The following is a 72089-nucleotide window of genomic DNA, read 5'->3' on the forward strand; positions in this document are numbered from 1 at the left end:
TACAACTCTCTACATTTGGAGGATCAATCAGATTGCTAAAGAGTTTAACATTCCTTTGAAGACAAATTGTATAGACTGACTCTATGAAAGCCATGTTGACCACCTTATCTCCAGCCTTGGTACCTCTACTCTTCTTAGCTGCCCCTTAAATCTCACTCTACCATTACCGAGGCCTCCTGACATCACCAATTCTTTGAAGCACAATTCTCCAAATCTCAACATAATAGTGACAATCAAAGAACATATGATCCACTGATTCATTCTGTATCTGGCACATAACACATTTGCTATCAACCTGCTCATTCCACTTAAGAAATTTGTCCTTTGTAGCTAGCGTGTTAGAATAGCAAGCCAAACAATAAAGGTAGCTTTAGGACTAGCCTTGTTGTTACAAGTAATGCTTCTCCAAGGCACCTTAACACCACCTCGTCTTAAATGTTGGTACATCCTCTGGATTCTGAACTTTCCAGCCCTCACAAATTGATCCACACCACCTGCATGAGTAAAAATTTCCCAATTGGTCTAGATCTTCCTCACCGACCAAGTTAAACCACTAGGAACATTCATAGACCAGAAGTCTTTGTGTTTCACATAATAGGTATGAACCTATTTCACCCAAAGCCTATCTTTTTTAGAGCCCAACAATGCTTTAACACAACAACTGTATTCCACATAGTGGGATCCTTAAGGTTCCAACCCCCACTAACATTTAGGTAAGTAAAGGTGCTCCCATGCTACATGAGCTGTCCTTGAACAAGCATCAGAACCAGTCCAAAGAAAGACATTATAGACTCTCTGAATTTCTTTCATCACTTTTTTTGGCATTACAAAGATTCAACACTAATAAAATTGAATACAAAATAAAGAAGATTTCACCAACTGTAATCTTCTAGCATAAGAAAGAAACTTAGCAGACCAACCTTTCACCCTAGTCAGGGGCGTGGCAAAGTGAATGGGGGCCCTGTGCGAATTTGCAAATTGGGGTCCTTTTTATGAATCAAAATAATATGTAAAGAAGATAAAAAAAAATTACAAGCATATACAAAGTATTATAAGTTTCACTTTAAGTAATTTGTTTTTTTTTTTGGTGTTAGCACTCGGTTCACCCTTATGGCTAATTTGGATTCGGGGCGAGTTCTGGGTGGATAGGTTCCAATCCTCTCCTAATTGTTGTTGTGGGGATCGAACATGGGTCCTCCCTACCAAATTCAGCCCCAATCACCACTGAACCAACAAACAATGGGTACTTTAAGTAATTCGTATAACTTAACTATTAAGTATTTGGATGTCCTGTTTTCAAAATCATTGTATACCGTAAATAACGTGACAAATTTGTTTAACTAAAAAAGTAATAATTAATACTTTGTACTCTGTTTTTGTTTTTGGAAAAATATTTCAAAACAAAAAAATTATTAAGAAAATTACCCATCATTAACAAACACATGTTTTTTTTTGAAAGGATTAACAAACAAATTAACGTTACGACACATAAATATAGATTAATCTTTACGTTTAAATATTTTCTTTTATATTATAACATAATGGACACTTACGCCCCTAATTTCGTGTCAAAATTGTTGACAATTGATTGCTCCATCCGTTCCGAAATACTTGACCCGTTGACCGGCACAGAGTTTAAGGGACTTGAATTAACTTATTTAGTTTAGTATGTAGTAGTTGATAGTGGGGTATTATTTTAATGTAGTTAGTGGGAAATGTGTAAAGGGGTGGGGTTGGGGGAGAGTAGGGGTTGAATTTTTAATTATTTTTTGTATGGAGTAGGGGGTAGGTGGATTAATAGAGGTGGAGTGAGAAATAATATAATATTGTTAGAATATTTCCATTTTTAGAAACAGGTCAAGTATTAAGGGACGGCCCGATAAGGAAAACAGGTCAAGTATTTCGGGACAGAGGGAGTATTATTTTAAGAAGTTAAATTCATTTTTCGGTGTTGTTAAACCATATTCATGATACTAAACGTAAAAATTTAAAAAATTAGTGAGGGACTGAGGGTATAGTAATTACTAGGGGTGTTCATTACCGGATACCCGGCTTTTCGAGTACCGTAAATGTGGGTACCCGCTTTTGCGGGTAGTTAAAAAATCGGCCCATGACCCGACCCGGATAAACCGGGTACCCGATTATCCCGGGTCGGGTCACAGGGTACCCGAATTTTGTATGTATATATCTTTTTTTAATTTTTATTATCTTCCAACTTCCTGTACACAGATAGACGAATCCAAATTGGGCAAAAATCTATTAATTCAATCTCATTTCATTAGTGGCTTAGTAGTATACTCCTCACTTTATTTATTTATTTACATTAACCAACCTAGCAGAAAGCAAAACAGGGCTACCAAATCAAATCACCATTTTCCTAAAACCTCATAAAGACGACATCAATGGATATTGTTAGTACATCATGAGAAGTCGGTGAAGAAGCTTTACTCTGCCCACTTTTTTTTGGTGTCTTTGGCTCTTAACTCTAATATCTTCTCCATTGTTAGAATTTATGAAACATATCAAACAGATCTGGAGGTGCATCTGAATACTGATGGGAAGATTGAGAGGAGAGAGAAAAAGGGTAGGAAGAAAATTGAGAGAAAGAGTTGGGCGACTGAAGGGACTCAAGAAGGAGAAACCCTACGAGTCAGCTACGGAGCATGATTTATGACTACCCAATTTGTATGCAACGGGTATTCGGGTACCCGCTTTCTTAAAAAACGGCCCGTGACCCGACCCTTGACCCACTTATTTTATCGGGACGGGTACCCGGCCCACTATTTTGGTAAAAAAATGTTAAATACCCGGTTTATTTTAATCGGGTCGGCGGGTCAACGGCCAGGTAGTTCGTGTCGGGTACTTTTGAACACCCCTAGTAAATACGGAGTATTAATTGATCATATTTTAAAAACTTCAGAAATTGAAAGCTAGAAATTCAGTTTTAAACTTTTAATAGGAAGCACCTAAAAGATTCTTGGAAAAAGAGATGAAATAATAAGAGGTGAAGTAATTTTGAAGACTTTGGAGTACAACTGGATTGAAAGAGAGAGAAAATATAGAGTGGCATCTTTTCGGAAAAAAGGGAAGCACTGGGAGTCGACCTCGGGAAATATTGCATGCTTGTATTCTCTCTTTACCAGTGTGCCAACAATGATTCATTGTACAATAAGTAACTCAATAATATTATTAACTAATTTTGGGGGCCTTTATTTTGGGGGGCCCTGCGCGGTCGCGCTGCTCGCACCGCCCAAGCGCCGCCCCTGACCCTAGTGACTGTTTTCTCAATCAGAGGTTTACAGTCAATATACATGAGCTTCCTTGTAGTTAAAGGAACCCCTAGGTATCTAAAGGGAAATGTCCCCTAAGAATACCTAAAGTATCAACCAAATGATCAACAATATCAAGGAAAATCCTGCAATATAGACATAACTCTTGTGAAGATTAGGCAACAGTCCAAAAGATTCAGAAGGCCGTATTTATAGTGTAACAGGTCGAAATAGGATAGACGTTTGAAGAGATTGAATTTTAATGAAAGGCAAATAGATACGCCAAATTATTTTAGCGCACATGTTCTGTGCGCGGGATATTTCTAGCGCACATAAGGCATGCTCAAGATCTATTGCCTGCTGTGTTATTGACAGCTATTTCAGAATCTTATCTTGGTCGTGATTGGGTGAGAACCAAACTGTAGCGCCTGAATATTCTGGCGTTGGCTTTGGTGCACTGGAAATGTTGTGGCGCTGGGTTGCCAAGCGCTAGAAATATCTAGCCCTGGTGTTTTACTTCCACTTTTCCTGACTTTTCCGATTTTATTCCAACCTTCTATCTCATTCACGATTTTATCTCTTTTAAGAATACTAGTTGGAGTACAACTCTCGTATTTTCCCTTCAAGAATTAATCGTAATGCAATGCAATCACTTGAAATCTATCTTATATAGTTACTATCCTGGGTAGTGGTTAAGCACTAAAAAATAAAAATATGGGTTTCGGGATTGTCAGTCAGTAGCATGTCATTCATCGCATACTTAGGAAGGCATGGACAAGTAGTGTTTGGTTTCATCATCGAATGCACCGATTCGGGCCTAGGGACGAATGTAGGCATCTACAACTACATTTAATCACATCCTGGAGTTAAGGAACTTAAAATTAATTCACTTTATAAATCATATTCGAGCAAGGCATTGTAAACACTATTAAGAGATTACGGATAAAACTCATATTTTGCAAACTTAATACTTCCTCTGTTCCACAATAGATGCATCATTTCTCATTTTCGCACTATTCATCAATCAACTTTGATAACCTTTTTTTCACTGTTGTGTAAGAAAAAACATAATCAAGTGAGATCTTGTTAAATTCGTATTAATGCAAGGATTTCAAATATCAACTTTTTATAATTTTTACTTATACGCATTTAGAGATATTAATGTTCAAACAAGCGCGTTGGCATACGTGCAATGAGAAATGATGCATCTATTAATTAATTATCCCGTTATCCAATTTTAATGCAAATATTACATTTAAAGCCCAACAAACGAAAAAATGCCAAAATAGTGCAATGCGGGCTAGGCTTGTGCCCAGCTCAGCACTGCCATGTTCTGTGTGGCCTACGAGGCCACGAGCTCGTCGCCCATACCACGCAAGCCATCACACACACTGCCGCAGCTCATCGTTGTTTCGTGGCTCGCTGCTGTGCCTCTCCTGCTCGCCTCTGCACGCAAGGCAAGGCATCCTTGCCCCTTGCTTGCTCGCAGCTCGCAAACCAACACGCATCTCGCTTGCCGCTGCCCGCGTTGCGGGGAGGCAACGCGCATGGGCTACGCACCGCACACCCCTTGTTCGTGCCTTTGGTTCGTGCCATACATAACCAACTAATTAAAAAATAATAATTTTCAATTTCACAAACATATTTGCATTAGTTATTTTTCACAAAATTAACCGTTTTTATTTTCAAAAAATAACAACTTTACGATTTAATTAATATTTACAACAATCCAATTTCGTAAAATTTATTAAATCTAGGCTAAGAATATTCAAATTTAACGAACGAACAATGTCAACAAAAATTTGAACATTTTTGATAATCGAATCTAAGATTTTAAATCTTTCTAAACATTAAATATTCAGATTTTTATCAATTTGGTTTAAGTGTTGATTAAAATTAACGAATCTAATCAAAATTTTAATCCAATAATTTTTAAAATCTTCCACTTTATATGAAATTATATTCCCTTTCCCAATTAACCAAATTTCCAGATCTAAATTATTTTAAAAAACAATTAGCGATCTAAAATTTACGAATTTGGGGAAAGTGAAATTAGGGTTTATACTTAACATTTATGGCCAAAAATTTTACCATATTTAAAATATACCCAAGAACAGTAGGGAAAAATTCCAATCAATTCCGAGTAGTTTAGGTCGACCAATTAATTGAAAAACTTTCCGAATTTGTTAATTAACAAAAACGCCCAAAAAATCATACTTCGTGGCCTATTTTTGCAATTTTGTTTTCAATCAAATTAATGTCAGAAAAATTGAAATTTCAACAATTTTCAAATTCAGAACTGCTTCCAGCGATATATCCAATAATCCAGAAACCACTAGAGGAAAAAACATCATAAGTTGCCCTTAAAATAGGCTTATAAGTTGCCAATTGTAAGGGCAACATATGGGGGAGTCACTTTTGTGAAATTATCAAAGGTTGCCCTTAACAAAGGCAACTTATAATCTTATAAGTTGCCCTTGTTTGCAACAAGGGCAACTTCTGTGAAACTTATAAGTTGCCCTTGTTGCATACAAGGGCAACTTATAAGCTTCACATAAGTTGCTCTTGTTTGAAACAAGGGCAACTTATAAGCTTCACATAAGTTGCTCTTGTTGCAAACAAGGGCAACTTTTGATTTTTTTTTTTTAAAAAAAAAAAAAATCTGCAATATAATTCTTGATATTTTGCAATATAAAATTCTGCATATAATTTATAGAATACTGTTTCACCAAACGTCATCTTGACATTCCTCAAAAATGATATAAATTTCAAATTTCCAATAATATTTTCGAATTAATTCAAATGCAATTAATTAAATCGATAAATAACAAAATAATGTAAAAGTCACGGATAACTACAAGCCTGCTCTAATTATTACACTGAGGGTAATTCACAATCGTTGAAGTAAGTAGCCCACTTGTCTCGAACTTCATCCAACTCCTCTTTGGTGAAGGGCCTCTCCCTTGATGTTGTGGAAACCTTTAAAAGAACAACGTACATGCAAACCAATAAATTAAATTAAGTTTCATATGCGAAAACAGAAATTATATTGGTCGCGAAAACAACTTTCTGAGTGTACTAAGATTCATTTCAAGTTCTTTATGCACATCTAAGGCTCACTTAGCACGATATAGATCATATTTGGCCAAAAATGGAATTTTCGATCCCAAATATCAAAAAATGAACCTAAGTACACTTTCTAAATATTTTTCATGATTTATATGATTAGTTATATGTTTATAAGACTCATTTCAAGTTCGTTATGCACGCTTATGGTTCATTTGGGTCGATATAGGTCATTTATGGCCAAAAATGGCATTTTCGATCCCAACTACCAACAAACGAACTATTTCCACATTCTAACCCTTTTTCATGATTCATATGATTAGTTATATGTTTATGAAACTCATTTCAAGTTCGTTATGCAAGCCTAAGGGTCATTTGGGTCGATATAGGTCATTTATGGCCAAAAATGTCATTTTCGAAACCAACTACCAACAAACAAACCTATTTTCACATTCTAACCTTTTTTCATGATTCATATGATTAGTTATATGATTATAAGACTCATTTCATGTTCTTTATGCACGCCTATGGGTCATTTGAGTCAATATAGGTCATTTATGGCCAAAAATGGCATTTTCGATCACAACTACCAACAAACGAACTTATATTCAAATTGGAAACCTTTTTTAATGATTCATATGATTAGTTATATGTTTATAAGACTCATTTTAAGTTCGTTGTGCACGCCTATGGGTCTTTTGGGTCGTTATAGGTCATTTATGGCCAAAAATGAAATTTTCGATCCCAACTACCAACAAACGAACCACTTTCCACATTCTAACCATTTTTCATGATTCATATGATTAGTTATATGTTTATAAGACTCATTTCAAGTTCGTTATGCACGCCTAAGAGTCATTTGGGTCGATATATGTCATTTATGGCCAAAAATGACATTTTCAATCCCAACTACCAACAAACGAACCTATTTCCATATTCTAAACATTTTTCATGATTCATATGATTAGTTATATGTTTATAAGACTCATTTTAAGTTCGTTATGCACGCCTATGGGTCATTTAGGTCGATATAGTTCATTTACGGCCAAAAATGGCATTTTCGAACCCAACTACCAACAAACGAACCTATTTCCATATTCTAAACGTTTTTCATTATTTATATGATTAATCATATGATTATAAGATTCATTTCAAGTTCGTTATGCACGGCTAAGGGTCATTTGGGTCGATATAGGTCATTTATGGCCAAAAATGGCATTTTCGATCCCAACTACCAACAAACGAACTTATATCCACATTCTAAACCTTTTTCATGATTTATATGATTAGTTATATAATTATAAGACTCATTTCAAGTTCGTTATGCACGCCTAAGGGTCATTTGAGTCGATATAGGTCATTTATGGCCATAAATGGCATTTTCGATCCCAATTACCAACAAACGAACCTATTTCCATATTCTAAACGTTTTCATGATTTATATGATTAGTCATATGATTATAAGACTCATTTCAAGTTCGTTATGCATGCCTAATCATGATTTATATGATTAGTCATATGATTAGTCATAAGATTAAGGTAATGTGCGACGCAAATGACTTTGGATATTCTAAAAAAATTGAGCTGCTGATTTTATTCAATCCTGGTGTAGCAGCAAGAATAACTAGTTATAGGAAATGAATTACAAAAATAGCCAAAAATTGGCTTGTATTTACAGTCTTACCATGGCCTTCTTTTTTCTGTAAGGTCCTAAACTGTTAAGGAAACTGACCAATAAGAATTGAGGGTAGACAGTGCAGCTGTGCAGTAGCCAATGGGATTGTTTCGGCTACTATCTGCTCGCGAAGACGTCAAAACCTGATTGCTGCAGGGAAAAGGCATGTAATTAGGAGAGCTGAAAACTGAATCCGGCATGGAAAACACCTCACAAATAATTATCCAATTATAACTAAATTGATATAAATGGACAGTCACAAATCGAGCAGCTGCATCAGACAAGGCATACATAAACAAAAAAGTCCCACGACCACAGCGAAACAATCAGGACATGATCACACTATTATACCTAGTATGAAAAGATCATAAGTCTTTTCAAGCAGGGATCGTGGATGCAAAACACCTGTTCTAGTCAGACGACAGTTACGTGGCAACTGGCAAGTAATAAATAACCAAAAGGTGGCATGACACAGCAAATGCAATAACAGCCGTTATAATCCGCTTGCTAGATATCCAACAGATTCCATCACCTGATTACTTTAAACTTGGTTATGGTACTTGGGAGTTGAGGCTTGATATCAAATATTCATAGGCCCCAGAATTAATTCTATATTAATTCCAATAATCATCAAAATATTCCAATTTGACCCTAATTATTTAATACCATGAAATAGAGTGACAGGGAGATCGAGAGCATTATCCACAGTAGCATTAGCAGAAGTAGTATTAATACTACTGGTATTTGGTGATGTTTATGGTCACATATGAATTTTGATTTTGTTTTGTTAGTAATATATGACACCTATATATTATCCTTGGCATTTGAAACATGCATGTATGACTTGCAATTTTGCTGTTTTCTGGTTGCACTTCTTTCTTAACTTAATCATGATTGGGTACTATTCTATTCTATTATACTTTGTAGCAAAGTATGGGTAGCATGGAGAATTCTGATGCACGCAGTACTGAAATAGGTAACATACATACTCGAATAATTAAGGAGTTGTATATAATTAAGTGACAACGAACATCGGGTTAAGGTTTAATGCCAGAGGAGAATTGAACAACTTCAGGAAATGGAGCTAAACATAACAGCAAAGCTACGTAGTACAAGAGGAAAAGTGGATCAACATAAGATTTCAACTTACATAATGTAGAAGATTCTCGTCCTGACTGATATCTGGATCTGAGTAACTATTCCTCAAACCACTCACAATCTATAAAAGCATGACACCGTAGCTGAAAATATCAGACTTCACTGAAATATGTCCCGCTGTTACGTATTCAGGTGCCATGTATCCACTGCATCACATTAGTTCATGAAACATGAAATTATTTTACTTTTTGTCATTTGTAATTATGAATTATGCACTAAAAAACCCCAAGGTATCAATAATAAGATTCAATAACACATCAAATTCAAAGCCCGAATTCAACTTCCAATCCACAATTTAAAGTTCAAAAAATCACAAAACATACTCGATAAATTATAAGGAAAGAACAAATTAAATTCTATGGCTCACCAATTACAGACACTATGGATCACCAACAACGATAAATTATACCAATGAAACTAAATGCATCAGCATTTAGAGCGAACAGATTCACGTATGTAAGTGCTAAGACACTCACTGAAACTATATCAATGACTCTAAGCTGACCAGTAAGTAAAGAAGACAGATACAAACATCTATCTGAATTCATACAACTGCAAACAAACATTTCCCATAAAAGAAACAAATATCTAATTAACATTTGCAAGCCAAAATGTGTAGCTTAATCAAGAACAAACGGCAATAATTCAAAGTCTGACTATAGTCTCATAAATTTTGGATAGTCAAGATTTGACATAATCTTATCATACATTAGGAATTTGAAATAAAAATCATCATTAACAATTCAAACAATTGGGCAAAAAGATACTCAAATTCACAAATTAACCAAAATAATTAAACATTAATTAACAAGAAAATTTAACTGGGCGTATTAAAACATACCTCCCCTGCATTTACAGTGATCACATGAGGCGTGAAATTTGCACCAACGAAATATGCAAGTCGATCACCTGAATAGATTTCATATATTAGTATTTTTCAACCAAAATACCAATTTTAAAGTTCTTCACAGGTACCAATTAGAGTATGAAACTGTAGGCAGATTAGATAACAGGTATAAAAAGAGAAGCACATGGATTTTAGGACACATATCTGATAGTATATTCCTAGAACTTTTCAGTTGACTTCCTCTATTGACAACTCAGCAACGGGTAATCAACCGCTCAGACAGTCAACAATTTAGGATATTAAGGATAATAATGTCACTTTATTGACCACATACAAACAATAGATACAAAGAGCACAGATGGAAGATAAACAACAGTATGTATGATGTATCATCTATATGAGTGTTAGGTTATGATACATATGACAATTCATAAATCATGCGGAAAAACCATTTAGCCAGGAATACATATTATTTACACATAATCATATAGCATAGTTTAGATGCATACTCTTTGTTGCGTGCCTTCCCTAGCTGCGCCCGAACCGAACAAGAACAAGTCTTTAGGACTCCAAGTGTCGTCCCTCCGTAGATAGTCCACAGCACGTCCGGATCCGCCTTAAGATTGACCAACTAGAATCGCCCTTAAGGTACTAAAGATTTTCGGCACTCTTAGGTAAGAAATGTGTCTGAATTTTCTCTCAAAAACTCACTTTGAATACTTGAATAATCTACGAAAATATGTGACCCTAGGCACTTATTTATAGAGTTATGGAAAGGGTTTTGGAATCCTATTAGGATACTAATTTATTTAATTATAACCCTACTAGGACTCTAATTAAATAATCATTATCTAATAGTTTTAGGATTTAATCACACTTCGAATCCTGATTGCTTCAGGATTCCCGCACAAGCAATGCACGAGCACCGTACACCCGCGCAAGCCTTGCGGCCCCACGCTAGTCGCACAGCGCTCGGCCCATTGCTGCGCTCCGCGCGCGCGCCCAAGGCCTTGGCTGGGCCTGGCCTTGCGCTGGGCCTGGTCGAGGCTTGGCGTGCGCTGGTGTGCGTTGGCTCGCTGGGCGACGACCTGGCTTCGTGCTGGGCCTTCGTCTAGCGGGCCTCGTCCGATGCTAATTCGTACGATACGCTTCCGATTAAATTCCCGATTCCGGAATTCATTTCCGATACGAACAATATTTAATATTTCCGATTCCGGAATCAATTTCCGTTTCGAACAAATATTTAATATTTCCGTTTCCGGAATTATTTTCCGATTCCGATAATATTTCCGATTCTGACAATATTTCCGTTTCCGGCAATATTTCCGATTCTGGCAATATTTCCATTTCCGATAATATTTTCCGATACGTACCATGTTTCCGTTTCCGGCAACATCTACGACTTGGATAATATTTATATTTCCGATACGATCCATATTTCCGTTTCCGGCAATATCATCGTTTCCGGAGTATTCATTTCTTGCCTGTGACGATCTCAGCTTCCACTGAAACCAAGATCCGTCGATTCCGAATATCCATAGATGGAGTATCTAATGCCATTAAATACTTGATCCGTTTACGTACTATTTGTGTGACCCTACGGGTTCAGTCAAGAGTAAGCTGTGGATTAATATCATTAATTCCACTTGAACTGAAGCGGCCTCTAGCTAGGCATTCAGCTCACTTGATCTCACTGAATTATTAACTTGTTAATTAATACTGAACCGCATTTATTAGACTTAACATAGAATGCATACTTGGACCAAGGGCATTATTTCCTTCAATGAGATATGCGGCAAACAAGGTCCTCAAAGTTGTAGGTATCCACGAGTATTAAGAAGCTCTATTAAAACTGAGAGAGGCAGATCTGATTATATTAGATGAATTACTGAATCCAAATTATTAATGAACTGAAAATGAATTAGCAACCGGTCTAAAAGTCTTCATTGGTTATAATTAACCTTTGCACATGTCTAGACCTTCTACAATCCTGTATCCATACATGATGCTAATCTATTAATTTAGCCAAATCCACTTGTATCTCTCCAACATGTGAACCATATTGAAATTTGATCAGAAATTGGTTGGACAATTGAGAAAATTGAAATTAAACAGACAAAGGATCAAACAAACACAACACAATAGGGAAGTAAAACTTTAATTTGACAGTGAACGTACAAGAGATACTGGCATGTCAGACTGGCCAACATGCACGCCATCCGCATCAGAAGCCAGAGCTACATCAACTCTGTTATTTTTCAAGATAGGAACTCCTTTCGAATGGCAAATGCTGACACACTCCTTGGCTGCTTCAAGGAAATCCCTGGTTTCCAAATTCTTTTCCCTGAAAGTACAAAACATTAAGTGGACTTTTAACCAGCTTGCAAATATTTGTAGCAAATTTTGAATGGAACAGTATCGTCAGTACAGTAAGCTGCAAAATTGTTACCGGGACACAGGTGGCAATGTCAAAGCAACAGAGAGGAAAAGGAAAGATAGACAAGAAGTAGAAAGGACATACAGGTCAACTGTTTGACAATAATGTTAAGGACCTGAACAGGTCTCTGAAGTCGAGAGCAACAAGGTATATGAGTATCTCCTCAAAAACACAATTTAAATACAAAGCAGAAAACATATAAAACCAAGGAGCTACTTATCGGCCTTTACGATGCACAGCCCAACATATGAAACCAAAGAGAACCCTGTTCATTTTATTTGCAAATTCTCGAATTCGGATCACCATGAATCGTCTAAACCATTCAAAAACAAACCCCAACAAAAATGGCAATAATTATCAGAATTTCTACATTTGCAAATTTCTACAAATACCAACAAATACCACATTGCAACATCCGAAGAACAATCCACACCAAACAAGGATTAAGAACAAGAGAATTATACCAGAATTCGGTGGAAATTTAAATCTCAAGAACAATGTCCAGTTGCTTGGAAAAACCTCCATTGACTCCAAGAGATGAGAGGTCGCCGGTGGAGAAGGAGGAGGGAGATGAGAGCTCGCCGGTACGAGAAGGAGCAGGGAGATGACAATAATTTCACAGAAAAAATCCCTCAAATTCCTCAAATAAGCCTTTGAAACATTATTGAGCCACATAAAAAGAATAATAAGACAGGTTTTCTCAAAAGCAAAAGGTACCCAGATCATAAAATTGAGCAATAAGAAAACCCATATTGTTTTGTTGAAGGAAATCAAAAAAACTGCAATTGCAAAATTAGGTTTATGCAATTGAATTGCGATTAACAAAACAATTGCAGAGGAATCAGGAAATTATAAGAAAAAGGAAGATGGATAGGTGCAAGTGAGGTACGTGTGTAAGAGAGAAGAAAGAGATGAGACACTACCTTGCCGCCGGTCGCCGGATTACGGCTTTTGCTCCTGCTCGGGCTCACCGTCGGAGGTGGAGGAGAGGCAACATTTAGCCCGAGCTGAATACGGAAAATGACAAAATGAGAGTTTGTGTTTGATTACGTTAAAGCTGCGCTTGTGAAACTGATTTCCAAATTTTGGTTTTTTAAAAAAAAGAAAATTAATTTTTTTTTTCTCAAAGGTGGCTCTTGTTGTATAAGGGCAACTTTTGATGAGCCACCTATAAGGATTTTTCCTCTAGTGAACATTCGAAAAATTTACGAAAAATATAAGAAAATTCGCCAACATACAAAAACATATAATCATGCTAAAAATGCTTTAAATACATAAGGCTCATGATACCACTGTAGGGGAATACAGTTAAAAACATATAACATGTGCAGAACATCCCCAAAGCCAGGAAACATGTATAAAGCACAGATTAGGAAAATTGGTCAGAAATGACCTTTTAAAACACAAAAATTGTGACAAAGGACCTTTTAAAAAAAAAGTTGTGACATATGACCTAAAATCGATTTTTTGTTGTGAATTGGGACCAACACTCATTTTCCAATGGTCAACTAAGTTTCTCCGGCGTTGACCCGTGCATGCGTGGCACGTGACTTTAAAAAAATGAGTTTTTTTTTTTTTTCCCCAGATTTTCCCTCTGGTTTCTCTCCCTAACTACCTTAAAAAAAGCCTTAAAAAAAACCTCTCTCTCCCTAATTTCTCTGTTGAATGGTTCTTTATCTTCTTGCTAAGGTTTATCAATTCGTGATTTCGTGGTATGTTGCTTAAAAAAACACTGCTTCCCCCTTTCAATTCGTTGCTATTCGTACTTGGTAAGAGTAAAATCCCCAATTTGTTTGCTCCAATTCGTCCAATTTCTTCATCTTGGAAGTTAGGGTTCATATCCAATTTGATCATCTTGAAAGTTAGGATTTGGCATTGGCGTATCTCCTTTTATCAGCATCCTTAAGTATATCAGTATATCTTAAATGACTTGAAAGAAAGCAGACCGCAGGTATTTAACCTGATACACCGAATGTTGCTTAATATCGGCTCTTTGAACTTGAGATCTTATAAGTTTTTGTTTGAGCAGGCCGGTGTTTATGAGGATGAAGACATCATGAAATGGGGACTAAAAAAGCATACTTGTATTGGGTTACAACTTACAAGTGAGCAAGCATCCTTTGACTGGTTTAAGGGTAAATGAGATTCCATCATATGATTCAGATTGGAGAATCAGTAGACCAGGAAACCAATTTCGTTCTTGATTAATTAACCAATTTAATGTGGTCTCTGCAATTTCCTTTGAATAGAGAATGTGATAGAAATGGGTAACTACTTGACTAGTGTGTAATTGTGTATGAAGACGAGCGGTTTTTTTAGGTAGTTAATGGCGGGAAAATTGGAAAAGTGGAGGAAAATCTGGAAAAAAAATCATTTTTAAAGTCACGTGCCACGCACGCGCGGGTCAACGCCGGAAAATTGAGTTGACCACCGGAAAATGGATGTTGGTCCCAATTCACAACAAAAACTTGATTTTAGGTCCTATGTCACAACTTTTTTTTTAAAAGGTCCTTTGTCACAATTTTTGTGTTTTAAAAGGTCTTTTCTGACAAATTTTCCCACAGATTAAGAAAACTTACATTCGAAGCGTGTTTTCCCGAGTTTAGTATCAACGAACACAAACAAAGAACTCCAATTGTCGTTCCTCTATTTGGTTCACCGACACGTTCAGATCCGTCTTGATAATCGTAGCTTAGACAATATTCAAGAGTGTTTGCTTTTTGGGAAGAGCCGTTTTGTGTAGAGAGCAAAACTGAAACTACGTAAATTTCTGAATTAGGTTTAGGGTTGGAAAAACTCACTTGAGAGAGTGGAATATAACCTAGCTTATATTATGTGTAACCGGCCAAAGCACAAGGCCTTGACCGGCCACGCACTCACACTCGTCGAAGCCTCACAGCCACGCAAGCCCAGCAGCAGGCCGAAGCCCACAACAGCCGAGCAACGGCGATGGGCTGTGGGCCTCGCTTGCTATGCTCGCTGCACTGCAGTCCCTTGTGCGCGCAAACTCGTGCCGCGGGTTGGCTTGCTTTGCCGCGCGCAAGCTTGCTGGCTCGTTGGGCCTTGCTCGCATGCGCGCTTAGCTCGATGGGCCGGCAACTCCGTTGCGGCTCGTAATTCCGACTAACGCCTTACGACTATTATTTATCGTATCGTATACGACGAATCACCATCGTACGATACGATTATTCGTTTCGCCTAGCTTACGAATATTCGCGATACGATATACGATTCCGATGCAAGGTCGTATCGTATATTATGTTTTTCTGAACTAATTCCCGAAAAGCTAATAAATGAATTTCCGATTCATTTAATCCGGTGATCTGTTACATGTCATTGGTGTGACCTTATAGGTTCAGTCAAGAGTAAGCTATGAGTCTAATATAGATCAGAACTCACTGATCGGAAGCATTGCTCCAGCTGGCTGTTCCGATCACTTGATCTCACTGAATTAATTGTTCGTAATTAATCTAAACCTTGGTATTAGACTTAATGCCCTTTGGGTGAAGGACAAATTTCCTTCTGAAGCACCACCCCTGGGCCATAAAACCAACAAAGGATTATCTTTTTATATGGGCATAAAATCACCTGTCAAGATATCATACCGTTATGCCCAAATTCTTTCAGTTTTGCACAGACTACAGGTTTTACCACGTCCAAAACAAGGCTTACCGTTGGTTTTTGGTCTGGGTATGAATTGACCCCATCTCGTTTCTACACAAGCTACTGAAAGGATATGAAAATCAACTCCAAATTACATAACAACAAACTAATTAACAACAAAAAAGCAGAACGTTTCATTTCCAGAAGAAAACATTTAGAAACAATCAATATCATACTCAATGAAAAAATAAACATAGAAACACAGAGGCTCAAGTAGCGGTTCAATATCTCCCAAAAAACGCAAAACAAATCCCAAAAAAAGTACCAACAAAAACAATAATTTCACAAGAATAACACAAACATTCAAAAGCTAAAAATATAAAAGAGGTGACCTTGAAACAAAATAAAATTAACGTGAACAGGAGAAAAAATTAATAGAATCGAGGGAAGAGAAAACTAAAAACTATAATTATTCTAATTCTGATTTTAAGATCGCAACTGAAGTGGTAGATTGGCTGAAACTAGATTGAACATAAACAAGGGATTCAAAATCTCAAACTCAAACAATTTTAAATCAACCAGTATTAATCAAACTTTAAACAAAACCATAACAAAACAGCTAAAACCCTAGATTCACTAAAATCAATATATGTAATATAAGAAAGGGCCAAAATCAGATAAAGTTCGAAATTAAGGTAGGAGAGAGAAAATATCTCAGTAACAAGGCGACAAGGTTAACTGGAGATCTAGAACCAACACGCTCGGCTTATTTCCCCTTCCTTCACCGAAATTGCAAATCGTTCTTACCGTTTCTAGATGTTGCCTTCTTCGCTGCGTCGGACAACTTGGATTTTCATTGATGAAAGTATTGGAGGAGAGAGAGAGAGAAAAAGGTGTTGGAGCCTTCGATTAGAAGAGGGATAGAGTGGAGATGTGGAAAAAAGAGGATTAGAGAGAAAGCGATGTATAGAGGGAGGCGACGATAGAAGACACCCTCCTTGGGGGAGGAAATTAATTAAGTTTAAGAAATGGTGTCAATTGAGTCGCACAATTAAAAAACTGCAACGCAATATACTTTATGATATTGGAGCAGTCATTTGCGTCGGTGATTTATAAAACCGCGACACAAATTTAAATACTATTGTGTCTCATTTTTATAAATCTGCGACACAAATGACTTATTCTTCAAGACAAACAGTCATTTGTGTCGATCAAACTTAAACTGCAACAAAAATTAAAGCTATTTAAAAATTGTGTCACGTGTTTATAAGTGCGACGCAAATCTAGTGACGCAAATGAACAATTTTCTACTAGTGTTTCGAGTGCTTTTGTGGAAATATTTCATGTCTCTCTTTTGCTATTTATTGCGTTTAATTATTGCAGTTACCAAACTCCAAGCAGTTGGACGGTTTTCCTTTTAAATTTTGAAATTGTAACTGTGCTCTACTTGTTTCCGCAAAATCACGATTGGGGGCAAATTATTATCCCTCTTTTTGCACTGACGTCTTAATTGCTCGTCGTACGATCATGTTGTGTTGCCAGGTATTGTTGTGTCTACATGTCTCGACGTGTAGCCTGGAATGGTCGTGAGTAGATAAAAGCGACCGATGATGGAGAGCATACGACAGGAAGTAGGTCAGGAGCATGGGCCAAAGTCCAAACCACAGCGCCGCCCAAAGGGTTAATCGGATCAAAGCGGTAACAAGCGACTAAGTAAACCACAAGATACAAGCGGGAGACGTGGAGGAGTTAACTCCTCAATCGACTCCTATTTCCTCGGGATACTCCCAACGAACAGAACCGTTTCCCTAATACTATAAAAGGCCCCAATTGGCGCTGCATCAAACACAAGTTCTCTCAAGAATTCAAGCACTTTTCCTCTTTCTAACATTCTAGCTAGCAATTATTAACAATAATTGTACTCTTATTATCGCAAACACTTGTTCTTTTCACTTAGATTATTCTCAGGGATTATAGTGGATTGGTGGCCTCATTGCCACCTGCGGTTTTTCTCCCTATTCATGGGTTTTCCATGTCACAACTCCTTGTTTCATCTCTCTTTTCTTGCTTTCTTTACTCTTTTGCTTAGTTACTGTCGACCCAAACCAAATGTCGCCCTCAATAAGACCTCAATAATGATTGGGACCTCAATGGTCTTAACTAGTGGTGCAAATTGATCACATGCACTACTTTTAACAATTTTGCCTTTGGATTCTTTTATTGTGGTCTCTACTCTGTATACATCAAGTGACCATATAAGTGCATAAATAAACGCATTGCATAAATCTTAACTCAAAAAATGTCTTTAGTTGTGCTACTAGTGACTTTCCTCTTCTTATCCTTCCTCAATCTCTCAGAATGCACAAATGTATGTCATCCATATGATAAAAAAGCCCTTCTACAAATTAAAGCTGGTTTGGGTAACAATGCATCTCCCTTCTCCGATTGGGACCCAAAAACCGACTGCTGTAGGTGGTTTAACGTCGGGTGTAACGACCATGGTCGGGTGAACTTTCTTGTGGTGAACAATGCTGACGACGTTGTTGGGCGGCTTCCACATGCTGTTGGCTACTTACCCTACTTAATATCCCTAAGGTTTTTGTACCTCCCTAACTTGACGGGGCCAATTCCACCCACAATTGCCAACCTAACTAAGCTCCAAGTGTTGGAATTCAACTCTAACAACATGTATGGGCCAATCCCTCATTCTATTGGATATCTTAAAAACCTTGAGCAAATTACTCTCTGCTCTAACAAGTTCTCTGGCTCTATCCCTTCATCTTTGTCCCTCCTTCCCAAGCTCGTTGAACTCGATCTCTTTGCGTACGTTATCAAACTCAGTTGTTTTTATCATTACCACCTTATTATTGTTGTCAATTCTTTGGTACTCTTCGGGGTACACCTGGATATAGGTGTTGACTAACGCAACTTATTTCCTCTTTTACATTTTGTTTTCAAATGTTTTCAGGAACAAGTTAACAGGCTCAATTCCAGCGAGCTTTGGGTCATTCAAGTCATTAATAGGTCTCCAACTATTTGACAATAAGTTGTCCGGTCCAATTCCAAAGTCATTGGGTAGGGCAAATATAAGAAGGCTAGATGTGGAGAAGAACCAGCTCACAGGAGATGCGTCTTTCCTATTTGGAAAAGATAAACTAATCACAGAAATCTCGCTAAGAAACAACAAATTTAAGTTTGATTTTAGTAATGTGGACTTACCCCAAGGTCTAAGGGATCTTGACATATCTCACAATATGATACATGGATCACTTCCGAAACGACTGGGTCAACTCCCGTTGGAGTCAATTGATGTAAGCCATAACCAACTATGTGGTATCATCCCCACTGGCCGCCGTTTGAAAAAAAATTATGTTGAAAGATATTACTTTTTCCGAATTATGAACTTTTTAATGAAAATTCCGTGATTGATTTTACGTGAGATACAATTAGTAGAGTCAAACGCGGAATCTAGCTTGAATCAATGTTATAATCCAAGAAAATGTAGTACGTTACAACAAATATTTTTTTAAAAGATAGATAATTACAACATACCTTTAATATGGTAGTTTTTTACAAAATGTCAATTTTGTAAGTTATTTTTTGACAAATTTACCTTAATTTAATTAATTTTAACATGAGTTTAGCATTAGTTACTAATTGGCTGATTGACATCCACGTAATAGTGATGTCATATATGAATACAATTGCATAATGTAGGAAGTATATGTTTCCTTGTGTATATTGTTGCCTGGCTGTGTACTATTGTTGACCATGATTTAGGAAAAATTGCATATAAACAGACACATTGGATAGATCCTAATAATGAAAGCCAAATATGAAAAGAGCTCAAGAAATGTCTATAGTTGTGCTACTTGTGAGTCTTCTCTTATCCTTCCACATCTCAGAATGCTCATTTGTTTTTTTTTTTTGGTGAATTCAGAATGCTCATTTGTATGCCACCCAAAAGACAAGAAAGCCCTTCTAGAAATTAAAGCTGATATGAATAATAACAACGCTTCTACCTTTTCCAATTGGAACCCGGAAACTGACTGCTGCTTCTGGTCTAACACCGTTTGTGACGAAAACGGTCGGGTGGTCATGTTTATAATTAATGACGCAGATGACGTTGTTGGGCGGCTTTCACCCGCCGTTGGTGACCTGCGTTACCTACAAGCTTTAAGGTTGTGGAACCTTCCTAACTTGACCGGGTCTATTCCTTCCACCATCGCCAAGCTCACCAGGCTACAAATATTTGAGATCACCTCCAATAACATGGATGGACCAATTCCTGATGTATTTGGACATCTTAAAAGCCTACAGCAACTTTTTCTGGTCTCTAACAAGTTCTCTGGCTCCATTCCCTCGTCTTTGTCCCTCCCTTCAAAGCTCGTTTATCTCGAGCTCTCCGGGTACCTTCTTTTTTCAATTCTAGTAATTTTTTTTTGCCAAACTTTTCAATTTCTTTCATAAGTAACGAAAATGATAAAAGTCGCAACATGATATATTTAAGCGGTGTCATAATGATGACATGACATGTTTATGTGTCATGATTTAAATTGGAAACTAAAATATTTAACTTATACAATCTATTATACATGTTTTAAAAAAAGTTAGGAAAATATTAATATTTTCTAATTTGTTTACTTTTTTATATTGACTACGTTATTTACATATTTTCACAGTAAAAATATTATGATTATGCATTGCCTACGTGATGTTTATATGTATTAATTAAACTCCAAAATGTAAGATTGCGACAACATTTAACTTGCGATATTTATCACCCCGAAAATAAATAGAAGAGTAAAAGACCGTCGAGTTTTTAAAGTACAAAGGTGCCCCCACCTATAATTACTTTCTCCGTATATAAATAATTGATGCACTTTTCTCTATTGGTCGTATTGTAATGATTGATACATTTTTCTATTTATGAAAACATTTCCCATCACATTATTATATTTTTCTTACACCAAATACTTTACTTATAATATTTTATCGTTTATTCCTTGTTTTAAAGGATCTTTATCATTTATTCCTTGTCTTTCTTACTTTTAAATATTTATTACCCCATTCATCCTGAAATATTTGCTCGGCTTTTGCCGGCACAGAGTGTACAAGTAAACAGTGATTCCTACGATTTTTAAAATTAATGGGGTATTTTTTTAATATAGTTAAAGAAAAATTCAACACCCCTCACCCCCTAAAAAATTTTGACACATTTTTCTTTAACTGTATTAAAAAAAATACCCAATTATTAAAAATACCCTGCCTTAGAGTCGGGCCAGACAGTACAAGTAAAAAGTGATTCCTATGATTTCTTTTACTTGTAACCTTTAGTTTTCAACTTAAATTTTTCAACGCTAGTGGACAAGTATAAATAAGGGTTATTGAATATGGGTGATGTAAGTTTGGTAAATAAGAATGGGTAAAGTTGTCAACAATAATAAGGTTGCAATAAAAAATAAACGTCCCAAAAGTATAAACTTTGCAACTAAAAGTAAGTGCTTGTGCTACACAAGTACCTAGAACAAATATATTAATGTTGTCATTTAAAATTCTCCAAGAATTATTTACAGTACCATACTCATACTCATACTACCCTTGGTGTACACTACATTCAGGAACAATCTAACTGGTCCAGTTCCAGCGACCTTTGGATCATTCAAATCTAATCTCACTAGTCTCAAACTATACGATAACCAATTATCCGGTCCGATTCCGAAAGCATTGGGTGCGGCAAAGATCCAAACACTAGACCTGTCGAACAACCATCTCTCAGGAGACGCATCTTTCTTGTTTGGGAGTGATTTTCTCTATAATATTTCATTAAGCAATAATAAGTTCAAGTTTGATTTTAGCAATGTGGACTTGCCCCAAGGTCTAGTTGGTCTTAATATTGCCCACAACAAGATATATGGATCCCTTCCAAAACAGCTCGGCCAATTGTCGTTGCAGTCTATTGATGTGAGCTATAACAATTTATGTGGTAAGATCCCTACTGGCCGACGGTTAAAGATGTTCAGCTCTGCCCTCTTTTCCCACAACAAATGTCTTTGTGGTGTTCCTTTACCCGCTTGCAAGTAATCGGGTCAACTCGTGGCAAATGGAAGTTCGAGTAATGGGTCGTGTTTATATTTATGTTTATGTTTGTAGCCCTTATTGGTAATAACTGTCGAAATTCTAACTAATGAGTTAAAATTCGGTTATCAATGTTCAGACATGGTAGTTTAATTCTTTTCTTGTTGCTGCGTTCACTATTTGTGTACTTTGCACTTTTGGGCCGGCAAGCGTGGAGGCTAGTGAGTACTTGGCGATCGCTGGATTTAACCATCATATTATCCACATACACTTCGATTTGCTTGTGGATCATGCCGCTCATGATGGTTGTGGCTGTCCTGTGATGGATAGCCCCAACGTTCTTTAGTCTGAACGGCATAGTTGTGTAGTAATACGTACCCTACTAACCGATGAAGGTTGTTTTATCCATGTTTGTGTCTCCCATGGGAATTGGTTGTAGCCTGCATACCCGTCCATGAATGAGAGTAACACATGATTTGAAGTTTTATCGACGTGTGAAAGTGGAAATCCATCTTAAGGGTTTAGGATTAGCCCTATTATGATGTCTGTAGTCAACGCATATTCGCAATTTAGCATCTTTCCTAGGGATTTCAACGACATTGGAAATCCAGTCCAGGTACTTGGCTTCTCTGCTAAATCGGCCTCCAACTGCTTGGAGACTTCCTCTCTAATCTTGAGAGAAACATTCGGTTTCATTAGACGAAGTTTCTGCTTGATTGGATTTGAACCTAGAATTAGGGGAATTGTATGATACCCGATGATTGGTTCAACCCTTGGCGTAAAATGATAGGACCATACGAAGACGTCTATGTACTCGGTGAGTAGCTTGATTTGATTAGCCCGATCTTCCTAAGCTAGAGTTAAACCTATCTATACTACTTTTGGAGCACTATTGTCAGAAAGGTTAACTTTTTATGTCTCCTCAATTGTAGGCGTTCTACTTTCATGATTTTCAATTGCTTTTAAGATTTCAAGGTCAGTATCTTGAGAAGAAGAAACAGGCAAATCACTACAAAAAAAACCTCGTATAGAGACGGATTTATAGCGACGGGTTTATAACCGTTTCGAATATAGAGACGAAATACTCATCATCCGTCTCTAAATTTATTTAGAGACGGATATTCTAAATCTGTCGCTATTTTTATCGAGGGATTTATAAATCCGTCTCTAAGTTAGGGACGGATTTCAAAATCTGTCTCTAAGTTAGGGACTAATTTCAAAATCCGTCTCTAAGTTAGGGACGAATTTCAAAATCCGACCCTAATGTGTTTTAGCAATTTCGAAACGTAAAGTCCACGAGCAATTTTTCCTAGACTCTTCGTATAAAGTTAGATCTAAATTAGAAACGCAATTTTATAATCCGTCCCTAATAAGTTTTAGCAATTTCTTTAAATTAGAGACGGAATTTTAAATTCGTCTCGAATTTAGAGACGAAATCTTAAATTCGTCCTTAGTTTAGGGACGAATTTTCTAGATCTGTTTCTAATATTTCTTTTAATTATTATCAATTTCACACATAGAAGTATACAAGTTGTACTTGGTGCATGTAGTTCGTTGGAGTTTCTCCTTGTGACTTTGAGGTCACAAGTTCGATTCCCCTTATCCCTTCCCCTTGTAAAGCTGAACCGGATTGACCTAAGTGAGAATTCGAACGGGTAATGGGACCGAGTTGAACCGAACATCTAACAATAGGTAGCAATTATCTATACTTGCTAAATTTAGAGATAATTGCTACCTATTGTTAGATAATTGCTACCTAGGCCAGAGATGAGAAGTTACATCAGTGAAAAAGTTACATTTAGCGAACACACAGATATACAAGTACAGGGGGTTGTGTTCTTATATGAACATAGTAAAACATACATACACATAAAGAAAGAGGGGGGGGGGGGGGGGGGGGGGAGGGAGAGAACAGAATGAGACCTCTGATTGGAGATAAGGGAATGAGACAACAGTAAAAACCAATCATGTAATATGATGGAGGTCTATCCTTTTACATAACTTCTAAGCACCCAACATGGATATGTAACAATGCCTTTATCAATCTTGTCATTACCTTGAATGACTTTTCCAAATATTTTGAAATGCTATCCTTTTGGTATAGCATCTCTTTTAATCTTAATCTGAAGGTCCATGGTATCTTGCCTTTTCCTGAACTTTCACTTCAAGTATTCTCTTTTTAGTTCCTCTCAACTTGAAATACTTTGAGTCTTAAGGTTTTTATCCAAAGTTCTTTTAAGTAAATTTTAAATAAGCTCATTATCCAGTTTGACAGGCCTTGCATGATATGAATCTCGGTGAAATTCAAAAGGCAAATGCTTTTAAGGTTTTGTAAGGGGTATCCAGTATCTTTGACTCTGGGTTCAAATCTCTGCCTCTGATTTCACTTTGGCCTTGGTTACAGTTAGGTTGATTCTTTCGGTATAGTTCTCCAAGTCAGAGGGATAACTGGCTTTGATGCTCATCGTTGCCGACATTTATGGCATAGTCTACCTGCACTATAGGAAACAACCAAAATATGGATATGCTCTCTTAGCTTGAATATTGGAGCTTCATAGAACTTTTTAAAATTGTTTGTGCTCCTAAAGTTCTAAAGTTTATACTCAGTTCTATTTTTGGTTCAAGCTGTTTCAGCTACTTATCCAGTTGACAGAAGATATTTCAGTAGTTTACACGTGAAAAGAGAAAGGTAGCATGCTCTGTTGATTGTGTGAGATTTTGCCGTTTTTGGTCCAGCAGAGCGTACTCAAACTTGAAGCATGTAATTCTGCTTTCTTATAATCTGCTCAAAATTTTCTGTGATTCAATCCTTATAATCTGCTTAAAACTTTCTAAGATGTATCATGTGGGGATACTTTCATTTTATTTTCATCATTATCATTATCATTATCATTAGCCCATTTCCCCGTAGAGGCTCCCGCAAGAAGCGGGGTAATTAGGGGGGTTCGGACGTACCCAACCTTACCCCTGCAATTGCAAAGAGGTTGTTTCCGGCCAATTGACCCAAAAACGATAACGGGATGACAACGGAGGACCATCTTCTACTTCATGAAAAGAAAGCAAAGAGGTTATAAGTGCCATTTTGATTTAGTCAATTACATCCCACGGCCAAAAGAACAAATAAATCTTTGGCTCCATCGAAAATTTTCCTGTTAAAAAATATCTTGACCCGAGAAACTTATATTGTGAAGGTATATATGCATAAATATATTTAGGCAATTAACTAATGACAAGTAAACCTTTTCTAAGGATTACCTGAAAAACTCATTTATTTCTCTACATAATGTAGCCTGGATTTGAACAATGTGTCTGAGAGTTTCTTATTGTATACAATTTATAATCACAAGAAAGAGATTTTGTAGTTTGTACAAGAGATTTCTGGCTTCTGGCACAACCAGCCAGTATGCATCTCGATCAAGTGAAGCAAAAATCTTTCGTAACACTCAAATGTAATAGAACCCGAAGTTTCTGGTCGATTACAATGCACTAAGGACTATTATCTCATTTTTACAGGGCAATCTTAATCGGACCAAGGTGTCTGCGGAGAGGATCTTACATCCTTGAGCTGATCAACAACTTTCATGATAGTTGGTGTTACCTATAACATCTCTTGTTCATATCCTTTGCCTCTCAGTACAAAATCAAATATTTCTTCATTCGTTTTTCAATTGCTTCACCCATACAACTATTTTCCTTGATGCCTTTGATTTGGATACCTCCATAGGCCTCTTTCCTGTAAGTAGTTCAAGAATTACAAGCCCGAAACTGTATACGTTGCCCCTTAGCGTGGCTACCCATACTCTGGTGGAATGTACCCCAGTACGTGTTCCAACAAGCTCGGTTGTAACATGAGTTGCATAAGGGAGAATGAGCCTGGATAATCCAAAATCAGCAATATGTGCTTCAAAGTTCTCATTAAGGATAATGTTACTCGACTTTATATCACGGTGCACAATGTGTGGTTCATAGATTTGGTGCATGCTACCTGCTCCAAGATCTATTTTCAACCGCAACGGCCAATCAAGTTGGGATGAGCCATTAGGGTTCTCATGCAACCAGTAGTCAAGGCTTCCATTATGCATATAAGAGTTAGAGTACATCAGTAGCCGAAGACCATCGTGGACACAATATCCCAGCAGAGAAACCATTTTTTCGTGTTGGGCCTTTGATAAAACTTCCACCTCTGCTTTGGATTCTCGTTCTATCATACACATATCTCCTGAAAGATTTTTGATAGCAAGCTTTGCTCCATTGTTTAAGGTTGCTTTATAACCCAAACGAAAGCCTCGATAGCCAATTATGTTTTCTTGGTTGAAATTGTTGGTTGCTTTCAGTATGTCCAGTATGGTCAGATCCTTGATCTCAAAGGTACGGTGTAGCTTGAAAACCATTACTAGACTGGTGTCTTTCCCAACTTCTCGAGAGCTGGAGTAACCCATTTCTGTTTCAAACTTATCATTGTCAATTTGTCACCTCTTGGAAGGATCCTTCTCTTGGACATTATCCAGTTCACCAGAATCACGAAAATGCATGCAAATACACATGTGCATCTTTTTCTTTTGATTGCATATATTGACTTAGCTGTGATATTCATTAATCATATCTACTATTATGAGTTTGTAGATTTTAATTTACCCCCGTCATTCAGTGATGATGAGAGGGCAGGGCAGGTAATGCTATCTATAGAGGTCCAAATTTTGATCACCAACAACTTCTTGGGGACCAAAGAAGTGACAGGCGGGTACTAGAGGTAATTTATTTTATGTTCTTTTATTTCTTGCCCGACTCTCTTTTCCTCTTGGGAAGGTTAATTTGATTTTGTTAGTTTCTTGTTTTTTGGATAGTAACCAGTGGGACACTAGATGCTACTCCATATTAGAGAAAGGATGAAGAGCATGTAGTTAGATGCAGCAAGTGTTACTGTAGCAAGTGCCAATCCAGATTCTGAAAATAGGCCCTTAGTGCCAAATGAATGGCAATGTTACTCATAATCAAGCTCATCATGAGTTAGATGATATAACTGTTGAGAATTCAGTGGAGTTCTTCCTATGAACGAGAAAACATCATCTGGATCCTAGTAAATTAAAAGAAAGAAAGTAGTTTCCATTTCAAATTCTAACTCTTACTGTTGTATAGATTTGGTACCTTTTGTTCACGTATTGTAGTACAATTTAATGTAAGACAGCTAAGATCTTGAACCATGCAAGTATGATATTTTAGGCCATGAGTATTAAATAATGGAAGAAAAACCAAAATTATGGAGTAAACACCCCTTGAATGGATTATATAATATCAAAGACAAATTATACACATTACAAAGGTAATACTTGGTATATAACCATAATGCAAAAGGAAATACTAGTAAGTAATTAAAGAATATCTTGACAATTAGGCTGAATTGCACAAAGACACTTGTTATGATCGAAAGAGTCGGCCCTGAATCGAGTGAGCCATTTTCCGGGCGGTACCGACCCACAAAGCTGGTTGTAGCTGACATTAAAAGCCTGCAAAGGTAGCTGAGAGAGTTGTCTTGGGAGGGAACCATGTATCATGTTATGGCTAACGTCAAGGCCTTGTAACCCTGAGTTAAATATCACATTTGAAAAGTCAAATGAGAATGCATTGTTCTTCAAGTATATCAAAAACAACTTGTTATTTCTAAATAAAAAGGAAGCGTCCCCGGTGAACGAGTTGTTTGAAAATTGAAAGGTCTAGCCAACTGAATCCGGCTTCGCTTAACGCGTTTGGGATTAGACCGGAGAGGTTATTCTCGTTCACTTGTAAGGCTAGATTCTTAAAAGAACCGAAACTCTCTGGAATTGAACCAGTGAGCCGGTTTTTAGATAGGTTGAGTTGCTGGAGATTGGGGATACGAGAAAGAGAAGATGGGATTGGACCGGTGAATCGTCAAGAATTGTTAATTTACTTAAGAATCGTGGGATTGAACCGGTTATGTTAGTTCGAAAAATATTAACTTCTTGCAAGTTGACAAGGTTTGAAATAGATGAGGGAATAGATCCAGTCAAACCGAGCATATCGTTCAAGTAAAGGACTTCAAGACCCGTAAGTTGCCCTAAAATAGGAGGAATCTGCCCAACAAGCTCGTTATTCTGACCAATGGTTAGGTAGTAAACCCGGTTGGTTTGGTTATGACACCCAACGTTGATCCAATTCTTGCAACAATCGGTGTCGGGCTTCCATGAGGAGAAAAAAGTAGTGTTTGGACCTAAATGGGCTTTAATTTCAAGAAGGGCAATTTTGTCATTTAGGTGGCAGCGTTCAGCTGCGAGAGAAAGGGTGATCAAACAAGAGGTGGCGATGAGGAGAGAAAATAGGAAGGAGGAAATGTCTGGTTGAGTATATATTTTGTGTGTTGGGTAATTTGGTATAATGGCTAAAGTTAAATTGTTGGTTACTATTGAATTTTGGGTTCTACTCCCTCCATTCCCTTTTCTTCTTCCCCTAAAGAATGTTGGGTGTGGTTTAAGAAAACTGAATCTTGGTTTGTTATTGGGATATGATCAATGATTGGGTGTAAGAATAATGATTGGGTGTAAGAGATTATATATTTAAAATAAGGTAAGGAGAGAGAAAATATTAAATAAATAAGATAAATGGGAGAAATTTTATTATTAATAACAAACAAAAAAGGATTAAATTCGAACCAGAAAAATCGAACCACAAAATTGCAGAAAATTCGTACCAGAAAAATCAACAAAAAGATCAAGAAAATCCAACCAAAAACCCCCAAAAAATTCAATAGCAATCAACCCAAATTCAACCAAAATCAACCGAGAATTCAACCCAAATTCAACCAAAATCAAACCCAGAAAATCGAATAAAAAATTTTAAAAAATAAACCCAGAATTCAACCCAATTAAACCCGGAAATACGAACAAGTTCAACCCAAATTAAACCCAGAAAACCGAGAAAATTTAACCCAGAAAATTGAACAACAAATTCAACCCAATTTGAACAAATTCAACCCAGAAAATCGAATAAATTCAACCAAAAATCGAGCAAAATTCAACCCAAATCCAACCCAGAAATGCGAACAATTTCAACCCATAAATACTCACAAATTCAACCCAAAATCAACCACCAAATTCGACCAAATTTAACCCAAAAATCAACCCAATAATTCAGCCAAAAATCGACGAAAATCAACTAAAAAATTCGACAAAAACCACCCAGAAAATTCGACAAAAACCACTAAAATTCGACAGCAATCAACCAAAAAATCTAGCAAAATAAACCCAGAAAATTCAACGAAAAAATACGAAAAAATAATTAATAACACTTGATCCTTACTATCACTCACGATTTTAAGGATTTAGAGGTCAAATTCGACCATAAAAACTCTAGATCTAGAGTTTTTATGGTCGAATTTCACCATCTAAAGCCATATTTCCGTGTTCTATAACTTTAACGGAGGGTGGTGGCGGCTGCGGAGGTTTGGTTGTGGTGGCGGCAGCGATCTCACTCCCAGATATGAAAGAACAGAGAGATCTTTTGGAGGAGAAAGTGAAAAACGGAGCAAGAAAATGAAGAGAGAGAGAAAGGGATAGTAAGATAATGAAGAGAGAGAGAGAAATCAGAAATGTGAGCAGGGGGGAAATTAATTAAATAAGGGTGGTGGGGAAAAAGAGGGTGGAAAAAGGGTAGAATCTTAGGGTAAATTGGTAAAAAAACTACCTCTTAGCAACATTATCTTCGTAGTTTCTGTTTCATTATCTTCGTCGTTCTCTTTCATCATTCTTTGAAGCAGCGAAATGGAGATTTGCGTTTCTAAAGCACACTACCTCTTGGCAAAATTAATACGCACGACAACATATTTGAATGTACTGTAGTGATTGTTTGCGATTAGATTTGTCAAAAATGCCAAATAAGAAAAACAAGAAAAGTTCCAAAACTATGTCATACTATGTATAACTATGGCCTTTATGTATAACTATGTCATACTCGTATAAATAAAGGAGACAGAAGTGTACAAGATTGGCGCAAATTAACAGTAAAGCCACAACGAAATTAATCTGAGTAGCCAATTAAATGAGAAAGTTAATAGATTGATTACCAGAAAGTAATGAGTGAAGAACAAGATATAGATAAAGGTGAAACTTTGACCCAATACTTGGTATTAAACAAGTCAAGGTAAATTACAGTAGAAATCCCAAGAAGAATAAAGTGGGAGAAGAGAATAAAGAGGCCGGAAGAATAAAGCCTCTTTTATGTTAAGTTTGTCCTGTATTTTCTTCTGCATGCGGCACTTTAACCTACGAACCTCCTTTCCTGCACTTTCCTTGGCCTTAGCTACCACTGCTGAAAAAATGAAGCAAAATCCCTTATTTGCTGTTAATATGGTGGAAAGCAGAAATGGGATGCTAAACAATGGAACCAATAATTCTTTGAACTTACAGTAACACTTACAAGTAGTACTTCCTCCGTTACAGTACTTTATGCCCTTGCTGAAGTAGTATGAACTTGTTCGTATTACTACCAACAGCAATTCCTTTAACAAAGGGATTATGCTAGACAATGGATGATAGTTGTGGGATTTCAACTCGGTTTCTTAAAAAGGACCATTTATTAAACGTGGCTTATTATTTTAGGACGAAAGGATTAAGCTGTAAGCTACTGGAAAAGTTGATCAGGTCCAAGTCGTCCAACCATTTTTTATGTCTTCTGTTCTTAACCAAAATGTCTTAACAATGCCTACAAACAAACCTAATAATGTCTTTTAGCACTTGCAACAACTAATCCCTTTTTTTCCTCACCAAGCACCATAACTCTAAAACCATTCTTTTTCTGCAAAACTTTTCATTTAATTAATCTTGCCTTTTTTTAGTGATATGGGCTTTATGATATTCCAAAATCTTTAAGGACCAGAAACTTGAGAAAGCAGAGTAAAAGGGAATATATGCCTTCTTATGCAAAAGGTGGATGCCAACAAAGCTGTGTAAAAATGAGTAGTCAATCATATATTCTAGCTTAGAATTACTATTAAATTCGCATTTTTACACACATAAAGCTTCAAATACCTTGATGATCACCACACAAAAATGAAGTCAACCATGAAATCTTACAAACTTGTCTGAAAATCCCTGCTTCAATCTATATACAACATCCTGCCTTCAGTTATCACCTCAAAGCCAACAAAACAGTAGGCGTCGTAGACTGATAGACTTGTTCTTAAGGATGTCAGACAAAAAAGCTGCAGCTCCGAACGCAGATGACTTCAAGTTAAAAGACACAAAGCCCCTGCTTGGGGAGCGATGGCCACATGGAGGAGTCCGAGGTGGGCATGGATGGATAGGCGGCGACAGGACTTCAAGCACATATGATCTTGTCGAGCAGATGAACTACCTCTATGTTCATGTGGTACGTGCCAAAGACCTCCCTGTTAATCCTGTAACAGGGAGCTGTGACCCGTATGTAGAAGTCAAGATGGGGAACTACAAAGGCAAAACAAAGCACTTTGAAAACAAAATCAGCCCTGAGTGGAAACAAGTGTTTGCCTTTTCAAAGGAGAAGATACAATCTACTGTACTTGAAGTCTATGTTAGAGACAGGGAGATGGTTGGCCGAGATGACTATTTAGGCAAGGTGGTGTTTGACCTGAATGAAGTCCCTACACGGGTTCCTCCTGATAGTCCTCTAGCTCCACAATGGTATAGGCTAGAGGATCGTCGAGGGGAAGTGAAGACGAGAGGAGAGGTTATGGTTGCAGTTTGGATGGGAACACAAGCTGATGAAGCTTTCCCTGAAGCTTGGCATACAGAGGCTGCTTCAGTTGTTTCAGGAGAAGGTGTTTACAACATCAGATCTAAGGTATACGTGTCTCCCAAGTTGTGGTATCTAAGAGTAAATGTGATTGAAGCACAAGATGTTGAGTCACATGATAAATCCCAACTCCCACAAGTCTATATTAAGGCTCAACTTGGAAGCCAAATACTTAAAACCAAAGTTTGCCCAAATAAAACAACCAACCCACTATGGAATGAAGATCTGGTGTTTGTAGCAGCAGAACCCTTTGAAGAAATGTTGGTTCTAGAACTTGTGAACAAAGCCAGCTCAAAGGATGAACTAGTGGGGAAGATAAGCTTGCCATTGAGCATCTTTGAGAGGCGACTGGATCACAAAGCGGTTCACTCTCGTTGGTTCAACCTCGAGAGATTTGGGTTTGGAGCCCTAGAAGGTGATAGGAGGAACGAGCTTAAATTCTCGACAAGGGTTCACCTGAGGGTCTGTCTTGAGGGGGGATACCACGTTCTCGATGAATCAACAATGTACATCAGTGATACGAGGCCAACTGCTAGACAGTTGTGGAAACAGCCGATGGGAATCCTTGAGGTGGGAATCTTGAGTGCTCAAGGGCTTTCACCTATGAAGAAAAAGGAAGGAGGTAGTAGCACTGATGCATACTGTGTGGCAAAGTACGGACAAAAATGGGTTAGAACAAGAACCATCATCAAGAACTTCAACCCTAAATGGAACGAGCAATATTTGTGGGAAGTTTATGATCCTTGCACTGTGATCACCTTAGCAGTGTTCGATAACTGTCATCTTGGAGGAGAAGACAAGAGCGCAAAAGATCCAAAAATAGGGAAGATAAGAATCCGGCTATCTACCCTAGAAACTGACAGGATTTACACCCATTCCTACCCTCTCCTAGTCCTTCAATCTTCTGGTGTTAAAAAGATGGGAGAGCTACAACTAGCTATTCGATTCACTTGCTTATCCTTCTCAAACATGGTTTATCAGTACTCCCATCATTTACTCCCAAAAATGCATTATGTCCATCCTTTTACTGTTAACCAATTGGACAACTTAAGATTCCAAGCCATGAACATAGTAGCAGTGAGGCTAGGGAGAGCAGAACCACCCCTCAGGAGAGAGGTTGTAGAATACATGCTTGATGTGGACTCCCACATATGGAGTATGAGAAAAAGCAAGGCCAACTTCTTCAGAATAGTCTCTGTCTTCTCGGGAATGCTTTCCATGAGCAAATGGTTAGGTGAGGTCTGCAAATGGAAGAACCCGGTCACGACAGTACTAGTTCACATTCTCTACTTCATCTTAATTTGCTATCCTGAACTTATCCTCCCAACTGTTTGCCTCTACATGTTTCTGATCGGTATATGGAATTACCGATATAGACCAAGGCATCCTCCTCACATGGATACAAAACTTTCATGGGCAGATGCAGCTCACCCAGATGAACGTGATGAAGAATTTGATACTTTTCCAACCACAAAGTCCTCTGATATAGTTCGAATGAGATATGACAGGCTTCGGAGTATAGCAGGGAGGATACAGACAGTACTAGGAGATTTGGCAACTCAAGCAGAGAGATTTCAGGCATTATTAAGCTGGAGAGATCCAAGAGCTACCTGTCTGTTTACTTTCTTTTGCCTAATTGCAGCTGTGTTACTCTACGTTACACCATTCAGGCTACTGGCTATCTTTGCTGGCTTGTTTCTCTTCCGACATCCTCGTTTCAGAAGTAAGATGCCTACAGTTCCCAACAATTTCTTCAGGAGACTGCCTTCTCGAGCTGATAGTTTGCTCTGATAGGTTTACCAACTTCAGGGCTACCATAACTTTACGTTGTTCTTTAAATGTAAAATCGTCTTTGAGGTTTACTTCATATATTCTTGCTTTTTCTTTTATTGCTTTCTCCAATTCTCTAAGTATCAACTTATCAACTCTGTAACAAATTTCTGCAATCAATATTTTTCAATTTATAGTTTTCCACATAATTGACAAGTCGGGTTGTGTTACTAATAAAAATGAAAAGATCTGCAGATACAGTATACCAAAAAACAAGATAGATTTTGTACAAATTTGGATCAAACCATAAAATACTAGATTTGGTACAGAGTACATAAATGTTCTGGTATACGCGTATGAAGTACCAACTTCATATACACTAATGAATTGTTACCATTCTGAAAATTAGGGATCTTTAGTTTGAATATTGGTGCAGCTAATACTTTGTACAAAGTTTTTTTCTCTTTATTAACTTTGTTATTTTAAGTAAATTTGTAAATTAACTCTTAAAAGAAGAATTTGGCAAGAGTTAAATTTACAATATAACCCCAGAAGATGGAGTATGAGGAACCCTTTTATTTCAATCTACACGAATAACCGTTAGACAGACACACCTTTGTTAAATGAAAATATGATCATCACATACATGGAAAAAACATCAATGACAATTCACAAGACGAACACAAAAGAAAACCCCAAAGTTCTACTGCACAGGCTAGAAAGAACTAGGATTTGACATCTTGAACAAAAAACGAGAGAAGCAAAACAGACATGGCGGAGCAGAATTCTGCAGAATACCATAGACTTTGCTAAGTAATTTGAAAATAAGAACACCTTCCAGCAACTAGCACGTGAGCGAACTACCAAAAACTAAATTTAAGAAAAGAGGATTTGCATGATCGCAACGCCAAACCAAGATAACAAACAAGGCAAACAAGGCAGTTGCACTATTCCATGATCACTAAGAAATCAGAAGTCAGTATTTAAAATCAAGCAAGTTGTTGAAAGGACTATATTCACTGCATCTAACAAAATTTATAGGATTCCACAAGAAAATGATATAGCGTAAAAATAATTTAGGGTACGCTCTAAAAGATAAGCTCATGAGGTTTCATGCCTGACTTCAATGAAAAACTTGCTGCCAAATAGGCCTTTAACTCTGGGACGGCTTCGATGTTCTTGGTTAATGGAGCATCAACTGCCTTTTGTGACTCTTTCTTCTCTGCTGGAAGAACATTCTTCTCCTGAAATTAAGTAACACTTCAAATAGTGAGACTACTAAACCAGTGCATCAAGAACTGAATTTCTTCTAACAGATACAACAAAATGAAGATCTCACCTCTTTCTCTGCCTCGAAAAACTCTCCTTCTCCCTTCTTTTTTCTTCTGTTAACCTTGTTTTGCAAAGTATTTGTCATCAATGTTGGATACATCGACTCCAGAAACATCAACTGTAGTATAAGTAGGGATGACATATGCTTGGATGCATCGCCTTGTTGGGACATCATTAATCTTAAAGGGGCCTATATGAAAAAGCAGAAAACACTTGTTATAAACAGAGTAGAGTTTAACAAAGCTTAAGTCATTTCTAAGACATTAATAATTTAATATGCACAAAAGCACAACCAGGTGTTTCTACTGCCAGATAAATCAATAAATAACAACGAACAAAAAAGGATGACATAGCCGTAAACCGATAAACAAGTGTTAGAAACTCAATGTAAGCAAGGACAAGATAATGCTATGCTTTTATGAATAGATTATACTGTCCTCGACTTATTCATTCTTTTAAAATCACATGACGTATTATGCAACAAAATCAACCCGCTCCCACGCACAACACGCACAAGATCCATACACATGTTCAATAATCATAGATCACTCACTTCATCGATAATACAAGGTCTATCAACAGGCCACTATGCTGAACTCAGCAACGTTAGGACAGAAAAAGACATAAAAGTTACTCCTAACACTACATCACTACATATATCACTTCCAGCCCAATACCAAGGCGCTATACAGAATCATACATAAACATTTACATATGATACTAATAAAAGGTAAAAGACAGAACAAAAAATCTTTAGAATGCCAACCATTTCCAAAATCCATTCCCAAGATAATCACAACCCTAGTGCTAGTATTCAAACCTTAAACAGAATTCAAACAAACTAATACTGAGGTTTATTGCAGCTTAGAAAACAAAAAATATACATCCGTAACATCACAACAAGGCCAAAGAACACTCTTACCTATTTTACATCGCGTTTCACTTCCATTTAAATACCAATGCACTATCCATTATCATTTAAACGCGATTGAAAATCAAAGACAGGATGAACAAGCACCATAATGCCATTTCCAAAATCCATTCTCATAAATCATAAACCTGGTCTCTAAAGGCCAACCCTCAACAGAATTCAAAATTTCAAATCAACTAAAAGTGTGAGTATAACACAACCATTTGAATATCCAGATACATAAACCAATAGAAACAAATTAAATCAAACACCGGTCAATCAAGCTAACATTACTATTCAATATACATCACCATACTAGTGAACATTCTATCAAAACCCTGCATAGTATAAACAAAATAAACTTTTTTTGTTTACACATACATCTAAATTCCAATTTCAGAAACATAATACAAAATAAAAACAATAAAATCAGAGAAAGGGAGTGTGAAATGAAGCTCACCAGTAATGAGAAGTAACCCAGATGAAGGTTGCTTCAAGAACACAACTCTCTTCCCCTTAAACCTCCCAGCCAACACAATCAATCCTGTCCCAGGTGTGATACTCGTCCTATTAAATAAATAAATATTACCCATTAATGAATCAAATTATAACAAACAAATTACAATAAAAATCAATAACTTTTATAAAATTGAAAAAACGGGGGAACCTGGGCTGAGCGGGTTTGGGCTTGCGCTTGTTGATCAAGGGTTTCTTGACATCGTGGCGGGGTAGAACTTGACCGTCTTCTCCGTTGTAACCGGGGCAGCAGCCTTGGGTGCGTGTTTAAGGAAAACACCGCCGTTTTCTGTCCTTGATAACCCAGAGACCTCTCTTGTGGTACATTTTTTATCGGCTGAATTTGCCGATACCTTTGACGAGATCTGTTTTTCTTGTGGTTCTTGGTTTCACCATTGTTGCGGCTTCTGTGTGGTTGTAAGCCTGACTGTGGGGATTGAGTTTGCGGGAATTAGATTAGGTTTCTTGTTTGGTTCACTTCATAGAAGTTAGAATAATTCCAAAACCATCCAGCCGATTAACCAGCGACGTTAATCTGAGGGCATGGAAGGAGATAGAAGATGAAATAAGGGCAGAAATGTAACTTCAGTCGTGAAGACGTGAAATTGACGTTAACGTTGGATTGTGTAAACGTCCGTTAACGGTTTGTAATAGTTAGTGAACAGTGACGGAGTAAATTGGGCGGTTAAAACAAAATAAAGACAGTTATCAAAAAATAAATTCCAAAAGCTTTTTCCTTCTCTCCTCATATCGATCTTTCTCCTCTTGTCTCTCTTTCCAGAACCTTCATTTCAAGCTGAAATACTGGGGCTGGGAGTTCTCGATTTTTGCATGCAATCCGGTAAGTGCATAATTTCTTGAATTTTGTATAGTAACTTGTATAGTAATTTTGTTTATGTGTTGAATGACCAGAGAATTTTAACCAATTGATTACAAAAAATCAACGAATTGATTAGAAAAAGTTGAGGAATTGAGTAATTAAAAATCGATTTGTTGAATGTTTGATGTCATTGGTAGTTCATATTTAGAGACGTTCTAAGTAATTATGTGTATATGTTCCCAAAAAGATGCAAAAGATCGATCCTCATTGATGTTGAAATTTGTAGAAATAATGGTGGGTCATATGTGGGTTGATGTTGAATAATAGGAAATTAAAAATGAGTTTTGTCCCTAGTGTTGCTAGTAGTGTTTTGCTGATGAAATGTAACTCGTTGAATGAGATGTGTCCAATATTGATGTAATTCAGAGTGTTCTTAGGTGAACGAATGGGGAGAAAGATGAGTAGATCTAGAAAACGTGGGAAAGTGATTTTTAATTCGGATGAAGAAGGACATAGTTTAGTGGATAGCCGTTCAAAAAGTGAGCAAGATGACTGTAAAGATAAGGATTTTAAGGCTGATGGATATGAAGACGTAGATGATGATGAGGTTGTACAGTCAGAGGTGGTTAGAAATGTGAAACGGAAGAGGGGGTGACCAAAGGTTTGTATTTCCCGGATTTAGAGAAAGATTTCTACTGTTATACCCAATTGTGTACTTAATGAAATGATTATGTGGCCAGGGAACGAAGAACATCCAAAGAACCGATGACAACCAAAAAGAGAGGTGTCGTGGAGAAAGTCACTCTACACCCACGAGTGTTCAAGGTGATTGTTTTAAAATTAAGTTGTTGGGTTCATTTGTTCTGCTTTTAAACGAAAATAGAAGATAACTTGTTTACTAATGATTGTGTATGTTTGTGCAGGACAATAGTTTGACAAAGGGCGGTGAAGTAAAGGAAGTCCGGCAGGTCTTGAAAGTCCTACATCGTGAATTTAAAGGAGGGGTATGAATTCCCATTCAATATAGTACTAAACTTGGTACTTCATTATTCGTGAAATGTATGAATGTTGTGAAATTGAGATAATTTGTTGAATGAATGTGGGAGACAGGGAGTGGTGACATTATTTGATTAATGTATTATCGAATATTTAATCTATTGATTATGTTGCTTGGTACATTTGTCATACTTATAAGTAAAGTAGTGGCTTCACATTTAAGAATTGAAAAAGGGGGAAAAAAGGATTATATTATCGAATTTACGATCAAGTGATAGTACTAGTTAAAGTTATTTTAAATATTTAAATAAAGATAGTATATATTTTTAATCAGATAAGTACATATATATGGTAATTAAGTTTGTAATATGAGATTGGAAATTTTGATTTTACAGACGGCAACCAACAATTGCAAAGTTGAAGCATTTGGAAGAATAATACACAAGTTTGATAAACGTAGGAGGCAGTTATTGAAAGAAATAAACACATAAAGCATCATTAAAATAAGTAAAGGAATTATTGAAAGTGCATACAAAACCACATCACCTTAAAGTAAGGTGAGTAAAGGGTGCGGAATTGAAATAGCAAGAATAAAGGTGCAATATTGAAATGCGATATTGAAAGGTGCGATATTGAAATGCGTTATTGAAAGGTGCGATATTGAAATGAGGTATTGAAATGACGATATTGAAGTGCGATATTGAAATGATGATATTGAAATGCGGTATTGAAATGACGATATTGAAATTGTACTATTGTATTTGAGATCCGAACGCCAAAACACTACTTAATAATAAGTGCGTCCGACACGGATTCAATTCTAAAAATCTCAACTTTAGGATAAGTTGCTCATCCCAAAGTGTCTTAGATTTTGAATATTGAAATTGATATTGAATATTGAACTTGAATATAGAATTTGAATATTGAAATTGAATATTGAATTTGAATATTGAAATTAGGAGTCTTGAATCTCAAAGATTAGACCTTTTAATGTTATAAAGGCCTCACCTTTGATGTGCTCCATAACTTGGAATTGATTCTAGTTTAAGGAAGTGATTACAAACAACCTTAAACATCATTGAATCTTGAACTTAGGAGGCTAAATGTTTAAAGTCCAAACCTTTTAATGTGAAAAAGGTCTCAACTTTAATATGCTCCATAACTTTGACATTGATTCTAGTTTAAGGAAGTGATTACAAACAACCTTAAACATCATAGAATCCACAACTTGTATTTGAATCATAAAAGGGTTTTGATTTTGTAAAAATGTGTGATTGTTGTAAGTAACACTTTTAAGAGTAAAAGTGTCAACCTTACTAATCATTTTTGAAATAAAGATTGAATCTTGTATGGCATAATGAAAATGGTGTTTTGGAAAATCATTTGGAGAGGGTTTTAAGAGTGAAACCTCCCAAAGATGATACCTTTTGGCATAGTTTTCCAAGTTAATCAAGGGTATGAACCTGATGATAACATCATAGGATTTTGTATTTAGAAAGGTAGAAGAGTAGAATACATTGTAGATTTAAGTAGGGATTCAGAATTACCTAGTTAGGGTTAGGTTGGATTTCCGATTTGTGCTCCCAATTGCTTAAATATTTGAAATTGTATAGGAATTTGTAGATTGGAACTTGATTTTTGTGTTTTGATTTTGAGGACTGATTTCGAAATTACGACGTTCTGTTTTTTATTTGCTGCCCTAAAATGCTTGGAAATGAGGGATTAAATAGAGAATTAGCCAGCTAAAATCCAAAAGCCACCTGCGCCCAGCGCAGGGCCCTGCGCCTGGCGCAGGTGATGTGGCCTAGGAAACGCCAAAGCAAGGACGATGACGTCGTCCTTGCAGTTGTCTCTTATGGATGTACCTTTGTACGAATCGTACGAATTTTGGCACGTAGTGAATGCTTAATGATTAAGGCTTTGATTTTGCGACTAAAAACAAGTCGTTTTCGGTTTTGAACTTGGTTTTACGGGACGGGGCCCGGCATGCTCGGTTTTGTGGGTCGGCACCCGAATTTGGATTTCTTAGTGTCATTTCGACTGGAAAAGGCCTTGTAAAACCAATGAAGAGGTCCATTGGGTGAGATTGTGTTTGGATTTTGAAATTGATTTTTGGAAATTGAATTTTGTACCGAGTTCCGAAATGGGAACGGGCTCGGGAATTGGACGTTGGATTTTGGACTTTGGAATATATTTTAGCAATTGGGACTTCCGCACGGAGTTGTACCAACCACCTAGCAAGGATAATAGTATCGTCATCATCCCATTAGGGGAGACACGATTTAGGTGTCTACAATATGGGAATAGAAGAAGATGTGAAACGTTTATTTTATGGTGTCGGCATGAAGTCTATGTATAGCATGTTGCGTTTGACATTTAAGAGGTTGACACTTGAATTTCTGAGTTCCTTTGAGGTAGATAGAAATGGCTATAAGGACATAACCCATGTTTATTTTCGTTTGATGAATCAAGATGTCCATTTGCCTATTATGGAGTTTGGTAGGAATTTTGGATTGTCAACTGAGCCTAGGAGGCAAGCCGGGGCTGCTCATAACAATTCCACTATGTGGGGCAAATTTACTGGGAATAGTGCACCCCCTAGTATGCAACATTTACATGCTTCCCATGTTCAACATCCCGTTCCCATTGTTTTCTTCAGGTTTTTGGGCTTTACTATTTTTGGGAGGGATGAGCCCCAGAATGTTAGGAGTACTGAATTGGAAATCCTTGGTGGGTATGTGCTTGAGGGGGAGGAAAGATACAGGATGAACTTGGTGAAGGAAATAATGCCCTTGGTCCAAGTATGCATTCTATGATAAGTCTAATAAATGCGGTTCAGTATTAATTAACAAGTTAATAATTCAGTGAGATCAAGTGAGCTGAATGCCTAGCTAGAGGCCGCTTCAGTTCAAGTGGAATTAATGATATTAATCCACAGCTTACTCTTGACTGAACCCGTAGGGTCACACAAATAGTACGTAAACGGATCAAGTATTTAATGGCATTAGATACTCCATCTATGGATATTCGGAATCGACGGATCTTGGTTTCAGTGGGAGCTGAGATCGTCACAGGCAAGAAATGAATACTCCGGAAACGATGATATTGCCGAATACGGAAATATGGATCGTATCGGAAATATAAATATTATCCAAGTCGTAGATGTTGCCGGAAACGGAAACATGGTACGTATCGGAAAATATTATCGGAAATGGAAATATTGCCAGAATCGGAAATATTGCCGGAAACGGAAATATTGTCAGAATCGGAAATATTATCGGAATCGGAAAATAATTCCGGAAACGGAAATATTAAATATTTGTTCGAAACGGAAATTAATTCCGGAATCGGAAATGTTAAATATTGTTCGTATCGGAAATGAATTCCGGAATCGGAAATTTAATCGGAAGCGTATCGTACGAATAAGCATCAGACGAGGCCTGCCGGACGAGGGCCCAGCACGAAGCCAGGCCATCGCCCAGCAAGCCAAGCGCGCCACACGAACAGCCAAGGCCACGCCAGGCCCAGCACAAGGCCAGGCCCAGCAGGTCGTGGCAGCGCGCACAGCGCGCACAGCGCGCGCAGCGCGCGCAGGTGCTTGCGTGGGCTTGTAGCTCGCGTAGGCCTCGCTGCGTGGGCTGCTGCTCGCACGCACGCGCATGGGCGGCCCATCGTGGCTGCCGTGTGTGTGTGCGTAAGTGTTTGTGTTCATGCACGATTCCTAAAACGTGCAGAGTTCGGTTAATGATTAAATTCCTAATTCTATTTGATAAATTAATTAATTAGAGTTCTTGTAGGATTCTAAGTTTAATTAATTCGTATCCTAATAGGATTCCAATTCTCTTTCCATACCCCTATAAATATGTGGCCCGGGTTCACAATTTATAACGAGTTTTAAAGTATTCAAAGTGAGTTTTTGAGAGAAAAATTCAGTCACACATCTTGCTCAAAAGTGCCGAAAATTCTAGTACCTTAAGGGCGATTCTAGTTGGTCAATCTTAAGGCGGATCCGGACGTGCTGTGGACTATCTACGGAGGGACGACACTTGGAGTCCTAAAGACTTGTTCTTGTTCGGTTCGGGCGCAGCTAGGGAGGGCACGCAACAAAGAGTATGCATCTAAATTATGCTATATGATTATGTGTAAATAATATGTAATCCTGGGTTAATGGTTGTTTCCGCATGATTTATGTAATATCATATGTATCATAACTTAACAGTGGTATCACGAGCCCCTTATTATTTTCATAATCTAATTTGCATGAACATGGTTAAATATTACAAATTTGCAAGAATTAAAAGGGGTGATTAATTTTCGTAATCGTTAATTAATTGCAAATTGCGTTTATTTAATTATACGTACGCAGTTTTTCGGCAGTTTCTTCGTTACTCATCCAAATCGAGTGATTTTTGTGTCAATTCCGCATGTAAAAGGCATTCTAAAATTTTGACAAAAAGAATATTTTTCTGCCGAACCCAGAATTCTCAAATTCGAAGCCTAACTATGACTTTTCGAAGGTTTTAGTTTTTCGAATGCAAAATTTCGTAAATTTAAGATGTTAAATTAAATATTTGCGATTCTTGTTGATAAATCTTGAATTTTTGATTGACCTACTGTATATGTTTAACAAGTTTGAATGCCTAGCCTTGTTAATTATGCAATCTAATTTGTAATTATGATTAATTTGTTGAAAATTAGAATAATTTAGAATTAATTTGATTTTCATAATTAATTATAATTTAATTAGAAACCTATGATTAAAAACCACCATAAAAATTGTAAATTTATGATAAATTTTAAATTTTTATGACCTAGACTTGAATCCATGATAATCGGAAATCAATTGAATAATAAATTTTCGATTTTTTCGCCCTAAAATTATGAAATTAATATTATTTATTAATTTGTCATTAATTTTAAATATAAATTTTAAATTTTTATGCGATTCGTTCATATAACTTGCACGCACAAAGCAATGGACGCTTCGTGTTACCCTTAAGGGGTGTTGTATAGTGCGGGCATGCGACGACGAGCAAGGGAGCTCGTCGCCCGTGCGGCACCAATGCAATGAGCAAGGCGTGGTGCACGAGCACAAGGCAGCAGCCCTGCCTTGTGTCGTGGGCCACGAGCTATGAACAAATGGGCATGGGCGAAAGGCAAGCCAAGGCAGTCGCGTGTGGGCAGCAAGCGAGCTGCGCCACAACGCGCACTGCCTCGCGCAAGAGCGCGCAGCCTCGCGCGCAACGAGCGCAAGCTCGCGTGCCACAAGCGCTGCGCCCAGCGTTGCTCGCGCGCACAGCGGGCGATGGCTCGCGCGCACAGCGAGCAATGGCTCGCGCGCACAGCGAGCTATGGAGCACGCGCAGCGAGCGCTGGCGAGCGCGCACTGCGAGCGATGGCTCGCGTGCGACGAGCGCTGGCGCGCACGCAGCGAGCACCACAGCGTGCGATGGGAAATGCAGCAGCTATGCGACGAGCGCATGGGCTGCGCGCACATGGCCAGCAATGGCTGTGTGCGTGCGGCCCTTGGGCGTGCAATGCGTAGGGTGTTTGCGTTACGATTAGATCGTTTTGAATGTTTAATTTGAAAATTTCAGTTCACGTAATTTTAATTAATTTTAAAATTAATAATTTAAATTATTTTCTTGGATTTTAATTTTGAATATTATAATTATAATAAATTTTATTTATTCTAATTATTTTACTGAAATTAAAATCATGAATTAATTTAAATAACGACTGAAATTAAATTAAACTTTTTGGATTCAATTATAAATTTATATGAGCTTTAAATTTTAATTAAATTTGTATGTTTCCGGTTAGACTAGAAATACATTTTTATGTTTAAAATTAGTAAAGCATATGAATTTATTGGTTTAAGTGGGAGCGCCTTTAGTCATAAACTCTTGATTAGGTCTACAAATCCTTAAGGTTAAAACAACTTGATTAGAATTAATAAGGACTGAATAATTGGTAGATTATTGGTGCCCTTGATTAATTGCTGCAAATGTTTACGTGATGCATAATGTGTTTTACTAACCAGCTATGTGGGCCATTCATGATAATGAATGGGTGAATGGTATATATGTTGTATATGTACTGTTTTGCAGGTTATGAAGTGACTAGTATGGCCCAAATAGGATAGAAAATATGGTCTGCGTACCATTAATTTGAATGTAATTGGTCTAAAGTACCAAAGTTATTTTTCAATTCAAATATGGTCTGCGTACCATCAAATAGTTGTAATTAGTTATAACTTATCCTATTTGAAGAAAATGGTGCCTCCCACGGAGATTTTCAAGACGGACTTTGAAGTCAAAGCTTCAAGATGAAGTCGGGCCATACTAGATCACATTTAATCTTATGCATGTTTTAAGTTATTTATTGCTTTTAAATATGTCTTAAAATGCATGAGATCAAAAGCTTGATTATGTTGCATGATTAAGGATTTTAGTTCACTTAAAATCTAACCAACATAGTAAGAGCCTTAAGTTCCAAACTTAAAAATTGAGTTAAAAGGTGCCATGCCAAAATATACACTTGCTTGGATATCCTTTACATCAATCTAGTAATAGTTTTCGCTCAGCGAGGTGTTACTTATTGGTCCTAAAGGGGCAAGGTACACAAACAATTGTGAGTACATGTTAGTTTTGGTGAAACTCAACGATATAAGTAAGGAGTCCTTTTATGTCGTGGCAAAATCGATAGGTTTACCTAATAAGTTCTTAGACGTACCTATCAACCAAGAATAGTTTCTAGACTATTAGCAAAAGGCTTTTGCTTACCTAAGATGTTCTAGGATTAAGTCGACAAACTGTGCTTAGTTCTTCAATGATTTTAGGATCTTGGAATCATTTTATTCACACCTGCCGGAACACATAACTTGAATAAAATGCTTAATAAACATTGAATTATGCATGTATGCTAGAATTTAAGTTTATTAAGAGAAACTGTGAATGGTTATTTATTTGTTTATTCTTTTCAATTGTAGTTTTTAATATGGCAAACAACAATTCATTCAACATTCGATCAATTCTTGAAAAGGAGAAGTTGAACGGGAAAAACTTCCTTGACTGGCAAAGGAACTTGCAAATAGTTCTTATGCAGGAAGAAAAGGAGTATGTCCTAGATGAGGCGATGCCCGAAGCCGCAGGCGACGGGGTCACTCAGGCAGCCCTCAATCGTTGGATTGATGCCAACAAGGATGTGAAATGTCTAATGCTCGCCACCATGAGTGCGGATCTGCAGAAAACGTTCATCAACTCAGATGCTTTCACAATCATCAGTGAGTTGAAGAACATGTTCCAAGATCTGGCTCGAGTCGAAAGATTCGAGACTCATAGGCAAATTCTTGAGACCAAGCTTAAGAAGGGCGAGCCCGTAAGTCCACATGTTCTCAAAATGATTGGACTCATTGAGAATATGAGTCGGCTGGATCAGCAATTTTCTCAGGAAATGGCAATAGACACCATCCTCCATTCTCTTCATAGCGGGTATGATCAGTTCAAACTGAACTACAATATGAATAGTCTGGACAAAACGCTCACTGAGCTTCACGGTATGCTGAAGACCGCTGAAAAGACGCTCAAAAGTGATAAGCAGGATGTGCTTATGGTGCGTGGGGGCAAGTTCAAGAAATCTGGAAAGAAGAGGAATGCTAAGAAAGGTGGCAACAAGGCCAGCCCAACTAAGCAAACTGGCGCCAAATCTGTAAAGAGGAAGGCCAGTCAACCCACTTCTGAATCCGAATGCTTCTACTGCAAGAAGAAGGGGCATTGGAAGAGAGATTGCTTGAAGCTAAAGGAAGATCAGAAGAACGGAACAGTCGTTCCATCTTCAGGTATTTTCGTTATAGACTGTATACTTGCTAATTCAACTTCTTGGGTATTAGATACAGGTTGTGGCTCACACTTATGTTCCAATCCACAGGGACTAAGAAGAAGTAGAAAGTTAAGCAAGGGTGAAGTCGACCTACGAGTGGGAAATGGAGCACGGATTGCTGCATTAGCTGTAGGAACTTACTATTTGTCGTTGCCCTCCGGGCTAGTTTTGGAACTGGAAGAATGTTTCCATGTTCCAAGTCTTACTAAAAACATCATTTCAGTTTCTTGCTTAGATGCTAAGGGATTTTCCTTTTTAATAAAAGACAATAGTTGTTCGTTTTATTTTAAAGAGATGTTTTATGGATCTGCTAGATTAGTCAATGGACTTTATTTATTAGATCACGACAAACAAGTATATAACATAAATACCAAAAAGGCCAAAAAGGATGATTCAGATCTCACCTATCTGTGGCATTGTCGATTAGACCATATAAACTTGAAACGCTTAGAAAGACTTCAAAAGGAAGGAATTCTAGAACCATTTGACTTAGAGGATTATGGTAAATGCGAATCATGTTTACTTGGCAAAATGACAAAGCAACCTTTCTCTAAAGTTGGAGAAAGAGCAAATGAACTATTGGGTTTAATCCATACAGATGTATGTGGACCAATGAGTACAAATGCTAGAGGTGGTTTCAGCTACTTTATCACTTTCACTGATGACTTCAGTAGGTATGGTTATGTCTACCTAATGAAGCATAAGTCTGAATCCTTTGACAAATTCAAGGAATTTCAGAGTGAAGTAGAGAATCAATTAGGCAAGAAGATTAAGGCACTGCGGTCTGATAGAGGCGGTGAATATCTGAGCTATGAATTTGATGACCATCTGAAAGAATGTGGAATTCTATCAGAATTGACTCCTCCTGGAACACCACAATGGAACGGTGTGTCGGAACGGAGGAACAGAACCTTGCTAGACATGGTCAGGTCAATGATGGGTCAGGCCGAACTTCCATTAGAATTTTGGGGACATGCACTAAATACAGCTGCACTCACTATAAATAGAGCTCCGTCTAAAGCTGTCGAAAAGACTCCATACGAATTATGGTTTGGAAAGCCTCCAAATGTGTCTTTTCTTAAGATTTGGGGATGTGAAGTATACGTCAAACGATTAATTTCAGACAAACTTCATCCAAAATCTGACAAATGTATCCTTGTGGGCTATCCAAAGGAAACAAAGGGGTATTACTTCTACAATACATCTGAGAACAAGGTGTTTGTTGCTCGAGATGGTGTCTTTTTGGAGAAAGATCACATTTCCAAAATGACAAGTGGGAGAAAAGTAGACCTCGAAGAAATTCGAGTCAAACAACAAACTCTAGAGAATGCTCAAGATGACATTCAGGATGAAACTCAGAGATCTTTAGAAGAATCTGGTGAGAATCATGGTCAATCTAGAAATGTTACCCCGCGTAGATCGCAAAGATATAGATCTCAACCGGAAAGGTACTTGGGTATTTTGACGAACGAGAGCTATGACGTTCTATTACTTGAAAGTGATGAACCTGCGACTTACAAACAAGCTATGACGAGCCCTAGCTCCAAGCAATGGCAAGAAGCCATGCAATCTGAATTGGACTCCATGTCTGAAAACCAAGTATGGGATTTGGTCGATTTGCCAGATGGCTACCAAGCCATTGGAAGCAAATGGGTTTTCAAACTGAAAAAGGACAAGGATGGGAAACTTGAAGTTTTCAAAGCTAGATTGGTTGCAAAAGGTTACAGGCAAGTCCACGGTGTGGATTACGATGAAACCTTTTCACCAGTTGCAATGCTAAAGTCTATTCGGAGAATGTTAGCAATCGCTGCATATTACGATTACGAAATATGGCAGATGGATGTCAAAACTGCTTTCTTAAACGGCGTTTTAACAGAAACTGTGTTTATGACACAGCCTAAAGGTTTTGAGGATCCAAAGAATGCTAAAAAGGTATGCAAGCTAAAGAAGTCAATCTACGGATTGAAGCAGGCATCCAGGAGCTGGAATATACGTTTTGATGAAGCAGTCAGTGACTTTGGTTTCATCAAGAACGCAGACGAATCTTGTGTATACAAGAAGGTCAGTGGGAGCAAAATTGCTTTCCTAGTATTATATGTCGACGACATATTACTTATCGGAAATGACATTCCTATGCTGAACTCTGTCAAGATTTGGTTTGGGAAATGTTTTTCGATGAAGGATCTAGGAGAAGCACAGTACATATTGGGCATCAAGATTTACAGAGATAGATCTAAAAGGATGATTGGACTTAGTCAAAGCACTTATATCAATAAGGTGCTTGATAGGTTCAAGATGGCGGACTCCAAACGAGGCTACCTACCCATGTTTCATGGAATGACTCTAAGCAAGACTCAGTGCCCAAAAACACTTGATGAGCGTAGACGAATGAATGGGATTCCATATGCATCATTGATTGGTTCAATAATGTATGCTATGATATGTACACGCCCGGATGTTGCGTACGCGCTCAGTGCTACGAGCAGATACCAGTCAGACCCAGGAGAGGCGCATTGGACTGCTGCCAAGAACATTCTGAAGTACCTAAAAAGGCACAAAGATGACTTCCTGGTCTATGGTGGAGATGATGAATTAATTGTTAAAGGCTATACGGACGCAAGTTTCCAAACCGACAAAGATGATTTCAGATCACAGTCTGGGTTTGTCTTCTGCCTCAACGGAGGAGCAGTAAGCTGGAAAAGTGCTAAGCAAAGCACCATTGCGGATTCTACAACTGAAGCGGAGTACATTACTGCACATGAAGCAGCAAAGGAAGCTATATGGCTAAGGAAGTTCATAGGTGAACTTGGTGTAGTCCCCTCCATTAAAGGACCAATAGCCCTGTATTGTGACAATAACGGAGCTATTGCACAGGCAAAAGAGCCTAGACACCACCAGAGAGTCAAGCATGTACTTCGTAGATTTCACCTTCTACGAGAGTTCGTTGAAAGAAAAGAAGTCGAGATAAGCAAGATTGGAACTGATGACAACATATCAGATCCATTGACTAAACCTCTGCCGCAGGCGAAGCACAACTCGCACACTGCAGCTATGGGAATCAAGCATATTGGAGAATGGCTTTGATGTCTCTGTTAATGTTTTAAAGTTTTAGAGTTTAAATCTTTGTAAAACATTATTGGTTAATCATTCACAATAAATGAAAAGAATTCATTTTTCCATTTAATTTGTGGTTTATTAAATGATGAGTCCCTTCAACTTGACGATATATTCAAGATAGACTGTCAGGACCAGTCCTGTGACTAAGAAATGTCTATCAAGTGAACTTGAATGTCAAAGGTTGAAAATGGTCCCTAGTCGGAGTTTTCTATAAAATTGGGCGCATAGAAAACGTTAGACGATTAGAATGCAAGATGACTAGTAGTTCTGTTTCTTGAACTATGTGGACATGGCAATGTCATAATCATTTGCATAGATACTTACTTTGGGAAGACTAGTATCGGACAAGACCTATGAAACTTTACTGTAAGAGATGAAAATCTGTCATAAGTAAATTTCATTAAATTATTAGACACTAAATCCTCAATACCTGAGTGATTTGAGATTACTTGTTTGAGAACTGGTTGCTTTGACGTTGACCAACCGTCGCACCGTAAAAGGAGGCTATAAAGGCAACGCTCAGGTAATCACCTATCAAACGAAGTCTAATCTCAAGATCGCAAGATTGGGATTGTCCTCCCATAAATCGGGATGAGATGCTTAAAAGTTGTACAAAGGCCACTCGGAGAGCTAGAAACTGTGAAATGCATGGCCGTGCTTGGATGAATCATAGGCTATGATTATCTGTTTATTTGATCAGTTGAACTCTGAAACCGAGGAACACCTCTGGACATAATAAGGATGACAACTCTTACCTTATGTTCAAGAGCAAGCATCGAGCGACAAAGGAATTAGGAAATGCACACTTGTCCCTAAGGACAAGTGGGAGACTGAAGAAAATAATGCCCTTGGTCCAAGTATGCATTCTATGATAAGTCTAATAAATGCGGTTCAGTATTAATTAACAAGTTAATAATTCAGTGAGATCAAGTGAGCTGAATGCCTAGCTAGAGGCCGCTTCAGTTCAAGTGGAATTAATGATATTAATCCACAGCTTACTCTTGACTGAACCCGTAGGGTCACACAAATAGTACGTAAACGGATCAAGTATTTAATGGCATTAGATACTCCATCTATGGATATTCGGAATCGACGGATCTTGGTTTCAGTGGGAGCTGAGATCGTCACAGGCAAGAAATGAATACTCCGGAAACGATGATATTGCCGGAAACGGAAATATGGATCGTATCGGAAATATAAATATTATCCAAGTCGTAGATGTTGCCGGAAACGGAAACATGGTACGTATCGGAAAATATTATCGGAAATGGAAATATTGCCAGAATCGGAAATATTGCCGGAAACGGAAATATTGTCAGAATCGGAAATATTATCGGAATCGGAAAATAATTCCGGAAACGGAAATATTAAATATTTGTTCGAAACGGAAATTAATTCCGGAATCGGAAATGTTAAATATTGTTCGTATCGGAAATGAATTCCGGAATCGGAAATTTAATCGGAAGCGTATCGTACGAATAAGCATCGGACGAGGCCTGCCGGACGAGGGCCCAACACGAAGCCAGGCCATCGCCCAGCAAGCCAAGCGCGCCACACGAACAGCCAAGGCCACGCCAGGCCCAGCACAAGGCCAGGCCCAGCAGGCCGTGGCAGCGCGCACAGCGCGCGCAGCGCGCGCAGGTGCTTGCGTGGGCTTGTAGCTCGCGTAGGCCTCGCTGCGTGGGCTGCTGCTCGCACGCACGCGCATGGGCGGCCCATCGTGGCTGCCGTTTGTGTGTGCGTAAGTGTTTGTGTTCATGCACGATTCCTAAAACGTGCAGAGTTCGGTTAATGATTAAATTCCTAATTCTATTTGATAAATTAATTAATTAGAGTTCTTGTAGGATTCTAAGTTTAATTAATTCGTATCCTAATAGGATTCCAATTCTCTTTCCATACCCCTATAAATATGTGGCCTGGGTTCACAATTTATAACGAGTTTTAAAGTATTCAAAGTGAGTTTTTGAGAGAAAAATTCAGTCACACATCTTGCTCAAAAGTGCCGAAAATTCTAGTACCTTAAGGGCGATTCTAGTTGGTCAATCTTAAGGCGGATCCGGACGTGCTGTGGACTATCTACGGAGGGACGACACTTGGAGTCCTAAAGACTTGTTCTTGTTCGGTTCGGGCGCAGCTAGGGAGGGCACGCAACAAAGAGTATGCATCTAAATTATGCTATATGATTATGTGTAAATAATATGTAATCCTGGGTTAATGGTTGTTTCCGCATGATTTATGTAATATCATATGTATCATAACTTAACACTTGGCCCACCACATGGCTTCTCACTTCAACTCGATGGCCATTAGCCCCTATAAGACTCGCATTACTCTTGGTGGGTTGATCACCGACATTGCCATGGCCACGGTTAAGTTTGTTGAGGTCAATCAGACCCCGGTCTTAGGGAGTAACTTGCTGAATTTAACCTATTTTGCTTCACTCCGCCGCCTACAAGGCGAGCTTGAGTTACTCCGCCCGGGTTCTATGTATTGGATGTTTGGGGGAGATAGGCTTTTCACCTTGCCTGACCCACAGGGCCGCACCCGCTTTAGAGCTGGCCAAGCACATTACCTATATGTGGGTGAGAACAACTTCCTATAGCCCAGCAGCAGGAGCCTCAGCAGCCCGAGCCTGAGCCTCAATAGTACGAGCCCGAGCCTCGCCAGTACTTTAGGAGAGGGCGTCGTGAGAGAGAGGGGAGGCCACAGGGTGGCCCAGCTCCAGAGGGGGAGCAACACTCTATTGAGGAGCGTCTGGATAGGCTCGAGATCAGATTCGATCACTTTGAGATTGATCACCAACGAGCTATGTTTTCCGTATACGATCATTTCGCCAGGCAAGGCTATGTGCCTCAGGAGGCTAAGCACCCTTCTTGGTTCAGCTATCCCGCGGAGGGATATGGTGTTCCTAATGCCATGGGTACCTTCACACCCACTCACTACTATGGTGGGTATGGAGAAGGCCCTAGTGGTCACGGTGGACGTGGTGATGATGCGGATGATGATGGCCAGGGCCATCAGTGATGATGATGATGATGATGATGGGTTCGGTACCCCTTGAGCCAATGAGGACATTGTCAGATTTAGATATGTGGGGTGTTTCACTTCCTTGTATATATTAGGTATGCTTTCTTTTCCATTTTTCTATTTACCACTTTTGTGTGTGTTTATTGCTTTCGTGTGTTTAGTGGTTTATAGGTTAGATTTACCGCTTTGAAAAAAAATATACAAAAATACGTTTTGATCAATGAGATTGAGACAATTAACTCCTTGTGCCCCTTTGGTTCGAAATTCTTATTTGATGATTCAAGATGATAAGACAGGTGAGCATCATGGATTGATTGTTTTTTATATGAACTACAGTTACATTGACTCTTATTAAAGGTCAACTCTGTCCCACTTATCATATGTATATTGCTGGATTGTGGTTAGATGTGAGGTTTTGAGCCTTGATTCTTCTGAGTGCTTAATTCCTGGTGTTGCATTGATCTGAGTTTTTGATTTTCGACTATTAGTTTGCTTAACACACTTGTACTTTGCGCATGATGAAAGGCCATTCTTTAGGAATCTTTCAGACGATCTTAGATACATTTGTTCCTGCTTTTTCTTTCCCGTGCTTAGCCTTGACCATTCTTTCATTTAACTCCATAAAATAGCCTTTATTAGCCCCGTTGGTTACTTATCCCAAGTCTAGCTTGGGGGAGCTATCATCTGTTGGTATCGATTCTTTTTGTTGAGATGGTTGGCTTTATAGGCCTAGGTTAATCAAGGTTGTGCATCTGTGTTATATGGGAAGTTAGCAAGGAAGAGGTGTAATTATCAGTTGGCACCTAAAGTTTGTGGTTCTGGGTATTATAGTTTGTACATATCTAGTTCTTCATTTTCGTCATTATATAGTCCCATAAAAAAATATTCGAAAACAACCAAAAGAAATCAAAAAAACATGTCATTCATTTTTGTAGTTTATAAAAGCAAGGAAAAGGGTAGAAGTTGGTTCATACTTCAAATTTTGTTGGTTACTTCTTCCCTTATGGTTAAATTTTGGCTATTGATGAGTTATAGTTTTCGGCGACGGTTTCGTTGGTAATATTGGTTGTTTTTGCCCCCCGAGTTAGACTTTCTACCCACACATATCGAGAATATTCCTTACGCCTTGTTCATACCCGACCAACATTACAAGCCTATATAAAGAAATTTTTTATCATCGTGCAATGTGTGTATAACAATAGGTTGAAAATAGTCGTTTATCAAAGGCCAAATAGTATATGCGCATTTCGAGTCAATTCCGGCGTAGGTTGAGTATTTAGGAGAACCTTCAAACACACTAGTGTTGTGAGTTGGGAGGGGCTACTACTCATTGGATAGTATGCATGTTCATAATGGGAAGGTGAGTGAACGGGCCACATTAGGTTCGCTTAGCCCGCCACATAACGAGATGAGTGATTCACTTGGTGAGGCCCAATCTTGATTTTATACGTATGTCTTGCGAGCCTTGCTTGAACTTTGTACAGGTTGATGTGTGACTGTGGAGACTAGATATTTCGATCATGATATTTGCTTGCCTTGATTTGATCCTTGTTTTATCGTCCATCTTTTTACATTGATTTTTGGGTGAGTTTATCGTCTATGTCTTATTGATGCTCTTTGCTTAGGGACAAGCAAAGGTTTAGCTTGGGAGAGTTTTATATGTGTATTTTATATAGAGTTTTTACCCCCGTCCCTTAGTACTTTTCTGCGTTAAATGAGCTCTAAGGAGCCATTTTTAGTACTAATTTGTGTTATGAGTGTGCCTTGATTTTCAGGTTGGCTTAATGAGAAATTGGCCTTTTTAGGCTCGTTTCACGATGATATGGGCCACTACACGGTTCCCGAGTAGGTTCAGGATGATCATGGTCAACCCTTGGGAGCCTAGGATGTCTATGATTGAAGCCCCAAGAGTTAGACTTGGTGCTATAAGTGAAGAACAGTGCATTCTGCTAATCGCCCTACGACTGGAGGGCGAATGGAGAAAATCGGGCGAGCAAAAGGAGTATTTATATATTTCAGCATGCACCCGATCGGGCGGGCTTCTCCCGGTGCCCATCAAGTGCCCATCCTGCATCTAATTTGAGGCTTTTCTCATCCGCCCGATCGGGCGGAATTTCGCGTGATCGACCTGTTTTCGAGCAGTTCACCCGATCGGGCGGCCATCTTCCCGATCGGGCAACCACAACCTCCAGCGCTTTTTCGTTTATTTTATTTTCCGGTTTTGTTTGGATTTATGGGCAAGACTATAAATATAGCCCTTAGTCATTTTGTTTAATCATCTTATTCCTTAGTTTAAAACACTTAGTTTATTTTCATTACTTAGTTAGTCTCTCAATTGTTCAAACACTTAGTTTTATTTTCAATTAAAAATTCAAGCTTTCATTATTCGTTCTTCGTTCCCTTAGGTATTATTTCTTACTTTGCTTTATTATTTTGTTCTAATTATGTTTCCAATTAATATTTTTGCCTTAGTTATTTCAATTATGTGTGAGTAGTTCAATTCTAGGGTTTTGAGAATCCATGAAGTAATATGAAGGGATGATTGAATGTTGTTGATTGTTGGTATTGTCGGTTAATTCCTATTGATTGTTTTTCATTTACTATGCGATTGGATTTGCGCATGTCTAATTGTATTAGTCTAGCAATATCAAGTTAAGATTCTAGAGATGCAATTTGATGTTTAGGCTTGTTTCAATAGGTAGAATTGGGATTAATACGCAGCGAGAACCCGTTAATTCTAAGTCTATGATTAGTATCGATTCGAGAAAGCATGCTTGTCTAATTAATTTCTTTATTGATTATTATAGGATTTTTTGGTATTTACTACCTTAAAAATACACCACTTTTGTATTTACTACCTTATGAAAATTTTATTTTAAATTACTACCTTAAAGTTCCATTTTATTTGTAGTCACTACCATTTTTACAGTTTTCTTATTTTAAAATTGAGATATCTCTTTCGTTTCTTAATCATTTTAAGTGATTCAAAGCTCATTCTTCTCATTTATATGTAAGGATTCCATAGGGATCTTACCTTTTAACATTTCGTAAAAGTTTAAACAAATTAAATATTATTTTTAAAATTTTAAAATAGTTATGAATTATCAAACGATTTTTTTTGAAATGACGTTCTCAATGAAATCCCTATAGAAAAAGGAAAATAATGAACTTCGAATCACTTTAAACGATTAAGAAACGAAGGAGATATCTTAATTTTAAAATGAGAAAACTGTAAAGTGGTAGTAAATAAAAAAAATCTGGAAGTTTAAGGTAGTAATTTAAAATAAAAATTTCATAAGGTAGTAAATACAAAATTGGTGTATTTTAAAGGTAGTAAATACCAAAATTTCCATTATTATATATTGTTTATCATCCTGGATTGTTGTTCATTGGTGAACCTATGCCCTAGACCTTTTAATATTTGATTTAATCCGTTTTTATTATCGTTGTAGTATACAAACCAACCTATAGTCTTGTTTCCCGGTAGTCTAGACCTTATATTTAGTAGTAGAAAGAACGATGTTTCCCTGTGGATTCGATCCCGACTTCCCTTGCTATTTAGCTAGTGATTTTAGGTTTATCTTTGACTAGGTAATACGACTTTAGCCTGTCAGCGGGATGATCTGATCAAGCTACTTTCAGAGTACATAGACGTCTTTGCATGGTCCTATCATGATATGCTAGGGGTTGATCCAAGCATCGGTCAGCATACAATTCCCCTTATTCCAGGTTCAAAGCCCATCAAACAGAAACTCCGTCGCATGAAACCGGATGTTTCCCTCAAAATCCAAGAAGAGGTCTTCAAGCAGTTAGAGGCCGGGTTCATCCTGAAGGAAATAATGCCCTTGTTCCAAGTATGCATTCTATGTTAAGTCTAATAAATGCGGTTCAGTATTAATTAACAAGTTAATAATTCAGTGAGATCAAGTGAGCTGAATGCCTAGCTAGAGGCCGCTTCAGTTCAAGTGGAATTAATGATATTAATCCACAGCTTACTCTTGACTGAACCCGTAGGGTCACACAAATAGTACGTAAACGGATCAAGTATTTAATAGCATTAAATACTCCATCTATGAATATTCAGAACCGACGGATCTTGGTTTCAGTGGGAGCTAAGATCGTCACAGGCAAGGAATGAATACTCCGGAAACGATGATATTGCCGGAAACGGAAATATGGATCGTATCGGAAATATAAATATTATCCAACTCGTAGATGTTGCCGGAAACGGAAACATGGTACGTGTCGGAAAATATTATCGGAAATGGAAATATTGCCAGAATCGGAAATATTGCCGGAAACGGAAATATTGTCAGAATCGGAAATATTACCGGAATCGGAAAATAATTCCGGAAACGGAAATATTAAATATTTGTTCGAAACGGAAATTAATTCCGGAATCGGAAATATTAAATATTGTTCGTATCGGAAATGAATTCCGGAATCGGAAAATTTAATCGGAAGCGCATCGTACGAATAAGCATCGGACGAGGCCTGCCGGACGAGGCCCAGCACGAAGCCAGGCCATCGCCCAGCAAGCCAAGCGCGCCGCACAAACAGCCACGCCAGGCCCAGCGCAAGGCCAGGCCCAGCAGGCTGCGCGCAGCGCGCAGCGCGCACAGCGCGCACAGCACGCGCAGCGCGCACAGCGCGCACAGCACGCGCAGCGCGCAGCGCGCACAGCGCGCACAGCGCGCACAGCGCGCACAGCACGCGCAGCGCGCAGCGCGCGCGGGCGCTGAGTGGGCTGCTGCTCGCGCGCACGCATGGGGCCCATCGTGGCTGCCGTGCGTGTGTGTGCAAGTGTTTGTGTTCGTGCACGTTTCCTAAAACATGCAGAGTTCGGTTAATGATTAAATTCCTAATTCTATTTGATAAATTAATTAAATTAGAGTTCTTGTAGGATTCTAGGTTTGATTAATTTGTATCTGAATAGGATTTCGATTCCCTTTCCATACCGCTATAAATATGAGGCTAGGGCTCACAATTTATAACACAAGTTTCAAAGTATTCAAAGTGAGTTTTTGAGAGAAAAATTCAGTCACACATTTGCCTATAAAGTGCCGAAAATAATAGTACCTTAAGGGCGATTCTAGTTGGTCAATCTTAAGGCGGATCCGGACGTGCTGTGGACTATCTACGGAGGGACGACACTTGGAGTCCTAAAGACTTGTTCTTGTTCGGTTCGGGCGCAGCTAGGGAAGGCACGCAACAAAGAGTATGCATCTAATCTATGCTAAATGATTATGTGTAAATAATATGTTTTCCTGGGTTTATGGTTTTTCCGCATGATTTATGAATTGTCATATGTATCATAACCTAACAGTGGTATCACGAGCCCCTTATTATTTTCATAATCTAAATTGCATGAACATGGTTAAATATTACAAATTTGCAAGAATTAAAAGGGGTGATTAATTTTCGTAATTGTTAATTAATTGCAAATTGCGTTTATTTAATTATACGTACGCAGTTTTTCGGCAGTTTCTTCGTTACTCATCCGAATTGAGTGATTTTTGTGTCAATTCCGCATGTAAAAAGCATTCTAAAATTTTGACAAAAATAAGTATTTTTTTGCCGAACCCAGAATTCTCAAATTCGAAGCCTAACTATGACTTTTCGAAGGTTTTAGTTTTTCAAATGCAAAATTTCGTAAATTTAAGATGTTAAATTAAATATTTGCGATTCTTGTTGATAAATCTTGAATTTTTGATTGACCTACTGCATATGTTTAACAAGTTTGAATGCCTAGTCTTGTTAATTATGCAATCTAATTTGTAATTATGATTAATTTGTTGAAAATTAGAATAATTTAGAATTAATTTGATTTTCATAATTAATTGTAATTTAATTAGAAACCTATGATTAAAAACCACCATAAAAATTGTAAATTTACGATAAATTTTAAATTTTTATGACCTAGACTTGAATCCATAACAATCGGAAATCAATTGGATAATAAATTTTCGATTTTTCGCCCTAAAATTATGAAATTAATATTATTTATTAATTTGTCATTAATTTTAAATATAAATTTTAAATTTTTATGCGATTCGTTCATATAACTTGCACGCACGAAGCAATGGACGCTTCGTGTTACCCTTAAAGGGTGTTGTATAATGCGGGCATGCGACGACGAGCAAGGGAGCTCGTCGCCCATGCGGCACGAATGCAATGAGCAAGGGCGTAGTGCACGAGCACAAGGCAGCAGCCCTGCCTTGTGTCGTGTGCCACGACCAATGGACGAATGGGCATGGGCGTAGGGCGAGCCAAGGCAGTCGCGTGTGGGCAGCAAGCGAGCTGCGCCACAACGCGCGCTGCCTCGCACAAGAGCGCGCAGCCTCGCGCGCAGCGAGCGCAAGCTCGCGTGCCACGAGCGCTGCGCCTAGCATTGCTCGCGCGCACAGCGAGCGATGTCGCCCGCCCAGCGAGCGATGGCTCGCGCGCCCAGCGAGCGATGTCGCGCGCCCAGCGAGCGATGTCGCGCGCCCAGCGAGCGATGTCGCGCGCGCACTGCGAGCGATAGCCCGCGTGCGATGAGCGCTGGCGCGCGCAGCGAGCACCAATGCGTGCGGAGGCTTGCGATAGGGATGCATCAGCTATGCGACGAGCGCATGGGCTGCGCGCACATGGCCAGCAATGGCTGTGTGCGTGCGGCCCATGGGCGTGCAACGCGTAGGGTGTTTGCGTTACGATTAGATCGTTTTGAATGTTTAATTTGAAAATTTCAGTTCACGTAATTTTAATTAATTTTAAAATTAATAATTTAAATTATTTTCTTGGATTTTAATTTTGAATATTATAATTATAATAAATGTTATTTATTCTAATTATTTTACTAAAATTAAAATCATGAATTAATTTAAATGCGACTGAAATTAAATTAAACTTTTTGGATTCAATTATAAATTTATATGAGCTTTAAATTTTAATTAAATTTGTATGTTTCCGGTTAGACTAGAAATACATTTTTATGTTTAAAATTGGTAAAGCATATGAATTTATTGGTTTAAGTGGGAGCGTTTTTTAGTCATAAACTCTTGATTAGGTCTACAAATCCTTAAGGTTAAAACAACTTGATTAGAATTAATAAGGACTGAATAATTGGTAGATTATTGGTGCCCTTGATTAATTGCTGCAAATGTTTACGTGATGCATAATGTGTTTTACTAACCAGCTATGTGGGCCATTCATGATAATGAATGGGTGAATGGTATATATTGTATATGTACTGTTTTGCAGGTTATGAAGTGACTAGTATGGCCCAAATAGGATAGAAAATATGGTCTGCGTACCATTAATTTGAATGTAATTGGTCTGAAGTACCAAAGTTATTTTTCAATTCAAATATGGTCTGCGTACCATCAAATAGTTGTAATTAGTTATAGCTTATCCTATTTGAAGAAAATGGTGCCTCCCACGGAGATTTTCAAGACGGATTTTGAAGTTAAAACTTCAAGATGAAGTCGGGCCATACTAGATCACAAATATCTTATGCATGTTTTAAGTTATTTATTGCTTTTAAATATGTCTTAAAATGCATGAGATCAAAAGCTTGATTATGTTGCATGATTAAGGATTTTAGTTCACTTAAAATCTAACCAACATAGTAAGAGCCTTAAGTTCCAAACTTAAAAATTGAGTTAAAAGGTGCCATGCCAAAATATACACTTGCTTGGATATCCTTTACATCAATCTAGTAATAGTTTTCGCTCAGCGAGGTGTTACTTATTGGTCCTAAAGGGGCAAGGTACACAAATAATTGTGAGTACATGTTAGTTTTGGTAAAACTCAACGATATAAGTAAGGAGTCCTTTTATGTCGTGGCAAAATCGATAGGTTTACCTAATAAGTTCTTAGACGTACCTATCAACCAAGAGTAGTTTCTAGACTATTAGCAAAAGGCTTTTGCTTACCTAAGATGTTTTAGGATTAAGTCGACAAACTGTGCTTAGTTCTTCAATGATTTTAGGATCTTGGAATCATTTTATTCACACCTGCCGGAACAATAAAATCGAATAAAATGCTAATAACTTGTTTGAATTGCATGGTTGCTTTAATTTCAAGTTATTATTCATGATAAATGTTTAGACTTTGCATGCTTCAATGTATGTTTTAATTATTGTTTATAATTAAATATCTTGCACTGCAATAAATCCTTTTAGAAAGGTAACAGTAAATTTCCTCGATTGGTAGTGAATCCAAGAACGATTCACGGAAAAGAGAGAAAGTGAGCAATTTAAAATGTACGTTTCTTATATCGACTTTTATGGTTGTTTTCGAATATCAAAATCGAATGGCAAACCAATTGGTGCTTGTGAATTCAAAATACACTGTAGTTTTGAGATCATAAAGCATTGAGCTTAAACGCTCAGCTTTACCAATGGTTAACAACCTAATATCTTTGTCCATTTAATTCTCGAATGAGTCTAGTCCCTAGACATTCGAATAGATCGATACTTAGAGAACTTTAGAAGCTTCTGGTAAGATCATCTAGTTGAAACAAAATATTCAACATAAATTAAAATGGTAAAGAACCTTGTTGGTGACATTGGACATGTCTAACAAAGTATAAAAGTCAACACTAAAGAATTCAATTCTTAAGACTATAAGAAAGGGTACAAGAAATAGGAAAACAAAGGAACATATGAAAGGAATTTACGATTCCGTTTCTACCTATAAGTTTATGTTTAAAGAGAAGTGACCTAGCAATTAAACTTCCTTGGTATCATATACCGCTTGAGGTTCTTACTTCGGTAATAACTCAAACAATGGAAGCTAGGATACACTAATGACCTACAAGTGGGAAATGAAGCATGGCAATGCTACATTAATTGTAGGGTCATCTAAGTTTGTTTTAAGTCCTTTCAAAGGCTGGAACTTAATGGCTATTTTATTCCATAATCAGCATACCTAAATTTCTGCTTCAAACACAGAAAGACTCACATTCAAGAAAAACAAAAACAATGTTTGTTTGTTTATTTGAATGAAATGGTCAATTACAGGTTGAGTTAATATGCTTGATTAAAACAAACAACTCTTTAAAGAACTTTACTAGGTTCAAATCAAACCCTTGATTTGAGTTCCATTCATCTTTGGCATTGTTGCTTAGACCATATCAACAAGTTAACATTCACAAACTCTATTTTGATGGACTTTTTGAAAGTTGGTTGATTTCTAGATCAACTTAAGACAAGCAAGTCTTACTTGTTGAAAGTAACAAAGAATATGAAGTATTGTTAGAACGCCTAGACGATAGAGTTCAAAGCTAAAGAAAGGTTTTATGACTTTATTATTTCACATGGATTTGAGTGAATATAGGTTTATTTACTCAAATGTGATATAAGTTGAATCTGTTTGGCTAGTTCAAAGATTCAGAAGTATAAAATCCACTTGGCAAGAAATCATAAAGATCTAGGTTAGATCATGTTGATGATTACTTGAGACCAAATATGATCATCAATGATTGTGTGTTGTAATTTCATAATCTAGCTCCATAAGATATGGCATATCTACGTTGGAATGATCGGAGTCAATTAGTACTTGATTCGATCAAATGATGAATCATAAAGACTTTTCCTATAATTTCTAAAACAAAATGCTCAACTACCACCAAACTAAACCAAATTCGTCAAAGCTATTGAAAAGTAATTTCAGAATATCTTTTCATAATATATCTAAAGAGTTCCTAAACTCAGTGGGAGCTTAGTGTTTGTTATTCAACAAACTAAAGCCCAAGTATAGATATATGTTTTCATTGTGATTTATTCAAATGAGACACAAGGGTATTGTTTCTACCACGAATTTTTGAGAACATAATGTTTGTTTGCTCGAAATGATGTCCTTTTGGAGATTCGTTTCCAAAATGACAAGTGGGAGAAAATAGACCTCGAAAGTCTTCGAGGCGAACAACAAACATAAACGGACATTCCGGAGGCTTTTCGAAGTGCTTCAGAAAACCCGAACTTATTCTTTAAGGACTTTAGAAGTGGCTTTAAAGAATAGACTTCTCTTAGAAGACTTTACAAGTGCTTCAAGGAGAACAGAATATTCAAAGGACTTTTAAGTGGCTATTGATATTCTGTTGTTTGATGTTCTATACCCAAGTAGGCATAGAGTTCAAATCACTGAAACTATGAGATTCTTCTATAGTGAAGAAACATGGAGTTCAGTTCACTGAAACTATGCAATTCTTCTATTAGATAGTGAAGAAACCTACAACTTACAGTCAAACTATTATCATGTAGATTAATGAGTTTGTGACCTGTAAGAAAGCTATGACGAAACCCAGATTCCCTAAAATGGTTAGAGTCCATATATAGACTCAAATGTTTTAAATGGTTAGAGGCCATAAAACATACTCAATGTTTTGATGACAAAATTGAAATTTTGTTGATTTGCAAGAATAGTTTCACACCTATTGGTTGCAAAGTTTGTTTTAAGGATAAAAACCATCAAACATGAAATTGTGTTCACACACAAAGCTAGATTAGTTGCTAAAGGTTACAAGCAAATTCACGATGTGTATTGTGTTGAAACCTCATGCAAAATCGTAATGCTTAAGTCTATAATTCAAGCAATGATTGCATATTGGTACATATGGCAATTAGATGACAAAACATCTTCCTCAGTCAAATGTTGGAAGAAACTATGTACATGCTATGTCATAGGATTTGTGGATCCAAATAAATGCTTGAAAAGAAAAGCTAGTTTATAAAATCTAAGTACAGATTTAAGCAAGCAATTGGGAATTGGAATTGTATTTTAGTGAAGCTAATAAGTATTTTAGTTTCATAAAATACACATGATTCTTATAGATATATAAGAAGTTTAGTGGGAGTACATAATAACTTAATTGGTCCTATGTGTATCACACACATATCTCTCTATTGTGAAATAACATTCAAACACTAATGACTTAGATTTGAAATTATTCATCAATAATGGACCATGGCGAAACTTAGTACATACTGGGTATTAAGATCTGTTTACAAAGATCTTATAATATTGTTTTGGATTAAGTAATGGCATTTACTAAATCAAACACGAAAGACTCCATTGGAGATATTCGACCCATATGAATAAATCTAAGTAAAGGATGTTTGAACTATGTATAAGCATTTACTAAGTTAAACATCAAAGAGTCTAAATGAGATTCTTAACCTATATTATATGTCAAAGAATTTAGCTGAATTTAGTATCTACTGAAACTAGATAAGCTAAAGTTACATGAATAGAATTCAATTGGGAATTATTCTGCAAAAGAATTTATCATGTATGATATAATATGAGGATCGCCAAAAACGTATCGTATGACTTTAGGCATGACGAACATATACCAATCTCTATTGATCTAAGTGAAGATCAACTAGATTGAGATCAAGAACACTTATGGTACTTGAAAAGGTACATAGGAATAGTTCTTGATTCAAGGAAATAAAGATATGCTAAATATTGATGCTACACGCATAAACACTGGCAAAGGATCAAGCAAGACCCTTTGGAGTTAACCATTGACAAGGACAAGCTAAAGAGCATCGTGTTTCGAAATGGCAAACATGGATTGGAGACCATGAGTTGTTGCGTGGGAAATTAAAATATTAATTTCTATGTTCTAAGATACAGCTGGAAAGTCTTCCACATATCTGTGAACTGCTTGGATAAGCAAATCCAAACAAAGCATCACTAGCAACCTAAACAGTTGAAGTAAAAGTACTTATTGCCTAAGAAGCAATAAAACAGGGTTGTTTATGTTAAAGAGTTCTTCACTGAACTTGGGAAGATCACCTATCTGCTGGCTTGATGGTTCTTCATTGAAAAATGCGTAGAACCACTCTTGAAGCAAGAAAAAGGTCTGCTAAACTTGATGGTTCTTCATTGAGAAATGCGTCGAACCACCATTGTAGCGAGAAAGACTAGATCACAAAATAAACATACTCAAAAGATCTTATCATCTATCTCGAAGAACATTCGATGAAAAGGATATTAAGATTGGCAAAGCATGATAACTAAACCTATGCAACAAGTGAGAAGCAACACTCACGTTGTAGCACTGGAAATCAAGCATAGCTTTGAATTCCATGAAATGTTTTAAAGATGGGTTAGAGGCCCATGGTTGTAAAACGTTGGGGTTGAACATTTATCATATATGAAATGTATTTTCATATTCCATTTAATCTTGGTTTAGTATTAAATGATGAGTCCCTTCAAATTTGACGATATATTCAAGATAGACTGTCAGGACCAGTCCTGTGACTAAGAAATGTCTATCAAGTGAACTTGAATGTCAAAGGTTGAAAAAGGTCCCTGGTCGGAGTTTTCTATAAAATTGGACGCATAGAAAACGTTAGACGATTAGAATGCAAGATGACTAGTAGTTCTGTTTCTTGAACTATGTGGACATGGCAATGTCATAATCATTTGCATAGATACTTACTTTGGGAAGACTAGTATCGGACGAGACCTATGAAACTTTACTGTAAGAGATGAAAGTCTGTCATAAGTAAATTTCATTAAATTATTAGACACTAAATCCTCAATACCTGAGTGATTTGAGATTACTTGTTTGAGAACTGGTTGCTTTGACGTTGACCAACCGTCGCACCGTAAAAGGAGGCTATAAAGGCAACGCTCAGGTAATCACCTATCAAACGAAGTCTAATCTCAAGATCGCAAGATTGGGATTGTCCTCCCATAAATCGGGATGAGATGCTTAAAAGTTGTACAAGGCCACTCGGAGAGCTAGAAACTGTGAAATGCATGGCCGTGCTCGGATGAATCATAGGCTATGATTATCTGTTTATTTGATCAGTTGAACTCTGAAACCGAGGAACACCTCTGGACATAATAAGGATGACAACTCTTACCTTATGTTCAAGAGCAAGCATCGAGCGACAAAGGAATTAGGAAATGCACACTTGTCCCTAAGGACAAGTGGGAGACTGAAGGAAATAATGCCCTTGGTCCAAGTATGCATTCTATGTTAAGTCTAATAAATGCGGTTCAGTATTAATTAACAAGTTAATAATTCAGTGAGATCAAGTGAGCTGAATGCCTAGCTAGAGGCCGCTTCAGTTCAAGTGGAATTAATGATATTAATCCACAGCTTACTCTTGACTGAACCCGTAGGGTCACACAAATAGTACGTAAACGGATCAAGTATTTAATAGCATTAAATACTCCATCTATGAATATTCGGAACCGACGGATCTTGGTTTCAGTGGGAGCTAAGATCGTCACAGGCAAGGAATGAATACTCCGGAAACGATGATATTGCCGGAAACGGAAATATGGATCGTATCGGAAATATAAATATTATCCAAGTCGTAGATGTTGCCGGAAACGGAAACATGGTACGTGTCGGAAAATATTATCGGAAATGGAAATATTGCCAGAATCGGAAATATTGCCGGAAACGGAAATATTGTCAGAATCGGAAATATTACCGGAATCGGAAAATAATTCTGGAAACGGAAATATTAAATATTTGTTCGAAACGGAAATTAATTCCGGAATCGGAAATATTAAATATTGTTCGTATCGGAAATGAATTCCGGAATCGGAAAATTTAATCGGAAGCGCATCGTACGAATAAGCATCGGACGAGGCCTGCCGGACGAGGCCCAGCACGAAGCCAGGCCATCGCCCAGCAAGCCAAGCGCGCCGCACAAACAGCCACGCCAGGCCCAGCGCAAGGCCAGGCCCAGCAGGCTGCGCGCAGCGCGCACAGCGCGCACAGCACTCGCAGCGCGCAGCGCGCACAGCGCGCACAGCACGCGCAGCGCGCAGCGCGCACAGCGCGCGCAGCGCGCACAATGCGCACAGCACGCGCAGCGCGCAGCGCGCACAGCGCGCGCAGCGCGCACAGCGCGCGCAGCGCGCGCGGGCGCTGAGTGGGCTGCTGCTCGCGCGCACGCATGGGGCCCATCGTGGCTGCCGTGCGTGTGTGTGCAAGTGTTTGTGTTCGTGCACGTTTCCTAAAACATGCAGAGTTCGGTTAATGATTAAATTCCTAATTCTATTTGATAAATTAATTAAATTAGAGTTCTTGTAGGATTCTAGGTTTGATTAATTTGTATCTGAATAGGATTTCGATACCCTTTCCATACCGCTATAAATATGAGGCTAGGGCTCACAATTTATAACACAAGTTTCAAAGTATTCAAAGTGAGTTTTTGAGAGAAAAATTCAGTCACACATTTGCCTATAAAGTGCCGAAAATAATAGTACCTTAAGGGCGATTCTAGTTGGTCAATCTTAAGGCGGATCCGGACGTGCTGTGGACTATCTACGGAGGGACGACACTTGGAGTCCTAAAGACTTGTTCTTGTTCGGTTCGGGCGCAGCTAGGGAAGGCACGCAACAAAGAGTATGCATCTAATCTATGCTAAATGATTATGTGTAAATAATATGTTTTCCTGGGTTTATGGTTTTTCCGCATGATTTATGAATTGTCATATGTATCATAACCTAACACATCCGAGAGTCCAAGTATCCGGAATGGATTGCAAATGTCGTCCCAGTTCCAAAGAAAGACAGCAAGGTCCGAATGTGCGTCGATTACAGAGATCTTAGCAGGGCTAGCCCTAAATACGGTTTTCCACTGCCACACATCAACATTCTGGTCGACAATACAGCAAATCACGCCTTACTCTCTTTTATGGACGGGTACGCAGGTTACAAACAGATTCCCATGGCAGAGGACGACATGGATAAAACAACCTTCATTACTCAGAGGGGTACATATTGCTACACAGTTATGCCGTTCGGAATGAAGAACGCGGGCTACGTATCAAAGAACAGCCAAAGCCATTATGAGTGACATGATTCATAGAGAAATCGAGGTGTATGTCGACGATATGATCGTCAAATCCAAAGAACGACATGATAACACAACAGTACTTCGAAAGTTCTACGACATGCTCAGGCAATACTATATGAGGCTCAATCCTCAAAAATGTGCATTCGGGGTAACGTCAGGAAAGTTGCTCGGGTATGTCATCAGTTCTCGCGGCATCGAGGCTGATCATTCAAAAATCAAGTCCATCCTAGACAAAAAACCGCCAGCAATGAGAAAGAAATTCGGGGTTTCCTTGGCAAACTACAATACATCAGCAGATTCATATCAAAACTCACAATGATTTGTGAGCCAGTGTTTCGAAAACCCCGCAAGACTGTCAGAATGCATTTGACACCATCAAGGACTATCTTTCAAATCCACCTGTGTTAAAGGCAGCAATATCGGGTGTTCCACTCAGGCTTTACCTTACAACAACTGACTCAGCAGTAAGGGCCATGCTTGCCCAAGAGATCGAAGGCAAAGAGAATGATGTGTACTATTTAAGAAAGAAGCTACTCGAGTACGAGACCAGATATACTCAACTCGAAAGACTCAACATCGCCTTGGTTTGGGACACAAAGAAACTCAGACACTACCTGCTCTCCCATACAGTGCACGTGGTTTGCAAAGCAGATCCTCTCGAAGGAAATTGGTCGCCATTCGATCTAGAGGACTGGCCATTAGGAACGGTAACCTCCACCTACTCCCCATCTGAGTCCACATAGCGGAGGACCCTGTCAGCATAGGGAACATCCTCTAGGTCAATCTCCTCGGCCTACAAGCACACATACAATGATCTAGTTATACAAGATTCAATAATACAAGAATACAAAATACAAGAATACAAGATTCAAATCCAAAGCTCACCGGCTGCACAAAGCGAATAGATGGAGCAAGTCTCGACAGGAGGTCTTCATAGTTGGCCCTCTTGTCTACGAAATTCTCCCATGGGAGACAAATGGAATCACCACCGGCCTCCACATCCTCCGCATAAACTCGGGCGGCATTGGCAGCTTTCAACAACATAGGCTCTGGAGGATCGAAAGGGACAAACCTATCTCCTGTACTGTGCTGAGGAGTCACTCGCTCACCCAGATACCACATGGGGTGATAAACCCCCAGGAACAGCACCCGCCGTCCAGACAAGTAGAAGGCTCGCATAGTCGAAGAAGGTGTGGGTGCAGCAGCAAAAGGGCGCCAAAGCACCTTCAAGACAAGTAGCTCAGTTAATATACAAAATACAAACGGGATAAGATCCTACACAATACAAAAATGTACCTCTCTGGAAGGCGAAATTATCAAAGCTCTGCGTAAGGTCGCCAAAGACACCTTCCTGTGCTCCACTCCTTCCCAAGAGGCATCAAACGGGTAAGCCGCAACTCCAGGGCGAGCAGGTGCCAAGCTAGGAAAATGCTCATACGCCCAAATCTTCACACTACAAAAATAGGGTGCATATTTAGACCGATCAGTTTCGACGCTGTTGGAAAGGGTCGCATGGGTAAGGGGGGCGCGAATATATAATTTGCATATTTCGACGGTTTGTACAGTCGAAACAAATTTCGGCTTTCCGGAGCGTCGATATGTGCATAAAAAGACACGTGGGTAACACGTGTTGCATAAAGAATTTATTTTTCACAAAAATTCCCGCCTAAATGAAACTTTCGCAATCCCGCTTTACTGGGCTGCAACTTCCACGTTTCTCTCAACTCCTCCATCACCGACCTTGCTAGCTAGCTCCAAAACCTAACCACCCTCCGACGAATCCGACGAATCCGTCCTCTATCATCACGTTCAACACCGTTAGCGAATCCCTTGGATTTTGTCTTCAACCTATACCGTTAGCAGAATCAAATCCCTCAATTCTCTCAGTTCATCCCACTTTTATCTCACTTCTCATCCTATATTTTCAAGGAAATCGCAATTGAATTCGAAATTCGCCCAAAAAATTCAAGATAAATTCGCTGCTTCCTCTGTTTTTTTGTTGGAGAAATTCGAGCATCATCTGGGTTTTGAGTTGCTGCTTCCTTGGTGTATCTGATAAATCTGCTCAATTCTTGACTGTAATTCGATCTTCCAGGTTAGTTTTCTTGTTTTTTTATTTTTTTTATTTTTACTTTTGTTGCTGAAATTGTATGTTTTAACTTTTAAGTTCTTCTCTACATATTTAAAATATTTTCAGGAAATATATATACAAATTGTATGGTTATTTAGTTTTTGTAGCTGTATTTTGTGAAATAATTGTCTCAACATCCTGATCGAAAAGAGTTTTTTTGGAATTTTTGCTTCAATTCGTGTATTTGTTGATGTATTTTCTTTAAACTTGGGTTATGTGTTTAGCTGTCTAGGTTAGGCTTGATAGTGTGGATGTAAAAACAAAAATCTGGATTTAATTATTCCAGAAAATACCAAGAGCTATTGGCTTTTTTTACATGATGATTGGCTTTTTTTTCTATCCTTTTTCTGTTGGCTTCCAGGAGTCAGCAGGATTGGTGATCATACCTGATGGATTTGTTTTTCACTTAATGTTATTTTGGCATGTATATTGGCTGCAAGAGACCTTTAATACGATATCAACCACCAATAACTTGAGAAATGATAACATGGAATGGATATCAACAAGAACTGCATCAAACAGACCTAAATGAACTCCCAAAAATTATGGTTCAGTAACTGATTCCAGTAGTTTTGTTATGGTTCAGATGTAAATCCCGGAATTGAGAAAGTTTACTTACAGAAAATTTGTATTGGTCCAGTGAGTTTGTTAATGGTTTAGGAATAAGGACTGTAATTTAGGGAGATTGCTTATGGAATACGGTAATGCTTCCTGTTATGTTATTATTCGACAAATGTATGAGGTGAGACGCTTTAGTGTGGTGATTCCATTTGGGATATTTTACCAGAGAGAAATCTTTTCTACTAAAGGAGAACAATGCGTCTCTTTGTATGTCTACCCAGATAAGATTACTTGCTGCTTTATTGCCTACTGCATTCATAACTGTCTGAAATGCAGATAAGAATCTACATTCAGCAAAGCATGGAACTGAAAGAAAGCACCACCCCCGAGTTTTAGGTCTGAACTCTGAACGCCAACCTGTAGTTTGGCATCTTGGATAGGACCTGTCCCAGATTCGTAGTTGTGTTTTGAGAGTCAAATAAATGTTATCCTGTTAAACTCAACTAGTAATGTACATTATGTCTTCCTTTTTAATGGGCGTATCATTGTCGCCCTTTTTCATACTCCGCTTCTGCGTTGGGTCTGGTTGCCCTCGCTTCTATCCTATAATGCGTATCATCTTGTTTTCCATTCTCTATGATTATGCCATATCACCTACAGTAACCAATCAATAACATTAAATACCTGGGTTTAAGTTAGTGATGTGTCGAAACATAATCAGGACACGACATGAGACTTAAGAGTTGACAGTTGAGACTTGAGACATGATCTAAAACCATTCCTGAGTTAGGTTGTGAACCCCTCAAATGAAGAAGAAAGAATTTTGAAGAGTCCGTCTGGGTTATCAGTATGTACCTATCAAAATGATCCAACGAACACGGGTTTAGAGCACAAAGAAGTAAAATTACTAAATCAGAAACAAGAAATTATTATATCAAAGATTAAAATTTTCACAATAAAATATCCTTGTTGTTTTCTCCCATATTAGGTTTATTCTAATCAGATCAGTTCTGATCAATTATGATGTTCTGTTCTGATCCGTTATGATCAGATCAGTTCTGTTAGTTCTGATCAGACAGTTCTGTTCTGATCAGTTATGATCAGATCATTCTGCTCTGATCAGCTCCAGTAATAGTATCCTTGTTGTTTTCTCCCATATTAGATGTGTTCTGGTCAGATTAGTTCTGATCAGTTATGATGTTCCGTTCTGATCAGATCAGTTCTGTTCTGATCAGTTCAGATCAGATCAGTTCTGTTCTCATCAGTTCAGATCAGATCAGTTCTGTTCTGATCAGTTCTGATCAGATGAGTTCAGTTCTGATCAGTTCTGATCAGATCAGTTTTTATCGGTTCAGTTCTGACCAGTTTGTTCAGATCCGTTCTGTCTTAAGGATTTCAGTTTCAACCTGTTCATAGAGCTGCTTCTACTTCACATTCTGTAGATCCAAATATCTTCTACTGAATTTTTTTTCTCTTATTGTGCTAGCTAGGTATTTAAATACATGAAACCATTCTCTCTATTCTTGATAAGTTTATAGAGAATAAGAATATTCAAATCACTATCACCACTAATCAACACATCTACCATATTTATTGTCGCTTATTGTCACCTTATAGATTTTTTGTTTTTTCTTTATAAGGGTTGTAAATTGTAATATTCTTCGTTAGTTTCAACACCTATTTGCTTATTATTTGACACTAGTATGTGCCCGTGCTAATGCACGGGAACTTAAGATTTTAAAAAGTTAACTAAATATTATTTGCCTTTCTTATACTTGTACTTAATTATATTTTTTTGGTTAATATATTTTTACTTACCATTTCAAATTTGTATTTTTACTTACCATTTCAAATATGTATCTTACACAGAAGCATTGGAAGCTTTGGACTTTAGTTCAAGTGGCCGCCGGTTTTAAGCTTCTTCGTGGAATTTGGGATCTACTTTATCCCAACATCTCTCTCCCAAGCGTTTTACAGGTGCTTAGTGTTAAATTTGACATTCTTATTATTATGAAGAATTTGCCTTCATTTTTCTAATCAACTTGTGGTTGTGTGTAAGTGATAAAAAGATTAAATCATACATATTATCAAACAAAAAATTTGAGTGCAATTATTAGACTCCTGCCTTGGATATTTTCTTTTAGCTTTTACCATCTTATTCATTATGTTGAAATTTTGTGCTCATAAATGAGTGAAACTCGCATGCTTTGTTTTCCTTGTTGAATTCACGTGCAGTTGAAAGTATGACCTTCTATGCTAAAAAAATATAATATGGAGTTAATGGAAATGAAGTT

At 37.8% G+C, this 72089-nt stretch overlaps 4 protein-coding genes, 2 long non-coding RNA genes and 1 pseudogene across 9 annotated transcripts; 4 read left to right on the forward strand and 3 right to left on the reverse strand.

The window, feature by feature from the left end:
- Nucleotides 1–6058: 6058 nt before the first annotated feature.
- On the reverse strand, nucleotides 6059–13526 carry LOC110780709 (uncharacterized). 3 transcript variants are annotated; one of them, XR_008930344.1, is made up of 7 exons: nucleotides 13376–13521; nucleotides 12917–13103; nucleotides 12194–12359; nucleotides 10010–10077; nucleotides 9161–9314; nucleotides 8020–8160; nucleotides 6059–6248 (listed from the first exon to the last, which is right to left on the reverse strand). It is a non-coding gene; the product is annotated as an uncharacterized lncRNA (long non-coding RNA). The 3 variants fall into 3 exon arrangements; XR_008930343.1 differs by lacking the exon at nucleotides 6059–6248 and having other exon boundaries at nucleotides 7870–8160; XR_008930345.1 differs by lacking the exons at nucleotides 6059–6248; nucleotides 12917–13103 and having other exon boundaries at nucleotides 7870–8160; nucleotides 13376–13526.
- A 4820-nt stretch (nucleotides 13527–18346) lies between these two features.
- LOC110792808 (polygalacturonase inhibitor 1) lies at nucleotides 18347–19489 on the forward strand. The gene is made up of 2 exons (XM_021997631.2): nucleotides 18347–18878; nucleotides 19024–19489. The coding sequence occupies exons 1-2, from the start codon at nucleotides 18355–18357 to the stop codon at nucleotides 19478–19480; spliced, it is 981 nt and encodes a 326-aa protein (XP_021853323.1). The 5' UTR covers nucleotides 18347–18354; the 3' UTR covers nucleotides 19481–19489.
- Nucleotides 19490–19799: 310 nt separating this feature from the next.
- LOC110792820 (polygalacturonase inhibitor 2-like) lies at nucleotides 19800–22309 on the forward strand. 2 transcript variants are annotated; one of them, XM_056840172.1, is made up of 3 exons: nucleotides 19860–19956; nucleotides 19992–20464; nucleotides 21677–22309. In XM_056840172.1, exons 1-3 carry the CDS (start codon nucleotides 19891–19893, stop codon nucleotides 22137–22139), a joined length of 1002 nt encoding a protein of 333 aa, XP_056696150.1. In that variant the 5' UTR covers nucleotides 19860–19890; the 3' UTR covers nucleotides 22140–22309. The 2 variants fall into 2 exon arrangements, with proteins under 2 accessions (XP_021853331.2, XP_056696150.1); XM_021997639.2 differs by having other exon boundaries at nucleotides 19800–20464.
- Nucleotides 22310–25695: 3386 nt separating this feature from the next.
- Nucleotides 25696–26954, reverse strand: LOC110792813 (tyrosine-sulfated glycopeptide receptor 1-like). The gene has a single exon (XM_056840173.1). The coding sequence runs from the start codon at nucleotides 26570–26572 to the stop codon at nucleotides 25787–25789; it is 786 nt and encodes a 261-aa protein (XP_056696151.1). The 5' UTR covers nucleotides 26573–26954; the 3' UTR covers nucleotides 25696–25786.
- Nucleotides 26955–31007: 4053 nt separating this feature from the next.
- On the forward strand, nucleotides 31008–33892 carry LOC110792821 (FT-interacting protein 1). Its single transcript, XM_021997640.2, has one exon. It carries the CDS (start codon nucleotides 31329–31331, stop codon nucleotides 33702–33704), a length of 2376 nt encoding a protein of 791 aa, XP_021853332.1. The 5' UTR covers nucleotides 31008–31328; the 3' UTR covers nucleotides 33705–33892.
- A 709-nt stretch (nucleotides 33893–34601) lies between these two features.
- LOC110792822 (60S ribosomal protein L6-like) lies at nucleotides 34602–37148 on the reverse strand (annotated as a pseudogene).
- Nucleotides 37144–38439, forward strand: LOC110792823 (uncharacterized). The gene is made up of 3 exons (XR_002534516.2): nucleotides 37144–37282; nucleotides 38002–38086; nucleotides 38185–38439. It is a non-coding gene; the product is annotated as an uncharacterized lncRNA (long non-coding RNA).
- The last annotated feature ends 33650 nt before the right edge of the window (nucleotides 38440–72089 follow it).

This window comes from Spinacia oleracea, chromosome 3, assembly GCF_020520425.1.
Source record: "Spinacia oleracea cultivar Varoflay chromosome 3, BTI_SOV_V1, whole genome shotgun sequence".
NCBI lineage: Eukaryota > Viridiplantae > Streptophyta > Magnoliopsida > Caryophyllales > Amaranthaceae > Spinacia > Spinacia oleracea.

Coding starts and splice junctions, on each gene's coding strand:
- LOC110792808 (XM_021997631.2), top strand. CDS start 18,355: ATGTCTTTAGTTGTGCTACTAGTGACTTTCCTCTTCTTATCCTTCCTC. Junction 18,879..19,023: donor GTTGAACTCGATCTCTTTGC/GTACGTTATCAA, acceptor AAATGTTTTCAG/GAACAAGTTAACAGGCTCAA.
- LOC110792820 (XM_021997639.2), top strand. CDS start 19,878: ATGAAAGCCAAATATGAAAAGAGCTCAAGAAATGTCTATAGTTGTGCT. Junction 20,465..21,676: donor GTTTATCTCGAGCTCTCCGG/GTACCTTCTTTT, acceptor CACTACATTCAG/GAACAATCTAACTGGTCCAG.
- LOC110792813 (XM_056840173.1), bottom strand. CDS start 26,572: ATGGGTTACTCCAGCTCTCGAGAAGTTGGGAAAGACACCAGTCTAGTA.
- LOC110792821 (XM_021997640.2), top strand. CDS start 31,329: ATGTCAGACAAAAAAGCTGCAGCTCCGAACGCAGATGACTTCAAGTTA.